The sequence below is a fragment of the Nicotiana tabacum genome, chromosome 2 (genome assembly GCF_000715075.1).
Source record: "Nicotiana tabacum cultivar K326 chromosome 2, ASM71507v2, whole genome shotgun sequence".
Lineage (NCBI taxonomy): Eukaryota > Viridiplantae > Streptophyta > Magnoliopsida > Solanales > Solanaceae > Nicotiana > Nicotiana tabacum.
The window spans coordinates 128,531,169-128,603,257 of record NC_134081.1 but is presented as its reverse complement, the minus strand read 5'-3'; the positions used below and the strand labels follow the sequence as shown (position 1 = coordinate 128,603,257).

At 36.9% G+C, this 72,089-nt stretch overlaps 3 protein-coding genes across 4 annotated transcripts; 1 reads left to right on the top strand and 2 right to left on the bottom strand.

Moving 5' to 3' along the window:
* The first annotated feature begins 18,804 nt into the window (after window positions 1-18,804).
* LOC107824430 (uncharacterized) lies at window positions 18,805-22,548 on the top strand. Its single transcript, XM_016651188.2, has 7 exons — window positions 18,805-19,127; window positions 19,335-19,445; window positions 19,638-19,706; window positions 20,228-20,359; window positions 21,656-21,733; window positions 21,832-21,951; window positions 22,031-22,548. The coding sequence occupies exons 1-7, from the start codon at window positions 18,927-18,929 to the stop codon at window positions 22,217-22,219; spliced, it is 900 nt and encodes a 299-aa protein (XP_016506674.1). The 5' UTR covers window positions 18,805-18,926; the 3' UTR covers window positions 22,220-22,548.
* A 1,035-nt stretch (window positions 22,549-23,583) lies between these two features.
* On the bottom strand, window positions 23,584-26,955 carry LOC107824429 (protein arginine N-methyltransferase 1). Its single transcript, XM_016651187.2, has 7 exons — window positions 26,781-26,955; window positions 26,477-26,540; window positions 26,240-26,382; window positions 24,958-25,045; window positions 24,691-24,806; window positions 24,436-24,586; window positions 23,584-24,020 (listed from the first exon to the last, which is right to left on the bottom strand). The coding sequence occupies exons 1-7, from the start codon at window positions 26,931-26,933 to the stop codon at window positions 23,815-23,817; spliced, it is 921 nt and encodes a 306-aa protein (XP_016506673.2). The 5' UTR covers window positions 26,934-26,955; the 3' UTR covers window positions 23,584-23,814.
* Window positions 26,956-29,428: 2,473 nt separating this feature from the next.
* Window positions 29,429-63,917, bottom strand: LOC107824428 (uncharacterized). Of its 2 annotated transcripts, XM_075239536.1 has the most exons (16): window positions 63,667-63,917; window positions 63,533-63,582; window positions 63,375-63,435; window positions 60,219-60,314; window positions 59,968-60,117; window positions 55,831-55,962; window positions 49,828-49,955; window positions 34,211-34,253; window positions 33,741-33,824; window positions 33,029-33,070; window positions 32,501-32,571; window positions 31,211-31,264; window positions 31,004-31,109; window positions 30,833-30,901; window positions 30,007-30,150; window positions 29,429-29,856 (listed from the first exon to the last, which is right to left on the bottom strand). In XM_075239536.1, exons 1-16 carry the CDS (start codon window positions 63,811-63,813, stop codon window positions 29,725-29,727), a joined length of 1,509 nt encoding a protein of 502 aa, XP_075095637.1. In that variant the 5' UTR covers window positions 63,814-63,917; the 3' UTR covers window positions 29,429-29,724. The 2 variants fall into 2 exon arrangements, with proteins under 2 accessions (XP_075095637.1, XP_075095647.1); XM_075239546.1 differs by lacking the exons at window positions 63,375-63,435; window positions 63,533-63,582; window positions 63,667-63,917 and adding an exon at window positions 61,134-62,233.
* Window positions 63,918-72,089: the final 8,172 nt, after the last annotated feature.

The window sequence follows — 72,089 nt, the reverse complement described above, 5'->3', positions numbered from 1 at the left end:
CTACCCAATTCGCATATGTTCGTGTGATATAGCCCACGTCATCTGCATGGGTCCGGGCAACTGGACCATAATCGCTTAAAACTGTAATTCCGCCTGATTCCTAGATTTTCGTGTGTTATAGCCCACGTCATTTGCATGGGTCTGGGCGGCCGGACCTGAATCGCCTAAAATTTTGTCGGGCCAACAAAAACGACCTAAGAAAATAATAGTAATCGCCTCGCCATGACCGTTTCTCATTTTTGGCATTTTTGGGCCCTAAAACTGTAATTCCGCCCGATTCTCAGATTTTTGTGTGCTATAGCCCACACCATCTGCTTGGGTCCGAGCGATCGGACCCGAATCACCTAAAATATTATCGGCCCATCAAAAATGACCTAAGGAACAATAATAATCGTCTCGCCATGACCGTTCCTTTTTTTTTGTGTTTTAGGGCATAAAACTTGAATTCCATCTGATTCCTAGATTTTTGTGTGCTATGACCCGCGTCATCTGCATGGGTCCGGGAAACCGGACCCGAATCGCCTAAAATTTGGTCGGCCCATCAAAAATAACCTAAGGAACAATAGTCATCGCCTCGCCATAAGTAATCCTCATTTTTTAGTATTTTAGGGCCATAAAATTGGAATTCTGCCCGATTCCCAAATTTTTGTGTGCTATAGACCGCGCCATCTACATGGGTCCGGGCGACCGGACCCGGATCGCCTAAAATTTTGTCGGCCCATCAAGAATGACCTAAGGAGCAATAGTCATCGCCTCGCATGACCTTTCCTCGTTTTTGGCGATTTAGTGCCATAAAACTGGAATTACGCCCGATATCTAGTTTTTTGTGTGCTATAACCCGCGCCATCTGCATGGATCCGGGCAACCAGACTCGAATCACCTAAAAATTATCCTTGCCCATCAACAATGACATAAGGAACAATAATCATCACCTAGCCATGACCGTTCCTCATTTTTGAGCGTTTTAGGACCATAAAACTGGAATTCTACTTGATTTTCAGATTTGCGTGCGCTATAACCCATGTCATCTACATAGGTCGGGGCGACCGGACCCGAACTGCCTTAAATTTTGCCGACCCATAAAAAACAACCTAGTAACAATAGTCATCGCCTCGCCATGACAGTTCCTCGTGGCGTTTTAGAGCAATAAAACTAGAATTCTGCCAAATTCACATATTTTCGTGTGATATAGCCCACGCCATCTGCATGGGTCCGGGCGACTGAACCATAATCGTTTAAAACTATAATTCTACCTGATTCCTAGATTTTCGTGTGCAATAGCCCATGCCATCTACATGGGTCCGGGCGACCGGACCTGAATCGCCTAAAATTTTATCAAGACTACAAAAATGACCTAAGAAAACAATAGTAATTGCCTCGCCATGACCGTTTCTCATTTTTGGCATTTTTGGGCCCTAAAACTGAAATTTCGCCTGATTCCCAGATTTGTGTATGCGAGCCCACGCCATCTGCTTGGGTTCGGGTGACCAGACCCGAATATCCTAAAATATTGTCGGCCCGTCAAAAATGACCAAAGGAACAATAGTAATCGTCTCGCCATGACCGTTCCTCATGTTTTTGTGTTTTAGGGCATAAAACTTGAATTCCATCTGATTCCTAGATTTTCGTGTGTTATCACCTAAAATTTTGTTGACCCATCAAAAATAACCTAAGAAACAATAGTCATCGCCTCGCCATAACCAAACCTCATTTTTTAGCATTTTAAGGCCATAAAACTAGAATTCCGCCCGATTCTCATATTTTCGTGTGCTATAGACCATGCCATCTATATGTGTCCGGGCGACCGGACCCGGATCGCCTAAATTTTTGCCGGCCCATCAAGAACGTCCTAAGGAGAAATAGTCATCGCCTACCATGACATTTCCTTATGTTTTGGCGTTTTAGTGCTATAAAACTGGAATTCCGCCCGATGCCCAGATTTTCATGTGCTATAACTCGCGCCATCTACATGGATCCAGATCCGAATCGCCTAAACCTTCTCCCAGCCCATCAAAAATGACATAAGTAACAATAATCATTGCCTTGCCATGACCATTTCTCGTTTTTGAGCGATTTAGGACCATAAAACTAGAATTCTACTTGATTTTCAGATTTTCGTGTGCTATAACCCATGTCATCTACATGGGTCAGGTCGATCGGACCCGAACTGCCTTAAATTTTGTCGGCCCATCAAAAATGACCTAAGGAACAATAACCACCACCTCGCCATGATTGTTCCTCATTTTTTGGCATTTTAGGGCCATAAAACTAGAATTCTGCCCAATTTGCAGATTTTCATGTGATATAGCCCACGCCATCTGTATGGGTATGGTCGACTGTACCATAATCGCTTAAAACTAGAATTCCACCAGATTCCTAGATTTTCTTGTGCTATATAGCCCATGCCATCTGCATGGGTCCGGGAAACTAGACCTGAATCGCCTAAAATTTTGTCGGGCCAACAAAAATGATGTAAGGAAATAATAGATTGCCTCGCCATGACCGTTCCTTATTTTTTAGCGTTTTTGGGCCCAAAAACTGGAACTCTGCCTGATTCCCAGATTTTTGTGTATTATAGCCCACACCATCTCCATGGGTCCGGGCGATCGGACCCGAATCACTTAAAAATATTTCGGCCCATCAAAAATGACCTAAGAAACATTAGTTATAACCTTGCTATGACCATTCCTCGTTCTTTGGCATTTTAGGGCCGTAAAACTAGAATTTTGCCTGATTCCCAGATTTACGTGTGCTATAGCCCATGCCATCTGCATGGGTCTGGGCGACCGGACCCGTATCGCCTAAAATATTGTCAGCCCATCAAAAACAACCTAAGGATCAATAGTCATCATCTCACCATTACCATTTCTCATTTTTTGGTATTTTAGGGCCATAAAACCGGAAATTCGTCCTACTCCCAGATTTTCATGTGTTATAGCTCACGCATCTGCATGGGTCCGGGTGACAGGACCCGGATCGCCTAAAAATTTTCCGGACGATCAAAAACCACCTAGAGAACAATAGTCATCACCTCGCCATGATCGTTCCTCATTTTTTAGTATTTTAGGGCCATAAAACTGGAATTCCACTTGATTCTCAAATTTTTGTGTGTTATAGCCCGCTCCATCTGCATGGGTCTGGGCGACCGGACCCGTATCACCTAAAAAAATATTGGCCCATCAAAAATGACCTAAAGAACAATAGTTATCACAATGTTTTGAATTGGGGAGTGGTAGTTTGCAGTCTAATTTCTTTTCTTCAAAAGGAATAGTGCATCAAACTACTTGTTTAGCTTCTCCACAACAAAATGGGGTTGTGGAGAGGAAACACAAGCATCTTTTAGAGACATCTCGAACCCTACTTTTCCAGTCACACCTGCCTATTTCTTATTGAGGGGATTGTGTTCTAACTGCTACATACCTGATAAATAGATTTCCTTCCAAGGTTCTTTCTTACAAAATACCCTGTGAGATCCTTTTCAAATCCAAACCTAGTTACTCTAATTTGAGGTGTTTTGGCTATCTATGTTTTGTTTCCACTCTCTCAAATCACATAACAAAGTTCCAACCAAGGGCTATACCTTGTGTTTTCTTGGGTTATCTGCATGGAAAGAAGGGGTACAAAGTTCTCAACCTTAGGACTCTAAAGCCTTTTATTTCTAGGGACGTTGTCTTTCATGAAGAATTCTTCCCTTTTTCCTCCATCAGATCCAAGGAGTTAGTTAACTCCTTTTTACCTACTGCACTAATGTCTAGTTCTCCTAGCTTCTCCCCTGATTTACCTCAACCTGCAACTGAACATTCAGACCTGCCTTATGTAGATGCACTTGTGCCATGTTTTTCTGATTTTTCCACCTTCCAGTCCTACACCATCTCCTTCTTATGTCACTCACTCCCCTATTCCTACTGCCTCATCTTCATCTAGTGAACCTATTTTGGATATTCTTTTTATAAAATCCTCAAGGCCACATAATCCCCCTGCCTACCTCAAGGACTACATTTGCAATATTATTCAATTAACTGATGTAAGTGGTTCTTGTTTCCTTTCACTTGTCACACCTTCTAGTTTTTCTTTCAATGACCTGTCTACATCCAACCAACATCTCCTCAATTCCTTTTTCACTATCCAGGAACCAACTAGCTATACCCAAGCAACCCATCACCCAGGTTGGCAGGAAGCAATGGAAAGGGAGATAGAGGCACTTGAGCTCAATCACACCTGGGAGGTCATGGAGCTACCCCCAGTTAGAAAGGCATTACCCTGCAAGTGAATGTATAAAGTGAAGCATAACTCTAATGATAGTGTGGAAAGGCTCAAAGTTAGGCTTGTAGTTAGAGGGGATATTCAAAAGGAAGGGATATACTTCAATGAAACATTTTTTCACTGGTGAAAATGACTACCATCAGATGTATTCTAGCTACATCAGCTAAGAAAGGTTGGGAAATTTTTCAGTTGGATGTGAATAATGCATTTCTGCATGGGGATTTAAATGAAGAGGTGTACGTGAAATTTTCAATTGGGTTCACACCTCCCTCTCCTACACGTGTTTGCAAGTTAAGGAAATCACTTTATGGGCTTCGTCAAGCATCCCAACAGTGGTATGCTAAACTAACAGCAGCCCTTAATTTTAAAGGTTTTTTCCATTTTCTAAATAATTATTCCCTATTTTTTAAAAGGTCTGACTTCTCTATCTCTATAGTAGCCGTCTATGTCGATGACATACTCTTGACAGGAATAATTTATAGGAGATAAATGCTTTGAAATTATTTCTACATCAGGAATTCAGAATAAAGGATTTAGGGAACTTACATTATTTTCTTGTAATAGAAGTACTGCGTGAACCTGAGGGACTAATTTTGACTTAGCAAAAATTCACCCTTGATTTGTTGTTGGAATTTGATTGCCTTCACAAACCATATGTCTCTTGCCCACTTGATCCCACCATCAAATGGTTAGCTAAATCTGGTGATCCCATCAAAGAGTCGACCTTGTATCGATATTTATTGGGAAAGTTGAACTATTTAACTCATACAAGGCCAGACCTTTCCTTCACTGTGCAACATCTAAGCCAATATATGCAGGATCCACGGGTTCCTCACATGCAAGAAGCCCTTCGTGTTCTTCGATATTTATCAAAGGATCCTGGTTATGGCTTGTTTATGTCTTCTTCTCCTTCATATCAGTTGTTGGCTCTCTATGACTCCGATTGGGGAACGTGCCCAAAATCGCATAAATCTATCAGTGGTTTCTACATATCGCTTGGATCTTCTCCTATTTCCTGGAAATCCAAGAAAAAAACCTCAATTCCTCTCAGCTCTGCAGAAGCTGAGTATCGCTCCATGCGGCGTGTAGTCGCCGATCTCACCGGTTAGTCAGACTCTTTGATGATTTGTCTATTCCTATATCTCTTCCAGTACCTCTTCACTCTGATAGCCAAGCTGTGATTCACGTAGCTAAAACCCTCATCTTTCACGAAAGAACGAAGCATGTGGAGCTTGATTGTCATTTTATTGATCAGCAGTTCATAGCGATTTTGATTTCTCTCTCATTTGTTCGCTCCTCTTCTCAACTCGCCGATTTGTTCACAAAATCTCTTACTGGCCCATTTCATCACCAATTGTTGGGAAAGTTGGTAGTACTTTCATCCCTCTCCAACTTGACAAGGGGTGTTGGTGATGAAAATGGCAACAATGGAGGTTCTCAAATTAATCTCGAAGGTTCTAAGGAAGGAAAGAGGTTAGGTTAGATTTGACCAAAGTATGTCTGAAGGATGTTATGTCTGAACCATATAACATATGGGTTGGAAAGTTTTGGGCTCCAGCTATTTCATTTCATTTTGGGCTTTTCGTCTTGGGCCTACGAGAAGGCTGTGGAAAGAAGATTCAGAATTTAGGTTGTAATTATTATTTTTTGCTTATTTGTATTTATCTTCTAATTTGTTATAGCTTAGCTAATAGTTTAGGTACACGTAGCATAAGCCGTTACTTTTACATTAAGTGATGTGGTGGAAGGTAACTCTAGTTTTCCAACCTATTTCACTAAGATGAAAGGATTGTGGGATGAGCTAGATGCACTCAATACATTTTTTGCTTGTGTGTGTGTGTGCGATTATGAAGCTACGGCAAAGAGTATGAAGGCTCATCAAGATGAAAGACTTTTGCAACTCCTTATGGGTTTGAATGAAACCTTTATAGGAGTTAGGAGCAACATATTGTTGTCCTCTCCTTTACCTTTCATTGGGCAGGCATGCTCTTTGTTCATACAGGATGAAAAATAAAGAGAAGTTCATGTTGTACCTGCTTACCCAGGAGAGTCGGGTTCCTTCATGGTTGTTAACCAAGCAGGTGGAAAGAAGTATGGTCATTTGTGCTTATTTTAAGAAGCCAGTACATAGCATTGATAAGTGCTATAAAATCCATGGATTCCTTGCAGACTTCAAATTCACAAATCCAGAGAAATTTCAGGGACCAATTCAGGTAAACAATGTTCTAACCTCAAATGAAGAAGGAGAACAGGGAACTGGAATCTTAGAAGGAAAATTACTTACCCAGAAGAATGTAACTCACCTACTTCAGCTTCTTCAACAGTTGCAGATGGGACAGCAGGGAGCCAGTACTTCTGATGGTGCTGCAAATGCCAACTGTGCTGGTATACCCAAATTCTTTAAATCGCCTGCATGTTTTTTTTCAAATCAATAGTCATTCATAGATGCTGGATAGTGGTGCTTCAGAACATATGTCTTATAACAAGAAATTCTTTTCTAATCTCAAACTTTTAATCAAGCCTGGAATAGTCAATCTTCCTAATTCTTAGAAAGTATTAGTTATTCATTATGGATCAGTATCTCGTTTCTCTAATATGGTATTACACAATGTGTTGTATATACCTTCCTTTAAGTACAATCTACTGTCTGTGCACAAATTGTATAAGCAGCTTGGTAACCCACTCTTTTTTACTTCTACTTCTTGTTTTCTGCAGGGCCCTTCACTGAAGAGCCCTCTGAAGATTGGTAGGGAGAGAAGTGGACTTTGCATTCTTCAATCAAGGCCAACATCAGCCATTCCCAAGTTTTTGTTACATTCCAATAGTAGTTTTGTATCTAGAAAGAAATTAAATGAAAGACAATTTGTTCTAGTTTTACATTCTTGTTTTAATTCTTCAGATCCCTATGAAAAAGAAAAGTGGTGGCACTATAGACTAGGCCACATTCCTTTGAGTAATATGAGAAATATATCTACTATTCCTGTTTCTTCTTATTCAAAAGTTTATGTGCCTTGTGCTGTTTGTCCTGTGGCTAGATAGTCTAAATTCATTTTTCCCACTAATTCTATTTCCACAAAGAAAGTTTTTGAGCTAATTCACATAGACACATGGGGGGGAAGGGGCTATATCAACCAAACTTATGATGGTTACAAATACTTCTTATAATTGTTGATGACTACAGTAGAGAAATATGGACTTATCTACTAAGTACAAAATCAAATGCATTTCTAGTCCTCAATAGGTTAAGACAATAAGATCAGACAATGTTTTGAATTAGGGAGTGGTAGTTTGCAAGTCTAATTTCTTTTCTTCACAAGAAATAGTGCATTAGACTACTTGTGTAGCTTCTCCACAATAGAATGGGGTTGTGGAGAGAAAACACAAGCATCTTTTAGAGACATCTCGAGCCCTGCTTTTTCAGTCACATCTGCCTATTGCTTATTGGAGAGATTGTGTTCTAACTGCTACATAACTGATAAATAGATTTCCTTCCAAGGTTCTTTCTTACAAAATACCCTATGAGATCCTTTTCAAATCCAAACCTAGTTACTCTAATTTGAGGTGTTTTGGCTATCTATGTTTTGTTTCCACACTATCAAATCACAGAACAAAGTTTCAACAAAGGGATATACCTTGTGTTTTCTTAGGTTATCTACATGGAAAGAAGGGGTACAAAGTTCTCAACCTTAGGACTCTAAAGCCTTTTGTTTCTAGAGATGTTGTCTTTCATGAAGAATTCTTCCCTTTTTCCTCCATCAAATTCAAGGAGTCAGTTGACTCTTTTTTACATACTGCACTTATGTCTAGTTCTCCTAGTTTCTCCCCTGATTTACCTCAAACTATATCTGAACATTCAGACATGCCTTATGTAGATGCACTTGTGCCATATTTTTATGATTTTCCATCTTCCAGTCCTACACCATCTCCTTCTTATGTCACTCACTCCCCTATTCCTACTGCCTCACTTTCAGCTAGTGAACCTATTTTGGATATTCTATTTAGAAAATCCTTAAGGCCACATAATCCCCCTCCTTACCTCAAGGACTACATTTGCAATGTTATTCAATTGACTGATGTAAGTGGTTCTTGTTTCCTTTCACCTGTCACACCTGCTAGTTTTTCTTTCAACGACCTGTCTACATCCAACCAACATCTCCTCAATTCCCTTTTTACTATACAAGAACAAACTAGTTATACCCAAGCAACCCATCACCTAGGTTGGCAGGAAGCAATGGAAAGGGAGATAGAGGCACTTGAGCTCAATCACACCTGGGAGGTCATGGAGCTACCCCCAGTTAGAAAGGCATTACCCTGCAAATGGGTATATAAAGTGAAGCATAACTCTGATGAGAGTCTGGAAAGGCTCAAAGCTAGGCTTGTAGTTAGAGGGGATATTCAAAAGAAAGGGATAGACTTCAATAAAATATTTTTCCAGTGGTGAAAATGACTACCATCAGATGTATTCTAGCTACAAAGGTTGAGGAATTTTTCAATTGGATGTGAATAATGCATTTCTGCATGGGGATTTAAATGAAGAGGTAGGTGTACATGAAATTTTCATTTGGGTTCACACCTCCCTCTTCTACACGTGTTTGCAAGTTAAAGAAGTCACTTTATGGGCTTCGTCAAGCATCCCGACAGTGGTATGCTAATCTAACAGCAACCCTTAATTTTAAAGGTTTTCCCCATTCTCTAAATGATTATTTTCAATTTTTTAAAAGGTCTGACTCCTCTATCTCTATTGTAGTTGTCTATGTCGATGACATACTCTTAACAGGAAATAATTTAGAGGAGATAAATGCTTTGAAAGTATTTCTACATCAGGAATTCAGAATAAAGGATTTAGGGAACTTACATTATTTTCTTGGAATGGAAGTACTGCGTGAACCTGAGGGACTAATTTTGACTCAGCGAAAATTCACCCTTGATTTGTTGTTGGAATTTGATTGCCTTCACAAACCATCTGTCTCTTGCCCACTTGATCCCACCATCAAATTGTTGGCTAAATCAGGTGCTCCCATCAAAGACCCGACCTTGTATTGACATTTATTGGGCAAGTTGAACTATTTAACTCATACAAGGTCGGACCTTTCTTTCACTTTGCAACATCTGAGCCAATGTATGTAGGATCCATGGGTTCCTCACATGCAAGCAGCACTTCGTGTTCTTCGATATTTATCAAAGGATCCTGGTCTTGGCTTGTTTATGTCTTCTTCTTCTTCGTATCAGTTGTTGGCTTTATGTGACACCGATTGGGGAACGTGCCCAGAATCACGTAAATTTGTCAGTGGTTTCTACATATCGCTTGGATCTTCTCCTATTTCTTGGAAAACCAAGAAAAAAACTTCAATTTCTCTAAGCTCTGCAGAAGCTGAGTATCGCTCCATGCGGCGTGTAGTCGCCGAACTCACCGGTTAGTCAGACTCTTCCAGTGCCTCTTCACTCTAACAGCCAAGAAGCGATTCACATAGCTAAAAACCTCGTCTTTCATGAAAGAACGAAGCACGTGGGGCTTGATTGTCATTTTGTTCGTCAGCAGTTCATGGCGGGTTTGATTTCTTTCTCATTTGTTCGCTCCTCTTCTCGGCTCGCCGATTTGATCACAAAATCTCTTACTGGCCCATTTCATCACCGATTGTTGGGCAAGTTGGGAGTACTTTCATCTCTCTCCAACTTGAGAAGGGGTGTTGGTGATGAAAATGGTAACAATGGAGGTTCTCAAATTAATCTCAAAGGTTCTAAGGAAGAAAAAGGGTTAGGTTAGATTTGGACCAAAGTATGTCTGAAGGATGTTATGTTTGAACCATATAACATATGGGTTGGAAAGTTTTGGGCTCCAGCTATTTTATTTCGTTTTGGGCCTTTCGTCTTGGGCCTACGAGAAGTCTGTGGAAAGAAGATTCAGAATTTAGGTTGTAAATATTATTGTTTGCTTATATGTATTTATCTTCTAGTTTGTTATAGCTTAGCTAATAGTTTAGGCACACGCAGCATATGCCGTTATTTTTAGATTCCATTCTTGTTGTATATAAACACAATTTGTACAGTGCACAATCATTCAATACAGAAAATTAGTCAATCTTCTTCCTATTTTGTCAACAACCTCATCAGTCAAAAGTGGGAAAAAATCTCACACATCCTTTATTATCCCACATCCAAACATCCTCTAGCTCCCTCACTGGCCTAACCAATCCTTCTGGAACATCACAACTACTCTCCTCTATACGCTCACAGCATACATTAACATACCCAAGAACTGAATCAACTAAACCCTTTACCTCTCTCTCAAATTCCTTCTCTTTCTTAGCTTTCAAACCCATTGCCAACCTAAACACATTATATATAACGGGTGCAATTAAGAAAATGCTTTTAAAAGGATTACATGAAGCAGAACAAGAAACTATAAGCTGAAACAAATCTTTTATGGCTGCAACTCTTTTAAAAGGGTGATTTTCTGGTGAGCTGAAGCCACGAAAAAGTAGAGCTGAGTAAAACCAAATGGTTTCAAAAGGTGGGTTGGCTCTACATTGTAGTAATTCGTCGAAATTTGAACTCAAAGATGACAACTTTTCAGAGTTTGGCGAGTCCACTACCGCTTGAATTAGATTACTTAGTGCAACTTCATAGTTTTGGCCAAGGATATTACTGCAAACTCTAGGCTTTATGGATTCCATATGAACTGAAACCATAATTCAAAGCCTTTGAATGAAAATCTAAAACCTTAATTAATCAGAAAACCCAGAAGTATAAGGGAACTAGTGTAATTGCTTGCGCATCGCGCCGACATAAAAAAATTTCCTTACAAATTTAACAATCATGCATTTATTGGAAGAAAAATGAAAAACACAAAAACAATTGACGTACATAAGTAAATTACACATAGAGACATTAGGACCAACATTTAGTTTACAATATTTGTTCCTACCAAGGAAATGAATTCCACAATACACAAAAAGCAGAACTATCATGCTAATAAGCATAAATGTTATAGATTTGCTGTAGAGTAAGAAAGAAATATGGAGAAAAAGGAAGGATAAATTTCACAAATTATCATATAACTATGACTTTTTTTCATCAAAGTCATATAACAATATTTTCTTACACAAAAATCATAATACTTTTATTAATTCACACAAAAATCATAGTGGCCTAAAAATACAATTTTTCAATAGTATTTTTTTATTCCACGATTTTTTGTTTTCTATTTTCTGTCTAATAAATAGTAATCGAATTAAAATAGGAAAGATCCAAACCAACCCGACCTAATACCCATATTATCTATAATTCAAATAATACTAAAAGTGAATCCTTCAAACATGATACTTGTATCTTTTATTTTTCTTTTCAAGATTTTCATTCAAATTTATAGCATTTTTGTTTCAAGTGCTCTCTAATTATACCTTTTATATTTATTTTTTTTATTTTTTTGTCAGAATCTCATGCATTCCCAACTAAACTTTCGTGGAGGGGGGGGGGGGGGATCACTTTTAGTATTACTTTAATATATGTATATAGGTATTGGGCAGGTTGAATTGGGTTATTCCTATTTTAATAAAAAAATTATAAAAATTATCGGTTGGCTAAAACTAATTGTATTCACTAGCCAAAAAATATATAGAATGTGTATATTATATGTATATAATATATACACACATAGTTATTTTATATATATGTTTATCAAGGTATTATTTTTGGGACGGCTAATATATATATATATATATATTTCCTATTTTAATTGGCTTATTATTTATTAAACTGAAAATAAAAAACTAAAAAATGTGGAATAAGAAAATACTGCCGGAAAATTGTGTTTTTCTAGTCACTATAATTTTTGAGTGAGTTAGTGAAAATTTTATGATTTTTGTGTGAGAAAATATAGATATATGATTTTAGTGAAAAAAAGTCATAGTTATTTGAGAAAAAAGGGAAATAAAAGCATAAAACATGTTTATTTGACTCCAACCTCTCTCTAAGAGTAGCGGCTTGATACAATAATAAAGAAAATCAATATCTCAAAAAAGTTACAAACCCAAAAGGCAGTAACGAAATTTAAGAAAATTAATAAAAATTACATGTTAATTAACAAAACATAAAGGAAAAAGTAAAGTCAAACTATAAAAATAGTCCTACTCTCACTAATGACTAAACCAATGATTTTAAATCCTATACATTAAAGTTTCTTGAAAATTCTTATGAATTTAAACATGTAAAGGCATTGAATAAAACGTAAGGGAAAATATTCTATGAGCGCCTTGATTTGGAAAGGCAAAACAAAGCAAAAAAATATATTGCGTGTTTGTTAGCTTATGGACCTGTAACAAAAATAAAGGAGGTCATCAAAATCACAAAATGTTACAGAATGAAATCACTTTCCTGTTAACAACAACAAAAAGGAAAAACTAAACGCAAACTATAAGAAGAAATGAATATCCTACTCTTAATAATGACTAAAGCCATTACTTTGGTACCTGATATTTCTTGAAATTTCTAATGATGTTCAAATACATAAAAGCATTATAGGGAAACTAGAAAAGGAAGGAGGCTATAGTAAAATTGAGTAAGACATGCAAAATTAAATGAGAAAATATTTATTTGTAAAAAATGATGTAACCTAGAGAGATCTTTTTCCCTTGATGACCAAATTGAAGAAGTAAAAAACAAAAATCTTCTCTTTTCACCTTACAGTCATGAAAGATAATGTCAAAAAGTCGAAAATATTGTTAAAATAAAATCGAATTTGGAGAGTTGCCATACTTTGTCACTTGATGGCTATAACAACAACAACCCAGTATAATCTTACAAGTGGGGTCTAGGAGGATAGTGTGTAGCCTAGGAGCAGAGAGGTTGTTCCCAAATAGATCCTCAACATAAGAAGATGAAATGCAACAATAGAATAGTAACAACAACATAACCAGAAAGATAGTACCAGCGAGCCAAGAGTCGGAAAATATACCTAGAAAAGCAATATCAATAACCAGTGCAGTGACAAGGTCCTAGAAAATAGTACGAGCACAACATGTACCACTGGCATACTAAAACACGACACTGACCGACTAGACTTACACACAGAACGGAGTAGAAAAATACTCAACTAGCTACTAACCTTCAACCCTAATGCTCTCTGATCCCTCCATACCTTCCTATCAAGGGTCATGTCCTCGATATGCTGAAACCGCGTCATGTCCTGCCTGATCACCTCTCCCCAATACTTCTTTGGCCGCCCTCTACCTCTCCTCATACCCGTCAGAGCCAACCGCTCGCACCTCCTAACCGAGGCATCTAGGCTTCTCCTCTGCACATGCCCGAAACATCTAAGCCTCACTTCCCGCATTTTGTCTTCCATGGGAGCCACGCCCACCCTTGCTTGAATCGTGTGCCCGCACATCCATCTCAACATCCTCATTTCTGTTACTTTCATCTTCTGGATATGGGCAATCTTAACTGGCCAACATTCTGATCCATACAACATGGCCGGTCTAACCACCGCTCTGTAGAACCTGTCTTTAAATTTCGGGGGCACCTTCTTGTCACACAAAACACTAGATGCTAACCTCCATTTCATCCAACCTGCCCCTATACGGTGCGTGACATCCTCGTCGATCTCCCCGTTCCCCTGGATAATCAACCCAAGGTACTTAAAACTTCATTTCTTGGGGATGACTTATGAATCAAGCCTCACGTCGCTGTCCACTTCCTTCGTAACATCGTCTGAACTTGCACTCCAAGTACTCAGTCTTAGTCCTGATCAACTTGAAACCTTTAGACTCAAGGGTCTGTCTCCAAACCTCCAGCCTCTCGTCAACACCTCCTCACGTCTTATCAATTATAACTATATCATCAGCAATAATATACACCATGGCACCTCCCCTTGAATATGATGCGTCAGTGCATCCATCGCCAGAGCAAATAAGAAAGGGCTGAGCGCAGATCCTTGGTGTAACCGCATAACCACTGAAAAATGCCCTGAGTCTTCTCCTACTGTCTTAACCAGAGTCCTGGCTCCATCATACATGTCCTTAATCACACTAATGTATGCTACCGGGATATCTTTTACCTCCAAGTATCTCCAAAGAACCTCCCTTGGGACCTTGTCGTATGCTTTCTCTAGGTTAATAAACACTATGTGCAAATCCTTCCTCCTATCCCTGTACTGTTCCACCAACCTCCGGATAAGATGAATAGCTTCCGTAGTTGAACGACCCGGCATGAATCCGAATTGATTCTCAGATATAGACACCGACCTCTCACCCTCGCTTCCACCACCCTCTCCCACACTTTCATCGTATGACTAAGCAGCTTGATACCAGATGTAACTCCTTTTTTTAACGGAAAAGGCGTAACCGTTGAAAATTCGAGAAAGAGGAAACAACACAAGCGTAATTAAGAGTTGGTAGATAAATATGGGGAAAATGGCAAAAAAAGAGAAAAAGGATGAGATGGTTTCTTGACCTAAGAGATAGCCACGTCACTGTCCTTAAGGTCTGCATTTATATATACTAGTAGTCGTATTCGTGCGATGCGTGGTCAACATTAAAAAAATTTAGTTAAATTAAATTATGATCGAGATTGTTTGAACATATTAGATCGTATTGCTTTAATAAATTTTAATTTTCATCTCATTTGTTAATACAATATACTCAATTACAAAATATCTATTAAATTAAAAAAGAGACTAATATAGTTATGGAATAACTTTTTTGTTTTGTATTTTTTTATTCTATAATTCAATGTTTAGTATCATTACATTGTTAATAGAAATTTGTATTAGTATATTATTTTCTTTAATTTCTTTTCCGCTACTCCTTGTTTAATATAATATAGAAGATATATATTTTGTTACTCTTTAAAAAAAATTGAATTTAAATTTTATTCTATTGACTCAATTTTCAATTGTGTAAATTTAACAATAATATTACTTACTTTACTTTATTTTTTTTAAAATTAGTTAAAAATGTATTCACACTAAGCCACATGTTAGCCTAATAATAAGTCACTTAGCATTGCTCAAGACAATGCTCCAAGAGTTCGAAATTCGGAAGCTATTTGGAAAAATAAATCTCCTGCATTTTAATGCAAGAAAAATCAAAAATTAATTATATCTTCTAAAAATTTTGTAACTGGTACATATGCAAAAAACATTCTCCCTAAATTTTGGCTATCTTTTTAATTGGTTATCTCCTATTATTTTTTCTTTACATTAATTAAAAAAAATATTGATTTACTTATTTGATGAAATATTATAGCTTTCAATTGGATCTTAGGTTATAAATATTGTGATAAAAATAGATGTTAATTATTTTTTCTTTACACTAATTAAAAACAATATTGTATTACTTATCATATCCTTGATCTTAGTACTTTTTTATATATGTAACAACCCAACCGAAATCATGTTCTTTTATTTATATCTGCAACAACCTAACTCCTTGATCACGTGCAATTAAATTTTCTTTCTCTTTTAGTATTAGGATACAAATTTAACTTTTATTTTTGTTACTAAATTACCTACATGAGACATTTATTTGTATTCTTAAAATTTTAATTTGTTGTCCAATTGTTATTTAAGATATCTAGTAAAACTTTAATTTTGCGATCCTATTCATAGTTTGAGTGTTTTTACCATAATTTTCATTTAATCTCAAGTTCAAATCATCTTTTTCTTCTATTTCTAATATTAAATATTTTTAAATTTTTTATTATTGCTATTATATTACCTAATATATAGTATTTCATGTTTCCATGTGACCTTCATTAACTTTCCTCCTTTTTTTAATATCATTATCCATTTATATCCTTTAATATAATATAGATCAATGTCTGATTTTTTAATCTTGATATAAATATTTATATTATTTTAAATTAATACTCTAAATTATTAAATTATTTAAATTTATTAATAATATTTTTAAATATTATACAGTAAAATTTTTAATATTTTGATTTAGTTATTTATAATTAATTAAGAAATAAGTTATATGTGGCTGTCACTTGGCTTAAGGAGAGGATTTTTTCCTCTCCTTTTAATAATATCTATATATAATAAAAGGAGAGGCAAAGGCACATTATTAAGACAAGTGGCATAACCATAAAAAGCCAAATGGCATTATTAAGACAAAATAAATTACCTTTTTAACTAGAAAACCCTTTTTAAATTTTGAATTAATTGGTTACTCTATTTGAATTAATAAATATAAATATCATATAATTAGCTATATTAAAAAACGAAAATATAACTATTCATTCAAATTGGGGATTAGTTTCAAGTTGGAGTTTTAAAGTTATTTTAAATTAAAAAACGAAAAAAAGAAAAATAAAATTAGCTACAATAAAAAAACGAAAATAGTAATAATAAAAAAAATACCTATTCACGTTGGGGAATAGTTTCAAGTTGGAGTTTTAAAAATATTTTAAAATAAAAAGCGAAAATAAATAAATAAACAATTGCCAATACAAATTGGGGTGTGCTTTCAATTTGGAGTTTTAAAATTATTTTAAAATAAAAAACGTAAATAAAGAAATAAAAAATTACCAATTTAAATTGGGGAGTAGTTTATATATTCACACACACACAAAAAATAAGAGAAAGTAAATAATTATATGATGCCAAGTTATATAACCATGAGACGCCAAGTATAGATTTTTAGGACAAAGTTCCAACAAATTTGGTGTTTTAAAATTATTTTAAATAGAAAACGAAATAAAAATAAATAGAAAAATTGCCAATTCAAATTTGGGAGTAATATCAAGTTGGAGTTTTAAGACAAAATAAACTATCTTTCTAACTAAAATATCTTTTGAATTTTAAATTTTGAATTAATTAGTTACTCTATTTGAATTAATAAATATAGATATCTTATAATTAGCAATAATAAAAATCGAAAAAGAGTTACCCATTCAAATTGGGGAGTAGTTTCAAGTTGGAGTTTTAAAAATATATTAAAATAAAAAAACAAATGAAAAAATAAAATTAGCTATAATAAAAAATGGAAATATATAAATAAAAAAAATGTCCATTCAAATTGGGGAGTAGTTCCAAGTTGGAGTTTTAAAATTATTTTAAAATAGAAAAACGAAAATAAAGAAATACAAAAACTTTTAATTCAAATGAAAAATACAAAAAGTCAAGTGGCATTGTTAAGAAAAAATATGTTTCAAGTGGCATTCAAACTGGGGAGTAGTTTCAAGTTGGAGTTTTAAAATTATTTTAAAATTTAAAAACAAAAAATAAGCAAAACTTAAATTAGCTACAGTAAAAATTGAAAATATTAAAAAAAAAAAAAAAAAAACAACTACCTATTCAAGTTTCCGAGTAGTTTTAGTTACTCCCTTTCAAACTAAAAAGCCTTTGAATTTTAAATTTTGGATAAATTGGTACTCTATTTAAATTAATAAATAAAGATATCTTATAATTAGCTATAATAAAAAAAAAGAAAAAAAATTAGTCATTCAAATTGGGGAGTAGTTTCAAGTTGGAGTTTTACAGAATTTTAAAATTTAAAAAAAAAAATAGCTATAATAAAAAAAGGAAAAAAAATTACCCATTCAAATTGGGGAGTAATTTCAAGTTGGAGTTTTATATATATATATATATATATATATATATATATATATATATATATATATATATATATATATATATATATATATATATATATATATATATATATATATATATATATATATATATATATATATATATATATATATATTAATAATAAAAAATAAAAGTATATAATAAAAATTATCCATTCAAATTGTGGAGTAGTTTCAAGTTGGAGTTTTAAAATTATTTTAAAATAATAAAACATAATAAATAAATAAAGAAACTTTCAATTCAAATGAAAAATACAAAAATATAAAGATACTATTAGGATATAATACATAATTATTCTTTATACTTTTGATGAATTCAAAATTATAATTTAGCAAAATAATATTACATTATCTAAATTTTTAATAAACTACAAAATTTAAAAACTAATCAAATAAGTATTACAGTATAAAGGAATATACAAAAAGAGAGGGATATAGATAATTTTATGATATTTATATTTTAAATTAGTTAAAAAATAAAAGATAAATAAATAACACTTAAGAAAATTATCAATAGTACTAAGTACTTGCTAATTCAATAATAAAAATAAAAAGGATTCAACAATTTATTTGATTACTATATGATATGTATTCTTTAATTTTATATAGATTGTGTTATATTTCTTCACACTATATTAAATAATAAAATATAACTAATATTTATTAAGTTAATATAATATATTAAATTATAATTTTATAAGATTAATATTCTATTAAATTATTCGCGCATCTCGCGGGTTCTTGTATTAGTATAGATATAGATTTAGGGTTTTAGAAGAGTGGGAAATTTCCTATGCATCGAGTGTGTAGTTCCTTATTGTGGGCAAGCAAAAGGATGCGCCTGTCACGTGGGGTCCATGACACGCAGGATAACAATAGCCAATAAGAAACAGCTAGACACGTAAGATGAAATAAAAAATAAATAAAGGTAGAAATCTCCTCCTTAAATGAAAAAATAAATAAAGGTAGAAATCTCCTTCTTAAATGGAGTATTAACAGAACTCTTCTACAGTGACACCAAGACAGAAGTGGGTAATTTCGAATACAACGAAAGTTTGTTGACAGAAGCAATGGCGAAGGTGGCATTGTTATTGTTGTTATCATTGATGGTGATAACAACATGGTTGCCTATTACTCGCTGCTCAAAGAAACCAGTAGGGTTGGCAAGAAAAGAGGACATTCCCTATATAAAATGTCAGGTGTGTGAGAAGCTGGCTTATCAGCTATACAATCAAGTTCAGAACAAACGAGCTGAGATCTCCCTAAGGAAGGTAACTTTCTCATCTGTGGTTCCCTTTTTCTAGCTCACTTACGTATATTTAGTATTCTGGAAAGTTCAATTGATCAGAATTGAGAATACTGATTAAACATGGAGGTTTGTTAATGGTTTTTGGATGATATTTGCGTTTAACTATTGTTTCCTCAGTGTTTTTTTTTCTTTAATGTCTGATGCAATGGATGTGGTTTGATGATGTCAGATCTCGGAATATCAGATAATAGAGATTTCAGAGAATGTATGTAATTTAAAGAAGCAGGAAGCTGATTGGATCCTTAAAATTGATATAGTTGAACAAGGAGATAGGTTGGAGGTAAGAATTATGCCCGTCTTCTTTTCTTTACTTCTGATATTGTGGCTTAGTGCATCTTCTTTACCTTATATAACTTCTTTTTGGTGAATTCGACTGATGGTATACAATTTTGAAGTGCTGATGATGGGCACCAAGTTCATCTTTTTTACATATTTCTGAAAGGTTTTTCACTTGATATTTACCTATGTTCAGCTGGTTGAACAAGACTCTGAGGGACAATGTAATTCAGAATGTAAAACAATAGAGCGTGCTTGTCAAGATGTAAGTTTTCCTACTTATTATGTGCATTTGGTTTTAGTAATGATGCATACTAGCACTGAGTTCATGAATGCTTAAAGGGTTCATAATGACATGATAGATGCTTACGTTTGAATCTCCAGCTACAAAAATGTTTTTAACTTTTCTCAAATAAAAAGCTCATGTGCGTACCAATTTACTCTCCTTGTGCAATTATGATTTGATCACGTTAATAATGATATCCATACTCATTGGCTTCCTAAGTCAAACGAGCGAGAGCACATATAGTATGTTGCTCTTGAAAATCCTTTGTTGCTTCAGTGCCAATGGAAAAAGACTGTGCATTGATTTTGTTGATTCAAACCTTAAACCTTCCTTTCTATCCTTTCCGCTTCTGCTAGTAGTGTTAGATTGGGGAAGTTGATTCATCTGCAAACGTTTGCAAAGTATAACTTGTTTAGTGAGCAGATTCTATATGGTGCTGTCTGAAGTAGGACAAGCAAACAATTTTCTTGCAGCAATTATCTCTCTTCATATTTTTGCAGGTCATGGACTATTCTGATACGGATGTGGCAGAATATCTGTACAAACACAATCCAGATCTTGATTCTTTGAAAAGTTTCCTTTGCAAGGATTTGACTAAAGCTTGTAGTAAGGCACCACCTCCAGTTCCTAAGGTAATGTCACTGAGGCTTCACCTGTTAATTCATCCAATATCCGAATTTCTGTGCCTTCTTCTCCTTCTAGCTGCCTTCTGCCCCACTATTAGCTTGTTTTGTAAAAAATATAGCAAGTAGTCCTTGTTCTTTAGCTTTATCAGAAAAAATTAGTCCCTGTTCTTTAGACATGAGAGATGGGCCACATCCCAAAATGTTTTCATCTTTTGTTGTAATGCTAAACTGTGTATTTTATCAGACATATAGTTGGTTTGTGCCAGTAATTTAGCTGTAGGAAGAGTGAGCTCTGCTTGAGAAGGTACTGTTTCGAAATATTTGGTTATTGAAAAACACAGAGATATCTGTGAATGATTGGTGACAAATTATACATGTATTATTTCAGTTCCTTTTTGGGAAGAAATGAAATTGGTTGCTAGCTATACTGAGAGACTCAACTCAAAATGATAGAAAATGACCACTTGTAATATTCTGGACAATATGCCAAGGTGCTGATTTTGAGCCGAGGGTCTGTTGGAAACCGCCTCTCTACCTTCAAAGTAGGGGTAAGGTTTGCGTACACACTACCCTCCCCAGATTGTTGTTTTTGTATGGCAAGGTGCTGATTTAAAGATGCATCGAATAATGCATATATGCATTTGTCTGCTGGAACCAAAATGTTTATGGACTAAAACCTTTGGAAGTGTTGGGCCAGACAGGGACGGATTTATAGGCAAACTTATGGGGCACGTGAACCCATGGTCTCTCCGTAAAATTAGATATTTTATGTACATATTTTCTAAATTTGATATAATATTAATTGTTGGCACTCATACTCGAAGAAAGTTGAATGGTGCACTTGGTTGAAGGTTGAGTTATTTACCCAGAGGAATTATACATTTTTCTGTCTTTGTTTCAGTAGTTCATCCATGTACTAGAAATCCTAGATCCGCCTCTGGGCCAGAAGCATACATTATTATGAAAAGTTTGTTAAATACTAGATCCTTCCCTTGGAAACAGAAGCCATCTGAAATCTGCTTTTGTCACACCAATCCATTGTTAATTGATTGAAGGCTTCTTATTCTTCTAAGCATAGTATAGCATGTTCTCTGATAAATTCTTGATTACCTAGGTGCTACATCTGATTTAGCTGTTAAATAAGCAATACAATTAGCTTCCATGCAATTAGCTTCCATAGTATAGCATGTTCTCTGATAAATTCTTGATTACCTAGGTGCTACATGCTGATTTAGCTGTTAAATAAGCAATACAATTAGCTTCCACATTCATAGGTTGGTATTCTTTCTTCTTTTACTTCAGAATAGAGCCCCAGGAGAACCTTTTGTTTCTAAGTCCTCAAAAGAGGCTGAAATGGAAAAGCTACTGAGATCCATGCAGGTAATTTTTCTAGCTTATCCCTAGTGTCAACTGATTGATTTCTTTCTATATTATGCCCGTGATTGAAAATTCGGACTCTACAACATTTTTTGCTTCAGGGTATGCCTGGAGCCCCTGGCATGCAAATGTATTCCAGGGAAGATTTGATGAACCAAAATTTTGGTGATGAAGATGCTGATGACGATGACGATGATGAAGGCGGCTTTCCCTCAAAGCTGGTATAGACAAGTTGCCTCTTTTGATAGACTGCTTTCAAATCAGTCAAAAGTGTTCAATTGATATGGAAATTTTCTGCAGGGGAAGGTTCTTAAAGGAAAAGAAAGGAAGAAGAATGATTGGAAGCAATGGATCACTAAAGGGATTCAGGATACAAGTGAGGCTCTGAAGACTCACGCTAACAGAGTGTCCCACAGGATGAGAAATTGGTGGGGAGCAAAGAAAGCACAATGGAAGAAGAATTCCAAAACCAGTAAGGGGGAGCTATAATGATGTGCAATGCTCTGCAATGTGGCGAAGGATTTGTCCTCTTTTTTTCTCCCCTTCCAATGTAGTCTGATATTGACTAGAAAAGTAAAAAAGAACTACGCACAAAAGAGACTGGAAATTTGTAATTCTCGTCTTATGCTCTGCTCACGAGATTTTGTTTCTCTGCCAACATTATTATCATGTTGGTACGTTTGTTTTAGGTACAATATTTCTAAGTCTTATTAGAGATGTAGAAAATGTAAAGAACTTCTTATACTTTTTTATTTGTATTGCTAATTTTATTTTACTGGACTAAAGTGAATGAACGCGAGTCTTCAATTTGCTTGGGAATGAGGGGCATTTGTTGTTGTTGCCAACATTTTCAGTATAAGTAGTCTTCTTTATTTGTATGAAATATATCAATTTTATCCACTCATAGTTTGAATGCATTCACTGCCTATCGGAGACCCAATTATGTAATCCTAGCAGGAGATAAATCTAAAGAGGGGGAATTAAGGTTGTCTACGGTGGAGTAAAGGAGGGTATTCGTTCTAGTTGTCTGATTGTATGCTTATTTGGAATACGACACAATTTGTCACTTCGCAGTCAATAACGTCATAAAACATCCACCCGGTATTAGCACAGTTCAGTTCCTATTTCGAAGAGTTCATTGTCAAAATGTAGAAGAGCAATGCAGGAAAAGATATTTCCAAATCTCAGATCCTATCTTCTCTCAAAACTTGGAGTAAGAGAAAGCTGCCCTTAATTTGCAGCTGTTCTCTCCCCTAATTATCTCTGCTCCCGATCTCCCCCATTTCACTTTCCCTTTTCATTCAATACAGTAACAAGTTATCGGTATAAAACTAGTAAAAGCATCATCGTTTCTTAAGCACCTTTTTCATTGTCCTTTCTGGCCTCGTAAAAAAGGTAGTCCAGTACACTAAGCTCCCGCTATATTCTTTCCCCTAATTATCTCTGCTCCCCATCTCCCCCATTTCACTTTCCCTTTTCATTCAATACATTAACAAGTTATCAGTATAAAACTAGTAAAAGCATCATCGTTTCTTGAGCACCTTTTTCGTAATAGTCCTTTTTGGCCTCATAAAAAGGGGTATTCTGATGCACTAAGCTCCCGCTATGCGCGAGGTCCGAGGAAGGGCCAGACCACAAGGGTCTATTATATGCAGCCTAACCCTGCATTTCTGCAAGAGGATGTTTCCACAGCTTAAACCCGTAACCTCCATGTCACATGGCATCAAACTTTACTAGCTACGCCAAGGCTCCCCTTCCTTTCTGGCCTCATAAAATGCAGCCAAAAAGATGTAGTTGCATATCATAACAAATAGAAAGGAAAATAACCCACTTTGTGGGAGAAACAATCAGCAGAAACAATAGACATAAATTCGCATTTGCCTCTTGGAAAGGGTGAGCTGGATATAAAATGATATTCGCTCTGAATATAGATATCCGGTGAAGAAAGACTCGTTCTGCTTTACTGCAAAGAGGGACAATCAGAACATAGCAGAATCATATGCTCTTCAACACTATGCCAGCTTTACTCCAAAGAGGGACAATCAGAAAACATAGCAGAATCATATGCTCTTAAACACTATGCATTATCGCATCCGATAGTGCTGAGTTCTTGAAACAAAACAACGCCGACCATTTACAGAGTACTTGAGCATTATATCAACATCTCGAGGATTTTTCTTGTTGGGGGCCACAGTCATGCTCCCAACTACAGCTTCCCCTTGGCAAAGGGTAAGCCCCTCTTCCAGGTAGAGTACCGTTTGCTTCCAGTGTGTGCCACGAGACCTTGGTCCTGCATATCATTTGCTCTCATGGTCAGAATTACGATCATCTTATACTATATTGCCCCCTTTCCCTCTCCTTTTTATTTTATTTGGGATGAGTAAAGTTGGGTGGACCTTATAAATGAGTTATAAATTCCAATCCACCGACTCAGAAAATGAGATCTAGTACATGTAATTTTAAGACTTAGTACTACATAAAGCCCAAACGCCCATCACCAAAAAAATGTGCAGCAGTAAGTCAAGGAGCTGCACAACATATAATATGGTTCCCTTCAATTTCGTCAACAGATGGTCCATTAGTGCACACCCCCTTCTCCTCCTACCCTCCCCCAGCAAACCTCCTCCCCTCCCCCAAAACACAACCCAAAAAGAAATTGCACAAAAGTTGATACAAGTAACACGAGCAAGCACAAAATTATGAACCTGTGGAGAAGCCCATCAATTTGTGACACTTCGTGAAAGAGACATCAAAGTATGCTACAAGGGCATGAATGTAATCATCACGTTCAGCGACTAACTTAAATGGAACTGTGAATGAAGCATCACCAGAAGCCATCTTAGAAATGTCCATTGTCTGTAAAAGAAAAAGGGATCCAGATGTAAGTAAAGTAAAAGAACTCCACAACACATTGTAGGGCTACTCAATGTGGAACATTTGAGGACAACTAATCTAATTACCTTGAGTAATTGGCAGTTTGTAACAATCTGCTTCTGATCTACTGTATCAACAAGTGGCTCCATTATAGCTTGCTTCCGAATGCAGCTCATATCAAAACCATACACACTATTCCAAACTGCAATAGCATATAAATGATTGGAATCAGTGTGACAGTTTAGCCCATTAACGAAGAAGACCGATGTAACCAGAAAAGCCCATGAGAAGTGCATGCTAAATACAGAAGCAAGTCAATATCCATCAAGGAGAAGACGTGTGTTCAATCTCACATTCGATTTTCTCATCCTTGTAGTCAGCATCTTCAATTGCTGTTAAATAGAGAGAAGCTTTATCTGGCAGCACAAGGCCATCTTTTACCTGTAAAGGAAGAAGAAAATGCATACAATTAAAAAGAAGCCTTTTGAGTAGAATTCACCAACCAAAAAGAGGAGCACAAGGGAAACTCCAGAAAATTGGTTAGCAAATTAAATCAGCTAACCTGGGGAACTCTACTGAAAGCAATAATCAGAAAAAGTTCATTAAACAGGGATAAATGTTTTTCTGCGGAAACTGAGACACATTGTCCCGGTCACCAATTTTTGGTGACGCTAGGTCTTTAATAAGCCAGCGATGAACTACTTAAATACTAATTCTCATAGTACACTCAATTTACTTCCTTCATCGAGGTTTGAGAATTCAAAAGTAAGTTGAAGTGGATATTGAGTGTCTTAAATTTTTCTTTTTCCTTTTTTTGGGTGACTGGGGGTTTGACTTGGTGCTTTGTGAAAGGAAGAAGGATCAGCATGAAGGATTGATCAATGCAGGAAATGTGATGATAGCTGAAATATGTTTGATTGGTGGGGACGACATGTTGGGCAAAGTCTAGATTAGCATTCAATGGTAGAATGCAACCCACGCCTTTTTCTTTGAACCCATTGCCAAGCTTTAATTAATAAGCTTGGTCCAATTAATATAGAAGAGGTTGCAAATGTCACAGTATCATGACTTGGAAAAGGACAGGGGCCCTCTTCCTTACTCCCCACTTATATTTCATTACTACCAACACTTCTTCCTGCTCATACCTTTTACTTTCTTCCATCATTTCCATTTTCCCTTAAAAAGCATCCTGGACTGCACGTGTCCAGGTTCCCACACAGTATGTCAAAAGCTTTTTATTTGCTTATTGCATAAACAAGAAAAAACACCACAAAGGTCCAACATAAATAATAATTCAAGAAAAAAGCTATTTTATGTAAGTGATGTCAGCCAAAAGCCCAGAAGATGAATTTGAAGATAGACATCTTCAGAAACGGGAATTAATACCTGTAGAAATCATGGCATTTACTGTAATAAGTAGCAAAGGCATAGGTAGTAACAAATTCCATGGGAAACTTTGTTATGAATCAAAAAATGAATAAAAGTATGCACACAAAGATAACTAGATAAAAGCAATAAGATATCAGCAGGGAACCTGAAATTCAAGAACTGAATGTTGTATTAACCAAAAGCAACAACAGTAAACCATCACGAGTGAAAGCAACGTTTTGATAGTCACAACTAAACACAACTTACCAGCCATTTGTCGCGAGCATACAAGACAGTATTTAACATGTTCTCATAGAGTAGAAAATATCCCATCCACTCAGAAATAATAATGTCCACTTGTGGAACTGGAAGGTCAATCTCTTCTACCTTTCCCTTGATAACAGTTATAACTGAGAAAGCAAACAGACTCAATAATAAGATCATATGTAAAAACAGCAGAAAACGTGTCACAAAGTTTATGACTTGGTGAAAAATTTAGCTCACCGTCTGAGAACCCATTGAGTTTTACAATTTCTTTGGCCATATCAGCCATGCTGGAGCACTCAATCTGAAAACCAAAATGGCAAAGATAAGTTAGCATTAGCTTCTTCAACTTTACAATTTTGTTCGACATCAATTTATGAACTAATACTGCAACATCTATATAATGTAGAACACAGAAGACAAAAAAAATTTATACAGTGCACGTGGACCAAGACAGCCACCATGTTATGATCAAGAAAGAACAAGGAATAAGCATAATATAGAAGTGATAGTATGGCCGAAGAACAAGAGATGGAGTTCATACCGCATAAACATGTTTGGCACCAACTTTTGCACAAAAGAGGGACAGGATTCCTGTGCCAGCACCCACATCAAGGACCACTTTATCCTTGATTAAGAAGGAGTTTTTGTAAATAACATTTTGGTAAGTCTTAGTTCTCACCACATCCTTTAACATCTCCTGTTGGGAGTAAGAATTACTATTAGAACCACGAATTAAAAACTATTTAAGCAAAACCTGAGGGCAGAGCACCATCACTTAATGATGAAATATGGGTACTTACTTCATGAATACCTGCATTAGAAGGAAGGAGGGAAAATTAGCTTCTATAAGTGATTACCAACTAAAAGATATCAAGCTACATCCCTTCACATTCCAGGAAAATGAAACATGCACACAAGTACATTATAGAACAGATAAACGAAGCAACCCGATGATTGATAATGTATCAAGAGGCTACCCTTCACATTATAGAACAGATAAACGAAGACACGCACATAGAATTGAGGAATCACGGAACAGAAATGGGGACACTGAAAAGCTTAAAGAAATAACGTACCGAAGTGAGAATATGAGTCAAAATAATAGTCAGCGCTAGTCTTGTCGCCCCCAACCTCACACATGGCGGTGTCTTCCTCCACCTCAACGTTGGAGCTTTCCGTTATAGTTTCATCTTGCTCTTCATACTCACATTTCATCTTGCTTCCCGAGCTCTCATTCTCATTGTTGCTTCGACAATCCATTTTTCGCTTCCAAGTGTAGGGGTTTAAGAAGCAAATGGTGGCTCCTATTTAGGGTTTATGGAAGGGGAGCGGTCAGCTCTATTTGGGGTTTTATAGCGAAGCAGTTTCACTGGGGGAGCAACTTGGCCTACTGTTCCCCTGTTTACACTGACATAATCAGAATTCAGAGAGTGACTATACGGCGTCGTGTTCCAGTATACGGCGCCGTGCTCATCTTAAATCACATATGTGGGCCAGCTTTTCCAATTTTATCTTTTCCCGAACTCTTCTGCCTTCAAAATTTGAATTTGAATTAAAAAACGGAACAAAAATCTCTCGAATGTTTTTGTGTTACTTTATGACTAAAATAACATCCGTAATAAATCATAAAAGAAGATCTCCCGAAAGATTTTGTACCACTAGTGATATAGTAATATCTTTTTCTTATTAAAATTCTACCTCCGCTTAGCTAAATCAATTAAAAATACCATTATGTAAAACGATGATTATGATGACCACAATATATTAATAAATGTAAAAACAATGTACCACCAGTCTTAATAAAAATAAGTGTGACATAGCTTAATTGTTAAAAGAAGAAAACGTGTAATAGCATCATATGTTCATACAAAAGTTAAATAAATCTATGTTTACAAACTTTACCGACACATGATAGACTGCTTAAGATAATAGTCTCGAGTCCTAATTTTAATTGTTTGCTTCTGACTTTTTGACATGGTTATTAAGAACCTTCTCTCGTTATCTTATCATCATTTGCGGGACCGTTAAAAACTTAAATTAGAATGATAAGGTACTGTCTAAAATGCAAAGTCACGGTGTTCCATGACAAAGATTGTACAATCTAGAATTTCTCGCTTTAATGAAAAATTTCTTCAAGAGGTTTTCACTACAATTTGAAATATCGTATGTATGACCGCCCTACTCCACAATGGTTTGTGTTTTGGATTCTCTTTTTGCTCTGAGTTAGCAAATTGTGAAGTGTTACTTCACTTGCACAGATGCTGAAATCCCTGTGGTCACATTGCAGGATTGAAAAGCCGAGAGAGGGACGAGGTTTGACGGTACCAAATTATGTTGAGTTTAATTTTTCTGAAAAGACTAAAAAGCCTCACATTTTAAAGTTATAATACACTGTTCGAGCGTTTAGGAAAAATAATAAATGGAACAACGGTAACCTACTACCATTGTCGTAGTAAGTTAAGCAAAAACATAGGTGTGTAGGAGAAGAATACTGCCATTTTTATTTTTGGGACGGTTTTATTTGGACATTAAAAAATAAAGAACTAGAGGGTATAGTGTTCTACAGTTAAAATTAGCAGTTGTATGGTTGTGATAAACTTCAATTATTTCTTCTGCAAGAGTTAAAGATCTTCACATAGTAGTCGACTGATGTGCTATCAGTTCCAGTGAGGCAGATATCTCATACATTAGTCATTACCAAGGATAAACGTCCTTAATTAGTAATACGAGTCCTCGTTAATTATGGAAAAAATTTTAAGCAAGCTCAACTATTATTTCAAAGACTAGGGGTGTGTTTGGTATGAATGAAAATATTTTTCTAGAAAATGAGTAGTTTTAGCATTTATTTTCCCTTGTTTAATTGATGAGTAAAAACAAATTCGAAAAATATTTTCCTCACTTGATAGGGAAAATATTTACCTCAAATTGAAAGAAAATGAGTTCAAGAGGAAAATATTATCCAAAGCATTTAAGCCAACCAAACATGAAAAATTAGAAAATATTTTGCTTCATACCAAACACACCCTATTTGCCCTAGTTAAATGATGTGTTTAACGCTGCAATCGTACGTAAATCTAAATGCTTTAAGGCACTAAGGACTTGTGATGAGAACAAAATTCTAGTGCCAACCAACCGTGCACAGGAGGGGCGCGCGTAGAAAAGGCCCAACTAGGATTTGGACTTGGGCACTTCAGTTCTAATTGCAGCTTTTTTGACACTCGACTGTCCATCCGCCATGGTCATTACACTTGCTAGATTACTTGTCAGTGCATAATGATCAAGTCAATTATGCAGATGTGGCATACAAGTGTAGGGAAATGCAAAACTTAATGTAGAAAAAGCAATCTGTAGAGAATATTTCATGGATACAGAGGAAGCTAACATAACACCAATTAGCTCATCGAGAACACTAGTCCATAAAAGGAAGCAATTTTCTTCAGAGGTCCACACACGGAGGAAAACAAGGCCGATGGTAATTGAAAGAATTACACTTGTCCATTTCCGGAAGGAAAGGTCGTCTTTTTGATTGGCCAAGGAACTCCTGCCATCACTGCCTCGATCTCTTCAATCTTCCGGGGACATTTGGTCATGTTAATGCATCCATTGGCAGTAACACACTTCAAGGACAAAAATAAACTTTTAGCAAATAGGTATAACTTGACAAAGGTGAAGAAATAATAAAAGGACCAAATCCAAGTTAATATGCACATTATGTAGAATTTATTCCGACAACACCAAAGAAATTAAATAAAGTTCAGCAAACACACCACATCACTTTCAATTCTGACTCCACCAAAAGCTCTAAATCTGTTGATCTCTCCATGATTGAAAAACTCAGACACCGACGGACTCTCCAATGCAGGAAGTAGTAAGGCATCAATGAAGTAACAACCAGGCTCTACAGTGATCACCTAAGAATAATCCACAAGATTAGCATAATAAATTAACCAATATAATCATACAAAATGTAAGGCAACAATCTAAAGAGCGTAAGTAGATTTTCTAGTGTCAGTGAGGATAAGAAACTTTAGCAGGTTGAGGTCTTGAAGATACACTAAAAGTGGCCCATCAACGTCTAGATTCCATGAATTACTTTGATATGGACTATTTCAGTTCCCAAGCATGTTTTTTAATATTTCTTCATGTTATTTCACAAAAAACATAGAAAGTCCACTAGGTCAATAATCACTTAAATTTATCATTTTTAATTGCAGCAATAAGCTTAGACTTGCCAAGTAAATTTTAAGACCAACAACTAATGTGGATGCTGTTGAAGAGGTCATTTCCTTAGATAAACCACACCTGAAAAGACAAGTGTACGCTTCAAGAAGTACAAAAGATACACTAAAGCATAGTTCAATTCAACTTTAACTGAAAAAACATTGCTCCTTGATTCAGATCTACTAAAAAACAAGTCTTCGAAAAAGCATGAGCATGCTGCCTTTATTCAGAGATAATTCATTGATTGCTTCCAAGATGGGTGAATTATCAAGAACCACATTAGTGGTTATTCAGTGAGAATTTACGAAATAGTAATTTTTACCTAGAAGTTTAAATCTAATATGTAATGTCACTCAAATATAGACTACTGACCATTCCCTCTAAGAGCTTTCTGCTAGTACGTAGAGAGCTCAATCCAGGTTCTTTTGGTCTTTCAGCTCCCTGAAATTGTAAGCCAGTTATTCACTTCTCAATTATATCCAGAGAATATATGAACTGCATGCTACTTATCAATGGAAGACATTTATCTAAGAAAAAATGAACCTTCAAGTAACCCCCAGGATCATGAGTATCAATTCCAAGAAGGTGCCCCAACCCATGAGGCATGAAAACAGCACCAAGTCGCTCGGTCATCATTTTATCAACATCCCTTAAATCAAAGTAAAGAAAGCCCTTTTCCATATTAGTTATTCCAGACTCTGCAGGAAAGGCTCGTGAGAGAGAATAAGTCAACAAGGGAATAGAAGATACCCAACAAGTAGGTGCCCTTTCTTCAGTGATTCCAAAATGATCTTTTCAGCTAATCTGCAATCCATGGTGAAATACAAGTGAGAAACAAGCTAAAGTAACATGTGGTAACCTACAGTTAGACCCCATGTCACCTAATTTGTGGCAGTAATAAACACCAATAGATGCAGATACGCCTTCATGTTTCTACAGAGATTTTCCTCTGTGACTTCCAATTATAGCTTAAACTACGACATGTTTGAACTTGTCATAGTATCTCATTGTTTCCAACAAAAGGTAACTTCAAATTGATCATTCAGGGGACAGTTTCACGGTAAAGTAGGACACATATTAATTCATCTTTCAAGAAAAAGTTCAACACCTAGAAATTTCATGGAAAAAGAAAAGCTGTAAGGTTGCAGCTGTCACATTCAAAATAGTGAAGAATATTGCAAAATATTTAAACAAAACAACTAGGAGAAACTTCAGCAATTTTCAAAGTTAGCTTTTCCTTAATATTAGACATTGATCCAAAAGGTTGTTTTTCTTTGGGGTGGGTGGGGCAAGAGAAATATATAGAGTTTACACTTGTTTACAGAGCTACAAATTGTAAATATTCATTCTTCAGGCCAAGCAGGCACCTTTTACTCTTTAAAGTGAAACAAACGTGCATGGAAATGTGTGATGTAGTTTGTTTGCTTTACATCGGAAGAAAGAAAACTAATTTTCTGAGGTTTATGGTTAGGGATGTGTATTATTACACCCTCCATTATGATTTTGATGTCTAGCAAATTTTACATGACTCTAAAAGATAAAAACATTACATCAACAATTTGTTAATCGTGGAACACTTTATGATAAGCGAAGCCAAATGTGTGTACATAGGTTACTCTTTGTTTATCTGGATATTTATCTATTTCTTTTCATTGACAAAAGTTTTTTTCCACTTATGGAGCTATTGCGAAGGTGGGACAAACGATCTTCTGAATTGCGTGTAATAAGTAATGAGATATTCCACCTTATAAAAGTGAGCATCGTTTTGACATCCTCAAAAAGAAACAACATTCAATTTGAAGTTGATGGGACAAACTCTAAATTGTTAGTTTAGTGACCTAATAAATATAGAATCAACTGATTTTGTGAAGGGATTAGGGAGAGCATATCATGATTCATGTCTGTTTACTAAGTGATCCAAGTTCTGCCATTAGCTTTTCTCGTAATTCTAGGTATTGATTTTGACGTCAGAAAGGGGAAAACGAAAAGATGATCTCAACAATTTAATGCCAAACTCAAAATTTGACTGCAAAGTCATACTTATGCATATCGACCCAGCTCACTCCAGGGCTCATGGCAGAAATGACAGCATCGTGAGCGTCGAGGACAGCCTGCAAATAATAGTGATTTTATAATAATGAAACAATTGTTATATTTCACGATGAACTCAAAGCACATGAACATTGGAAAATCACATTCAGAGGTCCTATAAGCTTCATATTCTGTCATAATACAGGCCTTACCAATGAAACAAATGAAGGTAGAAGGCTCATAGAGGTACATGGTTTGCATCAGGAGTTCAGGAACGTTCCAAGGCGGGGTTTCAGTCAAGTTAGGGGAACTCTAGAGACTAAAATCTGTAGTTTGATCCTAAACCAAATAATGCATTTTCTTAATAGAAGGAAAATCTAAAGTTCACAAGCATATCTTGTGCACTAATTACATTTACTCAGAAACTGCACAATGCAAAACATCAACTGGAGGTAATACAAATGAGATGCACATTATATTCCCATCTCAAGGAGGTATGAAAGCATTATCCTATTCTGCGCAGGAGAGGATACTCACAGTATATACAAGTGACTGGTCACGAGTAAATTTCCCATTTACCTGCAAATCCATAATTGGATCATAAGGAAAATAAGCTGCAATTATAAGCTGCACATTGATATTTGAGCAATTTTTAAGTGATCACAAGAAGAGGGGCAGTGATGCGGAGAGGGTATCCAAGCACACAGATTCAATGCTGAGTAAGAGCTTTTAAATATAAAAGACCACAATATTTCATTTAAGCATCAATTTCCAATTCTAAAGTCTAAACCAATACTGTCTGCTACCAATAAGTACTTACTGGCACATCCACCTAAAATGCAAGAGCCGGTCGTGCAATGGCTACTCAAATAACAGCTAAAATTGGAATAAAAGCTTAGTGCTTAACATGAAAGATCCTCACTATCTAAACTTTGGATAAGCAATAAGCAAAAGAAACACGAGCAGACTGAAAGACATCCAAACAAATACAAAGCAGAATAGTGAACAAGCAAATTATCACAAGATAATTAATGTTGAATGGTTAACAATATTACAGTGTGCTTATTATGTTCAGGGGATATGTGATCCACATTTCCTCCAGGAGAGTGAAGTGCATATAATTTTCATGTGAATGTTTATTGTTATTACATTTCTATGTGGCACTCGATATAAGAACTTTAACATGCAAGTTGCAACATGACAGTATACTTCAATGTGCCCACAAAAAGTTAAGGACACATGCACTCACTGGAAAGGAACAAGTTATGTCGGACCCATAAAAGTGGTATTCAGCTCCCATATCAAGAAGAGCCATATCTCCCTCTCGCAATGTCTGCAGAAAAGCGAAAGTGTAATGTTAGTGTGGATAGTGTATACCAATTAGTTGAATCCTTATATAACTCAGAATAGTGGAAGCCTGCTATAGGAGACCATATTGACGCAATGTCTGACTATCAGCATACAGCAACAGACAGATAACTGGGTTCCAGGTTGACGACCTTTCCACAGACATTCAAGGTAATCATCTATACCACACCAAAAGGCAAAGATGGACACAACACCAATATGCAACCATAGTTGATATAGATAACAATGAAGCACTTGATTTATGTTTGTCCCCGAAAAGAGACAAGTTTTTTTACAACTTCCATGCAGATCGGAAGACCAGCAGTAAAAGAGGGATACAACAAATTAAACAGACGAACACAAATAACATACCTTGTCATTTGGAGCTGCTGCATGACCATAATGGAGTACAGCACTGCAATAGAATATGGTAGCATTAGCTGATAATTTGAAAATTGATCTCAAATCTAGTTTTAGCTCTTTACAGAAACAACAGTACCTCAACCACAAAGCTAGTTGGTGTTGACTCTTAACCATTCACATATAAGATAAATTAATTTCTAATTTGGTCGATAAAACCTAGTACCCATAGTTTAACGATGGTTACTTGTATTTCTACTGGTAATATTTGGACAGCAACAAGATTAAATCTAAGCGACATCCCTGATCCTGAGCAGGGGCGGACCCATATTGGTTCAAGCGGGTTGAGTTGAACCCGCTACATAAATATTTTTTACTGTTTTTATATGGAAATTATTTCTGAAAGAAACAAACTGTATAAAATTAAAGCGGTTGAATACCCTTAAACAAAGATGTGCCTTGGTATGATGGTTCAAGCGGGTTCAATTTCTGTAATTGGTCGTGCGTTCGAATACGAACTTAAGCACTTTTTATTTCTCTCTCATTTTCAAAATGCTGACAGGCACTCATTCGGCCTGCAGTTCTTTTTATCTTCTTGTTTACTTTAATTTAGTATCTTTCCATTGTTTTGGAACTTTCTATATAAAATTAATTTAGCTTAGCTCTCTTCAGTTGTTTTTTGTTTAGTGTTAGTGCAAGTTGAATTAGTATTTTAAATGGACCAAACTGATGTTTGTTATCATAAAATTTCTTCAATAAATTGTAAAGGTAAATAGTTTTGTTTTATATATATATATAGAGAGAGAGAGAGAGAGAGAGTTTTTTTTTTTTTTTTGAAAACAAAATAAAGAGCGGCGGGTAAATTTTCTAAGGTTTTATTAAGAACCAAAATAAAAAGCACTAGGTGAACCATGTTTGCTTATTAACTTAGTGTCACTTTTACTGTCAATTATTTTTATAGACTTCAGTATATGTCTGAACCCGCTTGCATAAAAGTTTGGGTCCGCCACTGATCTTGAGACATTGTCTAGAATCGGGAGAGAGAATATAAAGAGAGCTTAAAAAATGCTTCTACTTTTCACTTGAACAGAATGACCCACTACCCTACTTTACAAGTTACTTCGCTTCTCAAATAAGGTGAGATGCGAGAACCACCCCACCTAAAAGCATAAATTTTAGAGGACGGGAAAATTTTGAGTTATTCATCCCTCGAGTGTGTTCTATTTCTTGTACAAGGAAATATCTTCGTAGAATGACGGGCGGAGATAAGACTCGAAACCCGAATCTAGTAGCGCTTTCTCTCTGTCTGTTCTGATAACTGTGTTGAATTATGCGAACCATCTCATCTAAACGTGTAAGCTATCAAGAGATGACTATTTTTTATTGTATTTAGGTCTGCGACATTTCCCCTATCATTGTATACCAAACAAAGAGCAAAAAATCAGAACCGGAGTTCTGGTCTTCATTCCTAAATTAATCACCCTTCATCTTCGATTTAAATCTAACCACATCAAAGTCATGCCAATCAAATTGTTATAGAATATTAATTGTAAATATAGTCTAGATACATTTACCAGATCAGTCCAGATATATTTACCAGATCCTGTAATATTCTCTTTCATTTGTTTTGATTTCTTTCCTTAGATAGATTTCTTGTAACTTTATAAAGTCTTTTCATATTCATGAATAGAAATCATCAGCTTCCACCATTAAATTACATGGTATCAGAGCCGCTAGGGCTCAATTTATTCTCAGAACTTTCTCCGGCGTCAGGGTGGGCAGCGAGTGAGTCACACGCGCCACCTCCACCTCGCGACTATCTCTCAAGTTCCGACATTGTCTTGTCAATTCCGGCATATTCCGGGTGTTCTTTTCTTTCTGGTGTTAAAACACTGTTTGGAGTTTATACTTCACGTCTAGGTTGGCCTTTTTTACCTTTATACTTCTAAGATAGTCAATTTGGTAGTTTGTTTTGTGCTTTTGCGACTGCTGGACTCTGTTCGGGTGTCAGATTGCTGTTGTTTTGTGGGTGTCACTGCTGATTCATTTGGCATCATTCACATTGTGAGAAGGCACGGGAGAAAATATGTTATTGATATTAGATGAACAATACAATACAAGAGGTCCTTATTTATAGCTATACTATACAAGGGCATACTACTCATCTACCAATGTGGGACAATACTACACTATATACATGTTGTAAACTAACACTCCCCCTCAAGCCGGTGCATACAAATCATATGTACCGAGCTTGTTACATATATAACCAATACGAGGACCAGTGAGAGACTTGGTGAAAATATCTGCAAGTTGATCATTCAACCTCACAAACTTTGTAGCAATCTCTCCTGAAAGTATCTTTTCTCTGACGAAGTGACAATCAATCTCAATGTGTTTAGTTCTTTCATGGAACACCGGATTTGATGCAATATGAAGGGCAGCTTGATTATCGCATACAAGTTCCATCCGACTGATTTCACCAAATTTCAACTCCTTGAGCAACTGTTTGGTCCAGACTAGCTCACATGTTGCCATAGTCATTGCTCGATATTCTGCTTCTGCACTAGACCGAGCAACTACATTCTGTTTCTTGCTCTTCCAGGACATCAAATTTCCTCCTACTAAAACACAATATCCAGACGTAGAACGTCTATCAAAAGGTGATCCTGCCCAATCAGCATCTGAGTTTCCAATGATCATGACCTCGATCCTCAAAGAGTAACCCTTTGCCTAGAGCCGATTTTACATATCGAATAATGCGGACAACTGCATCCCAATGACTATCACAGGGAGAATTCATAAACTGACTTACAACACTCACGGGATAAGAAATATCAGGTCTAGTCACTGTGAGATAATTTAATTTTCCAACCAGCCGCCTATAGCTTGCAGGATCGCTAAGCGGCTCCCCCTGTCCTGACATAAGTTTAGAATTCGGATTCATCGAAGTGTCAACAGGTCTGCAATCTATCATCCTTGTCTCCTCAAGAATGTCTAAAGCATATTTTCTTTGAGAAATAACAATACCTGAGCTAGACTGGCAACCTCAATACCTAGAAAGTACTTCAATCTGCCTAGATCCTTAGTTTGGAAGTGCTGGAAGAGATGCTGCTTCAGATTGGTAATATCATCCTGATCATTGCCAGTAATAACAATATCATCAACATAAACTACTAGATAAATACAGAGACTTGAAGCAGAGTGCCGATAAAACACAGAGTGATCAGCTTCACTACGAATCATGCCAAACTCCTAGATAACCGTGCTGAACTTACCAAACCAGGCTCGAGGAGACTGCTTTAGACCATAAAGTGACCGACGCAAGCGACATACAAGGCCACAAGACTCCCCCTAAGCAACAAAACCAGGCGGTTGCTCCATATAAACCTCATTCTCAAGATCACCGTGAAGAAAAGCATTTTTAATGTCCAGCTGATAGAGGGGCCAATGACGAACCGCAGCCATGGATAGAAAAAGGCGGACTGAAGCCACTTTAGCCACGGGAGAGAAGGTATCATTGTAATCGAGCCCAAATATCCGAGTATATCCTTTGGCAACAAGACGGGCCTTAAGTCGATCAATTTGTCCATCGGGACCAACTTTGACTGCATAAACCCAACAACAACCAACAGTAGATTTACCTGAGGGAAGAGGAACAAGCTCCCAAGTACCACTTGTATGTAAAGCAAACATCTCGTCAATCATAGCCTGTCGCCATCCTGGATGAGACAACGCTTCACATGTAGACTTAGGGATGGAAACCGAGGACAAAGAAGATATAAAAGCATAATGGGTAGATGACAGACGATGATAGCTCAAACCGACATAATGAGGATTAGGGTTAAGTGTGGTCCGTATACCTTTCCGAAGTGCAATCGGTGTACTAGGAGCAGGGTCCGCAGCAGGAGCAGGGTCAGGACGAGAACCAGTTGGGCCTGATGGAGGACGCAAACGACGATGATAAGTCAAGAGTGGTGTTCCTGTAGCTGGGGAACTAGGGGGAACAACACTAGACTCCTCAACGGTTGGTATGGATGAAACCTCTGTGGTCGAAGGTGGAGGAGGAGGAGCTATAGTAAACTCCTTAAAGGTCGGTATAGGTAAGACCTCAGATATATCATGGTGGTCAGCGGAAGTAAAGAAAGGTTTAGACTCAAAAATGTGACGTCAGCTGACATAAGGTACCTACGAAAATCTGGAGAATAACAATGATATCCCTTCTGAACACGAGAATAACCAAGGAAGACACACTTGAGAGCACGAGTAGCTAACTTATCTTTCCCAGGGGCTAAGTTATGAACAAAACACGTGCTCCCAAAAACACGAGGTGGAAGAGAGTATAAGGGTGACTGGGGAAACAATACTGAATGCGGAATCTGATTCTTGATGGGAGATTAAGGCATCCGATTAATCAAATAACAAGCTGTGAGAATTGCATCGCCCCAAAAACGCAACGGAACACGAGATTCAATTAAAAGTGTGCGAACAGTCTCAATAAGGTGCCTATTCTTTCTCTCAGCGACCCCATTTTGCTGAGGGGTATAAGGTCAAGATGTCTGATGAATAATTCCTTGAGAATTCATAAACTGCTGAAATTGAGAAGATAAATATTCTAAGGCATTATCACAGCGAAAAATGTGAATAAAAATACCAAATTGGTTTTTGATTTCAGCACAAAAACTCTGGAATATAGAAAATAACTCAGAACGATCTTTCATTAAGAAAAGCCAAGTACATCTTGAATAATCATCAATGAAACTAACAAAATAACAAAATCCCAAGGATGAATTGACTCTACTAGGACCCCATATATCAGAATAAACTAAGGAGAAGACAGACTCTGCATGACTCTCAACACTACGCGAAAATGAGGCTCGGGTATGTTTCCCAAGTTGACACGACTCACAATCTAATGTAGACAAACTAGACACCATCTTCTGAAGTTTGGATAAACTCGGATGTCCTAAACGTCTGTGGATTAGATCTGGAGGATCTGTAACTAGACATGTTGTGGAAGGACTGAGTGAGTTAAGGTAGTAAAGGCCTTCTGATTCACGTCCTGTACCAATTGTCTGTCCCGTACTGCGGTCCTGCATAATAAAAGAATCGTCAATAAAATATACACCACAATGGAGGGCACGAGTCAAACGACTAATAGATGCAAGACTAAAAGGACAGCCAGGGACATAAAGAACGGAATCTAGGGTGACAGAAGACAAGGGATTAGCTTGTCCAACTCCTTTTGCCTTAGTTTGACATCTATTGGCTAAAGTAACAGTGGGAAGAGACTGTGAATATACAATATTTGACAAAAGTGATATATTACTAGAGATGTGATCAGAAGCGCCTGAGTCCATGACCCATGGGCCAAGAGTGCTAGACTGGGAAACACAAGCAAAAGAATTACCAGTAACAGAAGTATCAGTCTGAGCAACTGAGGCTACTTGTGGAGATGTCTGTTTACTTGCTCGATACTGAAGGAGCTCATTATATTCTTCTTTAGATAAAGAAAATCCCTGGTTACCTGGAGTCTCGGTCTGAGCAATGTAAGCATTTTTGGGTGGGCGACCATCTAAGGAATAACACATTTCACGAGTGTGTCCAAATTTGTGACAATAAGAACACTTGGGTCTAGATCTTCCAAAACGACCTCCCCCTCGTCTATGCTCCATAGTTTGAGATGCCCGAGCATCCATTGTCTGGGATGCAAGAACAGAGGAATCAAGTATCTGTGATGAGATCACTGGTGGACTTGGTGCTGCAGCAAGGCGGAGTAATCGAGAGAATAATTCATGAACTGTCGGGACAGTGGGACTAGCCAAAATCTGGTCGCGTACTGAATCAAGATCATTAGGAAGTCCAGCGAGGGTAAGAACGAGAAACATCTTTTGTCGCTGCTCTTGTTGTTTTTCCACACTAGCAGAAACTGGCATCAACTTCTCAAATTCCTCCATGACTGCCTGTACTTGACCCAAGTAAGTAGACATATCCAATTCCCAATTCCTGCTTCTTTAAGTTTGTCATCCGCGATATCACATCATAGAAGCGAGATATGTCATTAGTGTATAAGGTGCGTGCCTTTGCCCAAACCAAATAACATGTCTGGAATGGACGAAACAAGGGCATCAACTTGGAATCAATAGATCGCCACAAGATGCTACATAACTGAGCATCGATTTTTGCCCAAAGTGCTATTGCCTTTTCATCTCCATCGCTAGACTGTTTGATTAGATGATCTTGAACACCTTGACCTCTACACCACAACTCGACAGATGAAGCCCAAGCTAAGTAGTTTGAACCTCCCATTAAAGGTTCCGAGGTAATAATAGCACTAGAGCTTCCAGAACTCATGTTTCTAGACCCAAAAGCATCAAATCTCAAAGACATTGTTGCAAATTATTACCAAATAAGAGAAAGAATCAACTGTAATCCACTGAAAACAGAGTACGGAAACACAGAAACAGAATACTGAAATACTGTAGCTGCCGGAATCTACTGTAGCTGTCGGAATAGTATTGTAGCTGCCGGAAAAAACTCAAAGTTGTCGAAATGAAATGAAAACAGTAGGGGTAGGATCGGATTTACCAGGCGACCCAACTGTTCTGAAGGAAGATTTTCAAAAAATGGCCGGAAGTGGTCGTACGCGCCGGCGCGTGAGCTTCTGGTGGCGCGTGAGGAGGCTGCTGCCGGAGTTTTTCACTGGGGTTTGGTCGCCGGACAGTGACGACTCTTGTGGTAGTGTTGAATTTTGCACAACACTGACAGAAATGAAGCAGATAGAAAACATCCTTAAAAAATTTCTCTTTCCCGGAATCGCTGGAATTTATGCACAGCGATAAGTCTCTCACAATTGCTCTGATACCATGTGAGAAAGCACGGGAGAAAATATGTTATTGATATTAGATGAACAATACAATACAAGAGGTCCTTATTTATAGCTATACTATACAAGGGCATACTACTCATCTACCAATGTGGGACAATACTACACTATATACATGTTGTAAACTAACACTCCCCCTCAAGCCGGTGCATACAAATCATATGTACCGAGCTTGTTTACTTTTGCATCTATTCATCAGTTTCTTGACTGAACATCAATTAAAATGTCTGACCGTGACCGAAATAGTTCCAGCATTATCCAAAATTACAGAGTATAAATTAAATGGGTCTAATTATTTAGATTGGAGTAGGAAAACCAGGGTCTATTTATGTAGCGTTGAAAAAGATGACCATCGTATTCAAGACCAGTGTTTGAAAAAGCGATCACTTCGTCGCTTTAAGCGCGAGGCGATGGCTGGTCGCTTTTCCAGCCTGAGGCGACTTGACCAGGTGAAGCGCGCGCTTCAGTTGAAGAAGCGACGAAGCGACAGAAGCGCAGAAGCGCTCGCTTCTGTTAAGAGGGGCCTTTTTTTCAAAAAAAAAAGTTTGGGTTTGTTTTTTTATTATACAAAACAGACCCCTAAGACCAAAATTGACCATTTCTCTCTTCTCTCTTCTTCGATCAACATTGCTGCCAAAACCTAGGGTTTCAACTTCCTCCATCCAGTCCAGGTAATTTTTCTTCTTCTACTTTCTTCTTCTCATTTTTTCCTTTCTTCTTTCTTTCTTCTTCTTGTTCCCGTCCAGCTTCTGCTCTTTTTTTCTTTCTTTTTCCTTCTTCTTCTCTTCTTTTTTTTTTACTTTTTATCGTCCAGCGTCTGCACAGCTAGGGCAGGCGCTGGTTTTCTTCCCCCCCCCCCATTCTTCTTATTTATTAATTTTAATATGTATTTTAGTTTATAGAATTAATTATTATATATATATGTTATATTTTTCAGTTTATTTGATTTTTTTAATGTATATTTCAGTATATAAAATTAATTATTATATATATGTTATATTTTCAGTTTATTTGATTAATTTTATATGTATTTCATTTTAGAAAATTAATTATTATATATATATATATATGTTATATTTTAGTTTATTTGATTTTTTTAATGTGTATTTCAGTTTATAAAATTAATTATTATATATATGTATTTTGATTATTTATATTGTGTCTTTGCAAGCTTTACATTATGTTTTTTAAGAATTGCGCTTCACTTTAATAAAGTGTGCGCTTCGCTTTTGAAGCAAGGCGAGCCCCTGTCGCTTTTTTGCGCTTCTCGCTCTCAAGAACATTGTTCAGGACCCTCCAACTGATGGAACTAAAAAGGCTTGGATGAGAGATGACACTAGATTACTCCTGCAATAATAAACTCTATTGATAATGAAGTAGTTGGTTTGGTTAATCACTGTGAGTTCGTTAAGGAGTTAATGGATTATCTGGAGTATCTATATTCCGGCAAAGGTAATGTATCTCGAACTTATGAAGTTTGTAAGGCTTTCTATCGTCCTGAGAAGGAAGCTAAGTCACTCACCACATATTTCATGGAGTTCAAGAAAACTTATGAGGAATTGAACGCTTTTGCCATTCAGTACAGATATCAAGGTTCAAAAAGCTCACAGGGAACAAATGGCAATAATGAGTTTCTTACCTGGACTTCCCTCTGAGTTTGAGACTGCTAAATCACATATTCTCTCCAATTCTGACATCACTTCTCTGAAAGATATTTTCAGTCGGGTGCTGCGCACAGAGAGTACTCCATCCACCCAGCAGACCAATGTACTTGTTGCGAAAGGGGAAGGAAGAAATGATGCTAAGAGGTGGAACAATAACAATGATGCTGGAAAGTGGAGCAATAACAATGATGATGGGCGGTGGAACAGTAACAAAGGAAGAGACAACGACATTACTTGTCACTACTGTAAGGAACCTGGACGCATGAAACGAAACTGTAAGAAATTACAGATTCATAATCAAAGAACCCAGACGGCCAATGTTGCTGTTGCTTCTAACTCATCCTCAAAGAAAACTGTTACAATCTCAGCCGATGAGTATGCCAAACTTTCTCAATATCAGGAATTAGTGAAAGGATCTACTCCAGTTACATCTCTTGAGTCAGGTAACAAATGTCTTATTTCCTCTTCAAACAAATGGGTCATTGATTCTGGTGTCACATCTCATATGACAGGTAATTCTAAACTCTTCTCCAGTTTTCAGTCACATAAGGCAGTGCCTCCTGTAACTATAGCTGATGGTTCAACCTATAACATTGAGGGATCTGGGACTGTTAAATCCACTTCATCTATTACCCCGTCCTATGTTCTAAGTTTACCAAGTCTTGCCTTTACCAAAGACCTAAATTGCTTTATCTCATTCTTTCCTGATCACTGTTGTTTTCAGGATCTTATGACGAAACAGATTATTGGTAAAGGACATGTATCTGATGGTATCTACATTCTTGATACATGGGTGCCTCGGACTGTTGCTTGCTCAAGTGTTGTCTCGCCATTTGAAGCACATTGTCGGTTGGGACATCCTTCTCTACCTGTCTTGAAGAAGTTATGCCCCTAGTTTCATGATGTAGCTGTGGTAGAATGTGTCTTGTCACTTTGCAAAACATCATCGAAGCTCGTTATGTCCTAGAACTAATAAACGAGTTGATTTTGCTTTTGAATTAGTCCATTCAAATATTTGGGGACTGTGTCCAGTTGTGTCTAAAGTTGGTTTCAGATATTTCGTTATCTTTGTGGATGATTTTTCCCGAATGACGTGGATCTATTTTATGAAGAATCGCTCTGAGGTGTGTTCTCATATCTCTACATTTTGTGTTGAGATTAAGACACAGTTTAATGTTTTTGTACGTACATTAAGGAGTGATAATGCTAAAGAATACATGTCAGCATCATTTCAGAACTATATGAATCAACATGGTATTCTCCACCAATCCTCTTGTGTTGATACACTCTCAAAATGGAGTGGCTAAGAGAAAAAACAGACACCTGCTTGAGACCGCCCGTGCGTTGCTATTCCAAGTGAAAGTTCCTGAGCCATTCTGGGCTGATGCGGTTTCGACAGCCAATGTTTTGATTAACCGCATGCCATCTACAGTGTTCTTTTTCCTAATAAGCAATCATTTCCATTAGAGCCAAAGGTGTTTGGTAGCACATGCTATGTTCGCGATGTGAGGCCTAATGTCACTAAATTGGATCCAAAGGCGTTAAGGTGTGTCTTTTTGGGATATTCTCGCCTCCAGGAGGGGTATCGGTTCTACTCTCCAGATCTTCACCGATATATGGTCTCGACAGATGTGGTGTTCTCTGAGAACACACCATTCTTTTCCTCCTCCCGCACTTGTCCAAGTCAGGGGGAGGAAGAAGAATGGCTGATTTATAAGATCACTTCACCAAGCAAAGAACAACCAGCGGCTCATGATGTTCCTTCTACTAGTGCCTCTCCTGTACAGTGATCAGATGATGGTGTTTCTTTTGATGTTCCCTCTGCTCCAGCAAAGCCGCCGATTGTTCAAGTCTACTCGAGGAGACAAAAGACCAATGATACATGTCCTGCACCAACTCCTTCGTCATCAGATCCTCCTCCACTCAATCCCTCTTTAGAAAGCCTTGACATTCCAATTGCTCTTCGCAAAGGTAAGCGTCAGTGTCAATCAACATATTCCATTGCTAACTTTATCTCCTATGACCATTTATCTCCTGCATCTAGCTCTTTGATTGCCTCTCTAGACTCTATCTCTGTGCCAAAGACAGTTAAAGAGGCTTTGAATCACCCTGGGTGGTATAATGCAATACTTGAGGAGATCCATGCGCTAGATGAAAATCACACTTGGGATTTGGTAGACTTACCAAAGGGGAAGAAGGCAGTGGGATGCAAATGGGTCTTTGCAGTCGAGGTAAATCCAGATGGTTCTGTGGCTAGGCTTAAGGCTAGACTAGTGGCTAAAGGGTATGCTCAAACTTATGGAGTGGATTATTCAGACAGGCCAAACTCACTTTTGTTAGATTATTTATTTCCTTAGCTGCCTCCGAGCATTGGCCTTTACATCAGCTAGATAGTAAGAATGTATTCCTTCATGGTGATCTCCAAGAGGAAGTATACATGGAGCAACCACCTGGTTTTGTTGCTCGGGGGAGTATGGGAAAGTCTGTCACTTGAAGAAATCCTTGTATGGTCTGCAGTAGAGTCCCCGTGCCTAGTTTGGAAAATTTAGCGAGGTGGTTCAAGAATTTGGGCTTTTAAAGAGCAAATGTGATCACTCGGTCTTCTATAGACAATCAGCGGTTGGCACTATCCTTCTCGTTGTATATGTTGATGACATTGTCATCACAAGAAGTGATTTTGCAAGAATATCTTCTCTCAAATCATTCTTGCATACTAGGTTTCACACGAAAGACTTGGGGTAGCTGAAATACTTCTCGGGAGTAGAAGTAACTAGAAGCAAGAAAGGAATTTTCATGTCTCAGAGAAAGTATATCCTTGACTTGTGAAAACTGGAAAGTTGGCGGCCAAGCCTTGTAGTACTCCAATGGTTCCCAATGTGCATCTTACAAAAGATGATGGTGATCCCTTTGACGATCCAGAAAGATACAGGAGGTTAGTTGGGAAACTAAACTATCTCATTGTAACTCGTCCAGATATCGCCTTTACAGTAAGTGTTGTTAGCCAATTCATGGTTGCACCTACGGTCAATCATTGGGCAGCTTTAGAACAGATTTTATGCTACTTAAAAGGAGCTCCTGGACTTGGCATATTATATAGCAACCACGGACATACTCAGATCGAGTGTTTTGCAGATGCTGATTGGGTTGGATCCAAAACTGATAGAAGGTCTACTACCGGTTATTGTGTCTTTGTTCGTGGTAATTTGATATCATGGAGAAGCAAGAAACAAAATGTTGTATCCCGGTCAAGTGCAGAATCTGAGTACTGAGCTATGGCACAGACCACGAGTGAGATTATGTGGATACATCACCTTCTGACAGAAATTGGGTTGAAGCACCCTATACCAGCAAAATTCTGGTGTGATAATAAAGCTGCTTTGCATATCGCCTCGAATCCAGTATATCATGAAAGAACTAAACATATCGAGGTTGATTATCACTTTATTCGTGAGAAGATTTAGGAGAACTTGATTTCTACTAGTTATGTGAAGACGGGAGAGCAACCAGCTAATTTGTTCACAAAGGCGCTGAATAGAACTCGAGTTAATAATCTTTGGAAAAAGTTGGGCATGATCAACATCTATGCTCCAGCTTGAGGGGGAGTATTATAGAATATTAGTCGTAAATATAGTCTAGATACATTTACCAGATCAGTTCAGATACATTTACCAGATCAGTTCAGATACATTTACCAGATCTTGTAATATTCTCTTTCATTTGTTTTGATTTCTTTCCTTAGATCTCTTGTAACTGTATAAATTCCTTTCATATTCATGAATAGAAATCATCAGCTTTTACCATTAAATTACACGAACATTAGTCATGGTGTAGGAAGAAAATTAGGATAAGAGGCCCTAACAACAACAACAACCACCTAGTGAAATCTCACTATTGGGGTCTGGGGAGGGTAGTGTGTACGCAGACCTTACCCCTACCCCGAAGAGGTAGAGAGGTTGTTTACGAAAGACCCTTGGCTTAAGAGGACAAAAAGACAAAAGGAGACAATATCAGTATCACCACAGAAATTATAGGAAAAACAAGAACAACATTAAATCAAGAAGAAAGATGTAAAACAAAAACGATAGCCAGTAAATATGTCCGGCACTGAAACGCAAAATAGTAAGACACGACGTTGCCACTAGCTAGCTTAGACAAAAACCTTACCAGACTAGTCTCACAACGGTACGAAGTCTTCCTATCGAGTGTCATGTCCTCGAAAATCTGAAGTCTCGCCATGTCCTGCCTGATCACCTCTCCCCAATACTTCTTCAGCCGCCCTCTACCTCTTCTCGTGCCCTCCACAACCAGCCGCTCACACCTCCTTACTGGGGCATCTGGGCTCCTCCTCTGTACATGCCTGAACAATCTGAGCCTTGCTTCCCGAATCTTGTCATCAATGGGAGCCACACGCACCTTTTCCCGAATATCATCATTCCTGATCTTATCCATCCTAGTGTGCCCGCACATCCACCTCAACATCCTCATCTCTGCTACTTTCATCTTCTGGATATGTGAGTTCTTAACAGCCCAACACTCAGCCCCGTACATCATTGCCGGTCTGACCACCGCTTTATAGAACTTACCTTTGAGTATCGGTGGCACTCTCTTGTCACACAGGACTCAAATGCTAACCTCCACTTCATCCATCCTACCCCAATACGGTGTGTGACATCCTCGTCGATCTCTCATCCCCCTGGATAACCGACCCAAGGTACTTGAAGCTGCCTCTACTTGGGATGACCTGTGAGTCAAGCCTCACATCCATGCCCACTTCCCCCGGCTCAGCGCTGAACTTACACTCCAGGTATTTCGTCTTCGTCCTGCTCAGCTTGAAACCCTTAGACTCAAGAGCCTGTCTCCAAACCTCCAGCCTCTCGTTAGAACTATGTCATCGGCGAATAGCATGCACCATGACACCTCCCCTTGAATATGGTGTGTTAACGCGTCCAACACCAGGGCATAGGAACGGACTGAGCGCAGAGCCTTGGTGTAGCCTCATAACAACAGGAAAATGCTCCGAGTCGCCTCCTACTATCCTTACCCGGGTCTTAGCCCCATCATACATGTCCTTAATCGCCATAATGTAAGGAACCGACACACCTTTTGCCTCCAAGCATCTCCAGAGAACTTCTCTATGAACCTTGTCATATGCTTTCTCTAGGCTAATAAAAACCATGTGCAGGTCCTTCTCCCTATCTCTGTACTGTTCCACCAACCATATTTTAGAAAGGAGTAGGCATATCGACATCTCTGTAGAAACATTAAGTATCTTACAACCTCTTTAAGAGAGTGACAGACTTTTTATTACTAATGCAAAGTCCTTAAATTAGACAATGAAGAAATGGTAAAAACTAAAAACATGGGAACTTTTCTACTTTTAATTATATAATGAGTCCATTCCCACCAATGGTGAAAACTTACCCAGAACTTTGGATTAAAAGGATAGATGAGGTAGTTATTTATATCTTTTTGGATAAGTGGGTGAGGTTGCTTTTTTTGGTAAGTTTTATAGAACAGTTATAAGACCGGCAATGTTATATTGGTAGTGAACGTTAGGTTACTAAAGTCCAACATATCCACAAGATGAGTGTTGCAGAGATGCGAATGCTAAGATGGATGTGCGGTCATACAAGATTAGATAAGATTAAAAATGACCACATTTGTTAGAAAGCGCAAGTAGCACGCATTGAGGATAAAATAAGAGAAAGTCGCTTGAGATGATTTGGTCATGTCTTGCGTCACCCTACAGAGGCACGGTCCATAGGTGTGAAACTATGGGGATGAGATAGACCTAAAATCACATGGAAGGAAGTTGTCTCCAACATATCCACAAGATGAGTGTTGTAGAGATGCGGATACTAAGATGGATGTGCGGTCATACAAGATTAGATAAGATTAAAAATGACCACATTTGTTAGAAGGCGCAAGTAGAACGCATTGTGGATAAAATAAGAGAAAGTCGCTTGAGATGATTTGGTCATGTCTTGCGTCGCCCAACAGAGGCACGTTCCATAGGTGTGGAACTATGGGGATGAGGTAGACCTAAAATCACATGAAAAGAAGTTGTCTCGAAATACATACAAATCCTTGGAATCGATGTAGACTTAGCAAAAGATAGGCACAATGGAAGAAAAATATCCTAATGCAAGCACTAGTAGGGTCCGGAGAAGGGTCGCACCCCAAAGGGTGTGATGTAGACAGTCTACCCTAATGCAAGCACTAGTGGCTGCTTCCACGGCTCGAACACGTGACCTATGGGTCACACAGAGATGGTATTTTCACTACTATTATTTTATTTTGGCAAGATGATGGTATGAGTTGAGCTTAAAGAAAGAAGTGAGGATTCACATCACTGACCCCAACTTTGTCTCGAACTGGGATGTAATTGTTATTTGGGTGAGGTTGCATCTTCAATTATTGGTTGATTCCTTTAGTCTCATCCCAATATCCGTACTTCAATTTTTCCTTTCTACTTTCTCCTTCTACAAACTCCTAGGTCTATGATGGCAACAGCCTAAAGCACACATAATGTATTAAGCTCATTAGAAAGTCTATCAAAATGCTTATAAGAAGGTACTTACATCATTTTTTATAAATAAAAAAAGTTGAAAGTACTTCATCTACGGAATTACAATCGGCTGAAAATTTGATCCATAGCGTCAGTCTCATTGGTCGCGTGGAAGGAGGTGTTCTGAAAGAAGCCACTCAGCTTCCTTAAAAGCCTACATATACTAGATAATGTACTTCCAGCTCTCCTCCACAACAATGCAGCCTAGAGCACGTCTTTTGAGTAAATGTAGAACACACACACACACACGCACACACACACACACACACACACACATATATATATATATATATATATATATATATATATATATATATATATATATATATATATATATATATATATACACATTCCGCGATCTTTAGGTTATATAGAAGTTAGTGAGCCAGATACCAGGTCTACCACCCATTAAACAGTCAACATTCTGAAAAATCTGCTCGATGGTTTACAATTTTTATATTTACAGTGCATCACTGCTTGAGATGGAAGATACAAGGAAAAGCAAACTTACCTATTGTCGCCAGTAGCACATATGCATGTGTATGAACAATGCCTACAACCGCCATACATGTAAGTGTGATGAAGAAACATGCTTTCTAACTGATATTCTTTCATCCCCACTTTTGTTTTCCTCATAACCTACACAAAAGAATGCAACTGGTAATAAAAAGCTAAGAAGAGTTGGAGAGCAGATATTATACTACGACACCCCATAGCTAAGAAACACAATAGGGAAGACATTAAAAGAGAATTACATTAAAGATGATCCACAAAAAATGATGGAAAGAGTAAGTGATACACTAGGAATGAGCTATGTCTACAATAGCCAGATTAACTATAACTGGAGTGTGGAAAGCATTACTAAAGCAAGGATACTAGATCATTCAAATGCTTTCCCACTATTATATAGTATTAACTATTAAGTCTTTCCATTATAGGGAAAGAGAAAAACTGAGAGCCTTCTAACACTTGGAGATTTGTTTCTTATTTGATCATTATTCCAACACATTAGTGCTTGACTGCCACCAATCAAGGTCAACCTAATCTCAACCAATTGAAGCATCACTCTCTTACTAGTTACTAAAGAGCCTACTGACTCGACGACTCAAAATAAGAATCAAAGAAAAACACCCATAGAATACAAAAACATTTACGTTTTTTCCCCAGATAAGTAATGTGAAAAAGCAAAGATTTGCTCATTCCTCAAAAGATTAGGGCATGCTTCTTGTTAGGATCGGTAATTCGGGTAGTGCGTAATTTAGCCAAACAATGTTATAATGACAATAACAAAGACAGTGCAAGTTGATAACGATGACAATTAAAGCATATAAAGAAGACACCAAATTAACGTGGTTCGGTCAGTGTAACCTACGTCCACAAGCGGAGAGGAGCAATTTCACTATACCAATAAGAGTACAAAATTAGAGTAAATACTCTAACTAATCCCAAATACCCTAAGAGATTAACCTCACAAGATCACTCCAAAGAGAGGGTTCACACAAGTGTTTCCTAACACTTAACTCTTATACAAAACACTCTTAATAAAGGAGGAGAAGAAAAAACAAGAAATGAAGACTCAAGTTTTGTTGGTGTGTTTAAAATGAACTAATGGCCTTTCCTTTTATAGGCAAAAAAGCATTGGCCTCTTAGTTGTAAAAGAAAAGATACAACTTGTGCAAATGATATCCACCACACAATGCAATATTTTTGGGTCCAAAAGAATATTGCCAACAAAGTCTACTTTGCAAATAAACTTATGCTTATGTGAGATGGACTCCACTAGCCAAAATATTGGTCATAATTACAAATCTCCACCTTGCCTAATTTTGGCTGATATAGTAAATTTGCTTCACCTTCTCCGCAAAGCCCCAATGGGCATATGTTAAAATTTAATGCCATCAAAATCAGACAACTTGTCTGATACTGAAACTGTAGTAGGGCCTATAACAGTGGATCCCAATAAAGTATACAACGAACCAGATTTGTGTGCTTTCATGATCACAAGAGCACCTTGAAAATTTTTTCGAACTCCACCTTCACCAGTGAATTTGCACCCAAGAGATTCTAAAGTGCCCAAAGAGATGAGATTTTTCTTCGAACTCATGAACATATCTAACATCGGTGAGAGTTCTCACCACACCATCGTGCATTCTGATCCGAATTGTACCTTTGCCAATAACGTTACAAGTAACATTGTTAACCAGTTGGACAACTCCACCTTCAACTGAATCATATGTAGAAAACAAGTCCTTGTTAGGACACATATGATATGAACAACCGGAATCTAAAATCCACTCATTGTGAAACTAGTTTCAGTTACTAAAAATATAGATCCCTCAATCTCATCAGTTGCTACACTAGCCTCGGCGGTGTCAGTATTTTTGTGCTCATTTTTTCTTTCTTTATGTTTTTCTTTATTTTTCAGTTTATAGCATTCAGAGATAATGTGACCTTTCTTATGACAATAGCGACACTCTAAATTATTGTATCTGGATATGGAGTCAGATTTGCCCTCTAACAAACAAGCCAACTTCCGCTTGAGTTCCACTAGCTTCCCGAGTAATATCACTATCTATCTGTTCTTTCAATTTTAAGATAGATTTAATATCCTTATAAGAGATTATCCTTTGCATAAAGCATAGTATCTCTTATATGCTTAAAAAATGGGGTAGAGAACAAAGCAGTAACACGGCTTGATCCTCATCTTTAATTTCAAAATCTATATTACTCAAATTCATACGAATGGAATCAAAGGTGTCAAGATGAGAGAGAATAGAGGTACCTTCACCCATACTAATTGTATAAAGCTTCTGCTTCAGGTAAAGTCTATTTTTCAACGTCCTCTTCATATATAAGATTTTCAATTTTTCCCACATGCAATTGTGGTTTCTAAAGAAACTTCATGTAAAACCTCATTTGAGATATTTATAATGATACATGCTTTTGCCTTTTTGTCTATGACGGCAAACTCCGCGCACATCATTTTATTCGGCTTCTTCTCCTTTCCTTGCAACGCCTAATCTAAGCCATCCTGAATTAGGATAGCTTCCATCTTTAATTGCCATATTCCGAAGTTTGCACTTCGATCAAATTTCTCAACATAAGTCTTTGTTAAAGTCATATTGACTACTGAAACTAACCCGATTAGATCCGGCTCTGATACCAATTTTGTTAGGATCGGTAACTCGGGTAGTGCGTAATTTAGCCAAACAATGTTATAGTGACAATAACAAAGACAATGCAAGTTGATAACAACGGCAATTAAAGCATATAAAGAAGACACTAATTTAACGTGGTTCGGTCAGTGTGACCTACGTCAACAAGCGGAGAGGAGCAATTTCACTATATCAATAAGAGTACAAAATTAGAGTAAATACTCTAACTAATCCCAAATACCCTAAGAGAATAACCTCACAAGATCACTCCAAAGAGAGGGTTCACATAAGTGTTTCCTAACACTTAACTCTCATACAAAACACTCTTAATAAAGGAGGAGAAGAAAAAACAAGAAATGAAGACTCAAGTTTTGTTGGTGTGTTTAAAATGAACTAATGGCCTTTCCTTTTATAGGCAAAAAAGCATTGAGCTCTTAGTTGTAAAAGAAAAGATACAACTTGCGCAAATGATATCCACCACACAATGCAATATTTTTGGGTCCCAAAGAATATTGCCAACAAAGTCTACTTTGCAAATAAGCTTATGTTTATGTGAGATGGACTCCACTAGCCAAAATATTGGTCATAATTACAAATCTCCACTTTGGCCTAATTTTGGCTGATATAGTAAATTTGCTTCACCTTCTCCGCAAAAGCCCCAATGGGCATATGTCAAAATTTAATGCCATCAAAATCAAACAACTTGTCTGATACTGAAACTGTAGTAGGACCTATAACAGTGGATCCCAATAAAGTATACAACGAACCAGATTTGTGTGCTTTCATGATCACAAGAGCAACTTGAAAATTTTTTAGAACTCCACCTTCACCGGTGAATTTGCACCCAAGGGATTCTAAAGTGCCCAAAGAGATGAGATTTTTCTTCAACTCATGAACATATCTAACATCGGTGAGAGTTCTCACCACACCATCGTGCATTCTGATCCGAATTGTACCTTTGCCAATAACGTTACAAGTAACATTGTTAACCAGTTGGACAACTTCACCTTCAACTGAATCATATGTAGAAAACAAGTCCCTGTTAGGACACATATGATATGAACAACCGGAATCTAAAATCCACTCATTGTGAAACTAGTTTCAATTACTAAAAATATAGATCCCTCAATCTCATCAGTTGCTACACTAGCCTCGGCGGTGTCAGTATTTTTGTGCTCATTTTTTCTTTCTTTATGCTTTTCTTTATTTTTCAGTTTATAGCATTCAGAGATAATGTGACCTTTCTTATGACAATAGCGACACTCTAAAGCATATACAGAAGACACTAATTTAACGTGGTTCGGTCAGTGTAACCTACGTCCACAAGCGGAGAGGAGTAATTTCACTATACCAATAAGAGTACAAAATTAGAGTAAATATTCTAATTAATCTCAAATACCCTAAGAGAATAACCTCACAAGATCACTCCAAAGAAAGGGTTCACACAAGTGTTTCTCAACACTTAACTCTCATACAAAACACTCTTAATAAAGGGGGAAGAAGAAACAAGAAATGAAGACTCAAGTCTTGTTGGTGCGTTTAAAATGAACTAATGGCCTTTTGCTTTTATAGGCTAAAAGGCCTTGGCCTCTTACTCTCTTAGTTGTAAAAGAAAAGATACAACTTGTGCAAATGATATCCATCACACAATGCAATATTTTTGGATCCCAAAGAATATTGCCAACAAAGTCTACTTTGCAAACAAGCTTATGCTGATGTGAGATGGCCTATACTAGCCAAAATATTGGCCATAATTACACTTCTGTTTATTTACCCCTAATTACCAACATAAATATGTTTGCAATTTAGGGGTTCTTTTTCTTTCTTTCTTTTTTTGGGGGGTGGGGGGTGGGGGAGGGGGACAAGAGATTATAATTTTGATGAATGTTTTGCTCTCCAGAAAGAACCAATGCCAGCAACCTTGCAAGTTAATATATCTCAACATTTGACTCTCAAAAGCTTAAAAATGTATAAGAAAACATAAAGGCCTTAGCCAAAAACTTTGTAAGCTTTTCTGTGAAACATGTCTCAACTTCCATTGTGTCTAGGCAAAGTATCTGAGGGCTAGGTAGCGCATGGTTCGAAACTCTGTGGATAATGGGCCTGCAGATTCGAACCACTACACTTAAATACCAGGTGACTTTTGGTCCATAGGAAGATACGAACTCGTGGTATGCACATAATCAAAATAGCACGCGCTACGCTTTGTTGAATCAAGGAGGGAAAGGGGAGGTGAGGCTGGACTCACAGGTCATCCCTAGGAGAGGGAGTTTTAAGTACCTTGGGTCTATTATTCAGGGGGTTGGGGAGACTGATGAAGATGTCACACATCGCATCGGGTTGGGATGGATGAAATGGAGACTCGCTTCCGGTGTTTTGTGTGACAAGAAGGTGCCACCTAAACTTAAGAGTAAGTTCTACAGAGTGGTGGTCAGACCAACGATGTTGTATGGGGTTGAATGTTGGCCAATCAAGATCGCTCATGTCCAGAAGATGAAGGTAGCAGAGATGAGGATGTTGAGATGGATGTACGGGCACACCAGATTAGATAGGATCAGAAATGAGTTTATTCGCGACAAGGTGGGTGTGGCCCCTATTGAGGACAAGATACGGGAAGTGCGGCTTAGGTGGTTTGGTCATGTGAGGAGGAGGGGCACAGACACCTCGGTGAGGAGGTGTGAGAGGTTGACATTGGAGGGCCTACGGAGAGGTAGAGGTAGGCCAAAGAAGAGGTGGGGAGAGGTGATTAGGCAAGACATGGCATAACTTCAGCTGACCAAGGACACGACCCTTGATAGGAAGGTATGGAAGTCGAGGATTAGGGTAGTAGAGTAGGTAATCTAGAGTGTTCATAACAGTAGTATTGGCACGCAGTCTCACTTTCTGTTGGTAGTAGGTTTTTATGTCTAACTGTTGTTTTCTTTCATTGTTGATCACCTTACTGTCTTGTTGTTTTTATTCTGCTTTTATATGGTTTTTTGGTACTGTCCCTTCTTGTCTATATTTTCATTAATGTGGTGCTTATGCTTTCCTGAGTCGAGGATCTATTGAAAACAGCTTCTCTATTCTCACAAGGTAGGGGTAAGGTTTACGTACACACTACCCTCTCCAGACCCCACGGTGTGGGATAATACTGGTTATGTTATTGTTGTTGTTGTTTATGCTCTGTTGAACCAAAGCCTGGGGTATGTCTTGACAAAAATATTCTACACTATGTTGCAGGTAGCCAATAAGAAAAGTACCGGATCTACTTTATCAAAGAAAAGTACAAGATCTAACTAGCAAAAAGTGCAGGACACTATAATAAATTGAAGTATGGTAAGTGAAATTTCCCATTGAAAAGGTAGAACAATGCTTACCTCAACATGAGCTTCAGTGCTTATGTCATTGGCAAATTGAATGAGAGCAAGTTCTAAGTTGGACTTTGTAACACGGCATTCAGTCAGGATAGGATGCAACGTGTTTAAATCTGTCTGGAACTTCTTAATACCCTACAGACCACAGGCATAATGAGTCAACAACCATTGTATGAATTGGAACTCCAGCTACTACTTGCTTCAGGCATATATATCAGCTGAATTTCATCATTCTGATTTTGAGAAAGCAATAGATAAAAAGATAAAATAGGGCGGGGAAAATGACAAGATAGCTAAACACAAGGATAGCTTCCAAAAACCATCATGATTCACTAAATAACTGATAGCATACGGACATGCTATAAAAATATGGTACGCATTATAGTGGTGAATACGATGATTGACAACTGAAATAATCAACCGACAAAAGCTCCAATAAGATATATTAAATATGAGGAATTTATCAAGATTCTAGTGTTCATGATAAGTAAAACTGTGTTTGTGACCCGATTGTCATCTCTGCCAAGCAAAGATTGTGCTCTCTAATGAAGTTTTCTAAAGAAAGAACAAGGCTCCTTATAAAGTGGGTGCTTTCTTGGCTGGTTCAGAAGGGGGGTGTCTGACTTAACACAACCTTCAGAAAAGGGGTTTTCACAATTGCAGCAGGTGTTCGTTGTTTCAGGAGCAATATGAAGGTGTAAGTCATTTATTTCTCCATTGCGAAGTCACTTCACCAAGTAGAGATAAGTTCCTCTAACACTCTGGATATTAAATGGTCTGCCTCGGTCACGACTGGAACTGCTTCACTGCTGGTGCAGGAAAGGCATCAACAACAAAAATGATCCCAGTATGGAACACCAAACCCACAGTCATGCGGTGGATAATTTGGAAAGAATATAACCGCAGAATCTTCGAGGGGAAAAAAAAAGTTACTAGTCTCAAGTACAAAAGTATTTTTTTGCTTGCCTTTTGTTGTAACATGTCTGTTGAATGGTGTAAATAAAGATGTTAACGGTATGATAGTTTTACTCAGCTCATCTTTTTGCCTGTATAATCTCCTAACACCTTCTTGCTGTTGGGTTCTATCAACGAAATTACCTTCCATAAAAGTTTCTCACAAGACACTGAATTCTCAATAAGCATGCCAACAAACTGTCTAGTAGATGTATTTATCCCCAATGGTCCCCCATCTTCCTTCTGAGTTTCTGACCTTTACCCTCTACTAATTTCAGTAATTCCTAGGAGGAATAAATGGGAAGTCTACCCTCATCAGTTCACTAAATCTATCTACGCCGTTAAGGCGTGAAAAGATGGGAAGAAATCACCTAGTATTTTTTGCCAGTTGCCACAACTGGGATTTGAGCTAGAAACCTCATGGTTCTGAACCCACTTTTGACTTGGGGGGGGGGGGTGAGGGGGTGAGGAGGGGGGCCATAAAATCCAAAAAAACCGAAAAACCGGACCGGAACAAATTAATTCGGTACGAAATGTTCGGTTGTTCGGTACAGTACTCGGTATTGAATTTTTGATACTTCGGTATAAATACCAAAAACTTTAAGTAAGCCTAGGTGGTAAAACTAAGCCCAAGTCCAACCCGTAGGCCCTAGCCAGTAAACTAAGCCAAGTCCAACCCAACTGACCTTCATTATTTCCTTTGTTTATAACAATAGGATACCCTTCACCCTAGGTTTATCAGTTTCTCTCAAATCTCAAAGAACAGATGTTGCCTGCTGCGACTTTGAGCCTATGACTACCGACGCTCAACTGTGCGACAGAGACCTCGGCAACGGCGACGGGGACTCCTCTCCTCGGCGACTGCTCAGTGCTCATCATTGACCTTCATTCTTCAATCTTCAAGTCTTCAACAGGTTCACAACTTCTTCATTCTTCAACTTCAGTCTTTATAGAGCTTCCTTCATTTTTTATTTTGTTTTGATGTTTAATTTTTAAGTTATCAGCCTCTAATTTTTGTTAACTTCTTGTTATTTCAATGTTGTTCAAACTTTTGTTTGTAATTCTCCAGTTATAGTTAGTCGATTATTTGTGGCAGTTGATATTCCTAACTTCCTTCCCTTAATGATTGCTCAACTCCATATTACTATTTCTTTCTGGTGGGCAGCATTGGTATGGCGGCGCCGATTGTTGGCGTTAATATCTGTAATTTATTAATAACTAATCGCCCCATCAGCTACTAGCACGACCATTAGGTAAAAAGTAAGAGAATGTATTTTACCAACGACAAGGGAATTTCCCTATGACGTAAAGAATTTAATAGAAACTTTCTGTATATGAATGATTTATATAGTTGCCTCTAACTAGTCTAGACTTGAAGCAATGGTTATTTTCTACGGCAAAGGGCCAAATATACCCCTCTACTTTTGAAAATGGTCTAAGAATACCCCTCGTTATACTATTGGGTTATCTATACCCCTGCAATCATACTTTGGGTTCAAATATACCCCTCATTTAAACGGAGGGACACGTGTCATCGTTCTGTTGGTCAATTCTAAATATCTCCTAATTAATTAGAAAGACCCATTACCCATACCCGAAAAATAATTTTTTTTTGTAAAAACTAGAAAAAAACTGAAATTATTTTTACTAAAAACTGAAAAAACAAAAATATTTCTTTTTCAGTTTTTACAAAAAAACTGCTTTAGAAAAAACTGAAAAATATTTTCTAAAACAATGTTTTTGTAAAAACTGGAAAAAAAAGCTGAAAATCAATTTTCTAAAGCAATTTTTTTTTGTAAAAACTGGAAAAAAACTGATTCTTTTTTTTACTAAAAACTGAAAAAAACGAAAATATTTTTTTTTTCAGTTTTTACAAAAATACTGCTTTAAAAAAAGCTGAAAAATATTTTCTAAACAATATTTTTGTAAAAACTGAAAAAAACTAAAAAGCAATTTTCTAAAGCAATGTTTTTGTAAAAACTGAAAAAACAAATATTTTCTTTTTTTTTCAGTTTTTACAAAAATATTGTTTTAGAAAATATTTTTCAGTTTTTTTTAAAGCAATTTTTTTGTAAAAACTGGAAAAGAAATATTTTATTTTTTTCAGTTTTTAGTAAAAAATATTTTTTAGTTTTTTCCAGTTTTTACAAAAAAAAAAAAAAAAAATCGGGTATGGGTAATGGGTCTTTTTAATTAATTAGGAGATATTTAGAATTGACTGACAGGACGATGACATGTGTCCCTCTGTTTAAATGAGGGGTATATTTGAACCCAAAGTATGACTGCCGGGGTATAGATAACCCAATAGTATAACGAGGGGTATTCTTAGACCATTTTCGAAAGTAGAGGGGCATATTTAGCCCTTTGCCGTATTTTCTAACTTGATTCGTGGAGAGAGACAGAGATAAAGCATCCTATAAATTGTCGACAGTCAATAACTCATGACCATAAGTTATCTTCTCTCCCTCTTTTTTTGGCCTAGAGACAACTGGACCTCAATCCTCGATTGCCTTAGAAAAAACATCATCTTTAATCCCTAAAGAGAAAATTAATTCAACAGACTCTGCTTTTGCTTATGTGTTGATGGTTTATTTCTTTGAACTATTTGTCATTTTGTCGTTTCACTAATGTTTTGTTTTTGTGTATAGGATCAGTCTGCAAATGATGTATCTAACATACTGCTAAAATTTTATATTCGACTCTAGTACCCTAGTCTCAATTTGTGTTTGTATATCTTTTAAACTTTCATAGATGGCAGATGAAAGTAGAGCAAGTGATGCTAGTTCAACTGAAAGCTTACCTAATACCGAAGATAGCAATGCCAACACGATTGTCGCGCACTATGGGATGCCCTAAAATACGGAAATTTTTGTGACTTTGGGGTGGAAGGAGTGACCTTAAGCAATTGTTTTTGATAAACTATAAATGTCGATCTCACATTTTTTAGAACCCTTGGCAAGTCAATGTAGCCCTCATTCCTAAAAGGTGTGGTAATTACTCAGCACTATCATCTCTGGCTGACCTATTGTGAATTTAATGGGGAAAAACATGGTAAATTTTATATCATTCCTTTCAAGCCCTCGCAAACAATAGATTTGAAATACTGCCAGTTTAGAGTCCTTGTTGCTATCAGTACCAACCCATGCAAGAGATATAGTAATGGTGTTCGTGGGATGAGACATAAACCTGAAATTCTGCTGGTTTAGAGTACTTGTTGCTATCTGTATTAAGCCCATGCAAGAGAAATAGCAACGGTGTTCCCATCGCTTGGTACTGATTAGACAAAACTTCCTTAATCTCATCAATATAGAAGACCTGGGTAACCTTGTACTTTGCCTGAAAAAGACCAATGTAAGAGTAAATCAAATCCTTGCATTGCCTTCCACTTGATGAACAGGATCACCCACGAAATACAAGTTCGGAAAATGAATAGTTACCTGGAAGTGAGTAAGTGATTTTATTTCTCCCATCCAAACAGCATAGTCAGCCGGTAACCTAGGAGCAAAGAGCATAGATTTCCCACTTGCTATATCCTTCATCAAGAAAGCAATATTCAAGGATGCTTCAAATTTGTGAGCACTAGAAAATTTAGATAATAAGGTTCATCGGCCACTCTCTCCATTAAATTTCCTTACATTAAAACATTAACTCACTTAAGAAAGGAAAAATAATGCATACTCCCTTGAAGTTTCGACTTATAACACATCTCTATTGTGGATTCAAATATTACGTGAAGCTCCTTTTACTCATGATTTGTGTAACAAAACTATATCCTATTACATGGAAAAGTTTTGACCCCGTATGTTCTGAGATTTTAACTTTCTTCCTTCTATTTGTGTAAGAAAATTAACTTATAATATTTGAACCTTTTGTTAAAAATTAATGGATGAATCACATTCCACATGTTTAAATTATATCCTTATTAAAAGACTGAAAAACTACATAAATAAAAATTTCTACTCACTTTTAAGCTCGTCTTTTTTAATTTGTTCATTCTTCTTTAGATTTATAAGCATTTTTACTTTTTTATCTGCTTTTACTTCTCAAAAAAAAATATTATCTGCTTATGTGCGTGATAATAATTTGAACAGTTGATTGGAGGATAGTAAGATTAGATTCTTTTTTTCTTTTTTTTTAGTTGGCACTCAGAGACTGCTGATTAAAAAAATATGTACAAGTGCAAAAGTTTCCATGATAAGCTATATTGGGGATCTAAAAAGTCTTATCATCTTCTCTTTATTATTTACAAAGGCAAATTTACACCAAGTAGACGAGAAATAATAAATATAAACATTTTTCTTTAATATGTGAAATAGCAACTTTGCGCTATTCGAAGCATCTCATTTCCTTACTTCCATAGGACCCAAATGATGCATAAGGGGATTGAATTCCACAGCTTCATGCTACATCTCTGCACCTCAGTCTTCTCTAACTGCATAAAGCTTCTACATATTGCCAGGATAACTCATCTTATTTTGAAACGACTGGACAGTGAATAAGTGGCAGCCCCTTTCCTCTTCTTTTTCATGTAAATAGCATCTACTCTGCAGCACAGAACGCTTTAATAGCAAATTTGCTAGTGTTAAATAGGCAGTGTTAACAGCGATAAATCCAAAACACGCCTCTGTAGCAGATACTTAACTTTCTAAATCAGCTTCCAGGATGTTCTTCATTGTTTTTCGCAGATAAAGTTTTGTACTCTGGCCTTACAGAATTCTACCTCTTGCAGCCATTATAGAGAATCTTTTCCTCCAGACAGCCATTTCTTCTCTTTCAGTTTTTTAACATATTCAAAAAGGCTGTTTCTTTCCAAGTCTTGACATTTTTTTCTTGGGGTACTGTTCCATTGCTTCCCAATTTTGAAGGTAGGGGTAAGGTTTGCACATACACTACCCTCCCCATACCCCACTTGTGGGATTCAACTGGGTTGTTGTTGTTTGTTACATGATCCAAATCATGCTCACTAATTAGGTGAAATTTCTTCTGTTAACTATTTCCTGCCCATAATAAGTTTCTTTCAATCCATTAAGTTGCCTCTCCAACTTTCTCTGCAACGGAGATAAGGACACAATATAGGTGGGAAGATTGTACAAGGCACCTCCAAAAGACAAATATTGTTGTTTCCATGTGGAAAGTCTTTCTCAAGCTTCTCTACTATTCCCTACTATAGTGCTAATGATTTATGCTTGGAACCAAAAGGGAGACAAAAATATGTTGAAAGAAGCAACTTTGCAACCCAAAATGTTACACCAGTAGCAAGTTCTCAACCTTATTATCTCCATATGCAGCTTTTGCAAGCCTGAGACGGCATCAAAAGCTAATAAACCCCTTTAAGATGCATCAACTTACTTTCCTCCGCACCACAAAAAGCTACACATCATCAACATAGACAATATAATCTACTATAAAATATGTGACATATTAAAGTTGTTCTTACTTCCAAATCAGAACTCCTTGATCCAGCCACCTGCCAAGTTCCAGCATTCTACTGCATACCTTCATTACCAAAATGAATAGAAAGGTGAAAGGTATCACCTTGACAAAAACCCTCTTTGGGAGCTTAAGAAATCTGTTGGTTCACCATTTACTAGGGAAGAGTACTTCACTCACAACTATTTCTCTCCAAATTACATCTTCCTCAAACGGCAACTAGAAATGTCTAGTCTACATGGTCATACACCTTGTCCATGTCTAGCTTGTGGAGGAGCCTAATTTCTTTTGTTTTATTCTCATATCTAAGCACTCATTTGCCACTAAAGCAGCATATGTTATCTGTCTGCCAGTAACAAATCATCTGTGACTTAGAAATCAATTTAATGAACATTTTTAGCCTTTCTGCCAATGCTTTGGATATGATCGTAAAAATTCCTATCACCAAACTTATGGTCTATAATCAGTAAACATAAAATAGTTTTAATAAAAAATATGAGAAAGCATAACGGCAAATCTATCTGCATGTAGATTAAGTGTAGCTTTTGTTACACAAAATTAAAAGAAAGATATGTAATACATGATGAAACCTCAAAAAGAAAAGAAAGATTGCATAAAAAGGTTAATTGAGGATAACTAGAATTAAACAATAAGTAGAATGGGGTTATCTATGTGCCTTAAACCTCTTTGTAAAAGAAAATCTGATACTAGAGAAGCCCAGCTATTGAATCTTTAGGAAGTTCATCTCTCCCTTCTTCCCCCTTTTTTTGGGGATAAGTTAAAGTACTTTCCTAAAATAAAAAGTACCAAGGAGCTACCACAAAGTTGACAAATTTAAGAATATTTCTTATCTCCGCTCCTTCATTGACTTAAAGAGTCCAACAGAAAAAGTAATCACTTTCACCACAAAACAAAGAGGAAACTTCGCAATTGATCACTCTGGAAGGGGAGAATATGGGTCTCCCCATCACTTCAACCAAACATACAATTAAATTTAGGGAAAGCGCCAATCTGTCAAGAAAAGGTTGATAAGACATTTTCATAGCTCTGTGACATCAGTTACCACATCATAAGCTACTTCTCGACATGGAATTACTCATTTAAGCACCCAAGAATCTTAAGAAAGAAAGAAAAATTCAACATTTATTGATATCATATCTTACAATAGCTCCATAAAATCCAGGCTCTTGTACTCCAAACAAGTAAGCGAAATAGCTCTCCTGCCTATAAACAAGCCAGAAGTTAGTAACTAGTCCAATCATCATCCTCAATGAGCAGATAATTGCTATAATACAACACTTAGATAGATGGCTATTTATACCTGAACAATTCGAGGTGATCGGTGCAATGACGAGTTTGCTCCTCGCCACCCTAATTCAAATTTTAAAATCGAGATAAGTCAGAAGAGAGAGCTGAAGTGAGTGAAGGTAAAGGCAAAAGGCAAGTAATGAGAACCTGAAGGAGAACAAATCCTTGGAGAGGACGAGAGGAAGAAGATAGGTGTTCGCGTAGAGAGTTGAGGAGCTTCTCACGATTGAGTAAGTGGAGTTCCATGGGAATCATCGGAGGAGACAGAGATGATGAAGAAGAAGAAGAATCCATTAGAGCGATCAGGCCGCGGCCCTAATCGAGGAGTGGGGAAAACAGCAGATTACACTTCACGGCTGTTTATAAGATGGCCGTGACTTCACGCCTGTTCAAAACTGAAGGAAAGGTTTAATCCAACCGAACTTTTATTAACTTATTAGCTTATTGGTATCGGATAATCGAACTTATGGTTATTAACTTATTGGTATCGAATTATCGAGATAATAGATAGTGAACGAATTGAAATTTTATGATTAACGGCTTAACAGTTTGGGCGAATTACTCAATTTACTTATCGGGCAAATCGTTAACCCGTTAATAATTTTTATATTTATATTTTTACCTCTATGTATATAAAATATTATTGAAAGTACTTTGTTGAAATATCCGCTGGTTTTATCCTTAATAGCTAGATTGTCTATGTCCTTTTATGCATGCATCTACCAAATTAAATTTTTGGTTTTACAGTCTGGATTCTTGTGAAGAATTGTGTCTTACTAATTCGTTTTTCAGTGCATGACCTATTTACTAGCTATCGCTTTCGCTTTGCATCTTTCTTCTGGATTTCATGGTGTTCTTATTTTTTCTATGATTGTTGTGGTGATACTAATATTGTCTTCTTTTGTCCTTTTATCTTTTTGTTTTCTCGAGCCGAACGTCTTTCGGAAACGGCTTCTCTACTCCTTTGGGGTAGGGGTAAGGTCTGCGTACACACTACCCTCCCCATAGCCCATTAATGAAATTTTACTGGATTGTTGTTGTTGTATTCTTGTGAAGAACGAATGTTACTAAAGTTTGATTGATTCATACGTGTATGAGTAGTCTTGAATATGAACTAGATTGGAACTTGGAAGAAGACTCTTCAATTCAAAAAAAAATGTTAGATCTTAGATGGTATTAAAATTTTGGTATTGATTTGAAACCATTTGGTATTGATTGAATGATTATTCAAAACAATTCTATTTGGTTTAGCCGATAAATTGCTCGATAACCGTCTGATAATCGTTAATCTGATACCAATCAACATATTAGATAGCTAGCAGATTACTATATTTATAATCCGATAACCGATAAGACGAACCACTAAGAGTAATTATCTGCCTGATCGGCCCGATAAGCACCCCTAGCCGTGAGCCTCGAAGTTTTTCCCAACCCGAGAATACTTACAACAAGTGTTTTACACAAAATAATCAACAAGTTTACTTATTACAGGAAAAATCGCTTTTGTGATACTATACACTACCTAAATCAAAATTTAATTTAACAGCTACTATAAATTGAAATTACATGCTTCACCAGTTAATCTTAATGAAGTGATAAATGGGTCATTAAAAATTAATTATCTTATATATATAGTTTAGTGTAAACATGGGAATAAACTTTCTCTAATTTTTACTCCTAATACAGATAATGATTCGATCGGAACATGATGCATACTCCGAATTAAATTAAAATAAATTAACTTCCAATAAATTTTGGTATCTCAAAACTAACTGAAAAATTTACAAGTTGCAATCTTTCTCGTGTTAAAATGACTAAAATGATACGTTTTAGAAGAGTCTTACAAATTCGATTAGTTGGAATCTTCTTCATATTATTATCAATACATTACACTTCACTATGAAACTTATCTAGTTTTTCTTTATCGGTACTCAACAAACAAACAACAACAATCCAGTGAAATTTCACTAATAAGTCTGAGGAGGGTAGTGTGTAGAGAGGTAGAGAGGTTGTTTCCGAAAGACCCTCGACTCAAGAGGACAAAAAGACAAAAGGAGACAATATCAGTATCACCGCAGAAATCATAGGAAAAATATGAACAACATGAAATCCAGAAGAAAGATGCAAAACAAAAACGATAGCTAGTAAATAGGTCCGACACTAAAATGCAAAATAGTAAGACACGACATTGCCACTAGCTAGCTTAGACAAAAACCCTACCAGACTAGTCTCACAACGGTACGAAGTAAGGCAAGACTCAACTACCTCCTAACCTAAAACCCTAATACTCGACCTCCACATCTTCCTGTTAAATGCCATATCCTCGAAAATCTGAAGTCTTGCCATGTCCTGCCTCATCACCTCTCCCCAATACTTCTTTGGCCGTCCACTACCTCTTCTCGTGCCCTCCACAACTAGCCGCTCACACCTCCTTACCGGGACATTTGGGCTCCTCCTCTATACATGCCCGAACCATCTGAGCCTCGTTTCCCGCATCTTGTCATCAATGGGAGCCACACGCACCTTCTCCCGAATATCACCATTCCTAATCTTATCCATCCTAGTATGCCCGCACATCCACCTCAACATCCTCATTTCTGCTACTTTCATCTTCTGGATATGTGAGTTCTTAACAACCCAACACTCATCCCCGTACATCATGGCCCCGTACTCAGCCCCGTCAATTATGATATTTTCTGGGATAAGTTCCACATAACGTAAGAATTTTTCCTCAATTAGTAGGTCGAATCTTACATGAATACGGCCTAATTTTGCAAAGATTTCTCGCGTCACATAATAGTTTCCCCCAAAAATGCTTATAGATGTATTTGTGAGGGCAGACCTAACTTTGATGTCATTTTGTACCTTTTTAGATATACTAAGATGACTTTAAACATCAAATGGACTAATTTGAGAGATCCATTGAATTAAATTGCTTCCGATTTAGATCATAATCTGATGGTCAAATTTCATTATTTGATCTGTGAAAGCTAAACACAACAACCTATTTGGAAGAGAGAGTAAATTTCTTGACTCATGAAGATTATTCAAACGGTTCATAACCGCTCCAAAGTGTACTTGCAGGACAACAGATCCTATTAACTGTCGTATTGACACAATTACTGAGCTAACTATAAAACAAAAATCCAACATCAAGATATGCACAACCAAAATATCCGAGAGTATTTTGAAAAAGCATGGTAACACTTGCTAACTCCATGTCTATTCTATTAGAATAGTTGGCATCCAATATAATCAGTCACATTAAATCTTCACAGAAAATTTATATTCAGAATTGTTAGGATCGGTAAACTAGGTAGTGCGGAATTTAGCCAAACAATGTTATAATGAAAATAACAAAGACAATGCAAGTTGATAATAACGGCAATTAAAGAAGATAAAGAAGACACAAATTAACGTGGTTCGGTCAATATGACCTACGTCCACAAGCGGAGAGGATCAATTTCACTATACCAACAAGAGTACAAAAGAGAGTACAAAATGAGAGTAAATACTCTAATTAGTCCCAAATACCCCAAGAGAATAAACTCACAAGATCACTCCAAAGAAAGGGTTCACACAAGTGTTTCTCAACACTCACTCTCTTACAAAATACTCTATAATGAAATAAAGGAGGAGAAAGAAAGACAAGAGTGAAAAGCTCTCGAATTGATGTGTTTACAAATGAGGAGAAGCTCCTCTATTTATAGCAAGAAATCCTTGGCCTAATTGTGGATATTATGTCATGGCAAATGTCATGATCCACAAATTTGTTATAGTGGATATTGTGTCATGGCAAATGTCATGAAAATTTGGCCCCCACTTGAGAAGAAGCCAAATTAATGGCCATATTACAAGAATTATTCTCATCCTAATTTCATCTTAAATATAGTAAATTTTCTCCACCTTATCCGCAAAAACCCCAATGGGCAAAATCATTCTTCATAAATGCCAATCAAGTTCAGGTAAAGCTTGAACTTGGACACTGGAAGAGGTTTTGTGAACATATCAGCAGGATTGTCTCTGGTGTTGATCTTCTGAACAGAAACTTTTCCTTCAGCAATGGTTTCTCGGATGAAATGATACTTTATATCAATGTGCTTCGTCCTCTCATGATACATTTGATCTTTAGTCAAGTTAATGGCACTTTGACTATCACAGAAAATGGTAAGACCACATTGGTATGAACTGAGTTCCGCAAATAGACCCTTCAACCATAAGGCTTCTTTGATTGCCTCGGTCACTACCATATATTCTGCTTCGGCAGTAGATAAAGCCACTACATATTGTAATGTAGCTTTCCAACTAATAGCGTAACCACAAATGCAAAATACATAGCATGTCAGTGATCTTCTTTTGTCAAGATCACCTGCATAATCTGAGTACAAAAGCAACCAAAGTGTTAGTATTTCTCCCAAACTCCAAACGTGTGTTTGAAGTACATCGCAAGTATCTGAGAATCCATTTCACAGCCTGCCAATATGCTTTACCAGGGTAGGCCATATACTGGCTTACCACACTCACTGCTTGTAAAATGTTTGGACGTGTACAAACCATTGCATACATAATACTGTCGACTGCACTGGAATAAGGAACATGTGCCATGTACCTCTCTTCTTCCTATGACTGCGGGGATTGAGAAACTAATAACTTAAAATGAGCAGCAAGAGGGGTATTAATTGTTTAGCATCTTTCATGCCAAACCTCTACAAGTACTTCTTCTGGGTCAGAAATAGCCTGTTGGCTTTTCGATCTCTTTTGATCTCCATGCCAAGGATTTTCTTAGCTGCTCCCAAATCTTTCATCTTAAATTCACTTTTCAGCTGACCTTTCAAATTATGAATTTCTATTAAATCCTTACCAGCAATGAGTATGTCATCAACATATAATAATAGGTACACAAATGAACTACCATTTAACTTCCGGAAGTAAACACAACTATCATACATGCTCCTCGAATAACCATGACCCAACATAAAGGAATCAAACCTTTTATACCATTGTCTTGGAGACTACTTTAATCCGTACAAGGATTTCTTCAACAAGCAAACATGATCTTCTTTTCCTTCAATTTCAAATCCTTCGGGTTGATGCATGTATATTTGTTCCTCAAGTTCGCCATGTAAGAAAGCTGTCTTAACATCAAGTTGTTCTAATTCTAAATCATGCATGGCAACGAAGGCAAGCAAGACACGAATAGAGCTATGTTTAACAACAGGTGAGAAAATTTCATTAAAATCAACTCCTTGTACCTGACTATAGCCCTTTGCAACTAATCATGCCTTATACCTCGCATCTTCAACCCTTGGAATGCCATCCTTTTTCTTGAAGACCTATTTGCAACCAACAATTCTTTTTCCTGATGGCGGCTTCACAAGAGACCAAGTACCATTCTTGTGGAGAGACTAAATTTCTTCATTTATTGCAATCAGTACTTGGCTGAGTCAGCACCAGAAACTGCTTCTGAATATTTTGATGGTTCTCCAATTTCTTCAGTTTCCTGTGCAACTGACAAAGCAAATGCAACATAATCTCCAAACCTTAATAGTTATTTACCTTCTCTTTTTGGTCTATGTTTGGCTATAGAATACTCCTCTTCTTCTGGTTCGACTTCAGGAGTCTCAACTTCAGGAATTTCAGCTTCTGGCTCAACTTCAGGAGTTTCCAATGTATTTTGCTCCAAAGTTGATGAGCTTGGCTCAGAAGCAATGCCAATCTCAATCTCCACCCGGTTTTGTGTACTCTTTCCTTTATCTGTATTATAAGAACTAGAAGTCTCTTTTCTAGAATGTAACATAGAGGATTCATTAAAGGTTACATCTCTGTTAATTATAAATTTTGGTGCCGTGGGATCAGGATACCATAGTCGGTATCCTTTCACCCCAGATGCATACCCAAGGAAAATGCACTTTTTAGCCCTTGACTCTAATTTTCCATCATTTACATGCATGTATGCAGGGCAACCAAATATCTTTAAATCAGAATAATTAGCAGGAGTACCTGACCACATTTTCTCTGGAGTCTTAAAGTTCAAAGGTGCAGAAGGAGCTCGGTTGACAATATAACAAGCTGTAGCGATAGCTTCTTCCCAAAAGGCGTTTATCAACCCAGCATTTGAAATCATGCAACGAACCCTTTCCAAAAGAGTTCTATTCATCTTTTCTGCCACACCATTTTCCTGAGGTGTCATTCTCACAACAATACGATTTCATTCTTGCAAAATTTGTTGAATTCATCATTACAAAATTCCAAGCCTTTATCTATTCTAAGCTACTTAACCTGTTTTCTTGTTTGCTTCTCTACCAAAACTTTTCATTGTTTGAAATTTAAGAAAACATCACTTTTATTTTTCAGGAAATAAACCCAAACTTTCCTTAAATAATCATCAATGGAAGTTAACATATACCTGGCACCACCTTTTGATGGGGTACGTGAAGGACCCCAAAGATTTGAATGAATGTAATCCAAAGTACCTTTTGTTCTATGAATCGCTGGAGATTTAAAGCTGACTCTTTTCTGCTTCCCGAACACACAATGTTCACAGAACTCCATATTTTCGGTACTTTGGCCACATAAAAGACCTCTTTTGCTGAGGATGGAAAGACTTTTTTCACTCATATGCCCCAATCGCATATGCCACAATTTGGTGATGTCAGAATATGATTTATATTATATTAAAACTGCAGCAACACCTGTAACAGTAGATCCCAAAAGAGTATACAACGTACCAGATCTGCGTGCTTTCATGATCACAAGAGCACCATGAGAAATTTTCAGAACTCCACCTTCACCTGTGTACTTGCACCCAAGAGATTCTAGAGTGCCCAAAGAGATGAGATTTTTCTTCAAGTCAGGAACATGTCTAACATCGGTGAGAGTTCTCACCACACCATCGTGCATTTTGATTCAGACTGTACCTTTTTCAAAATCTTTGCAGGCAGCATTGTTGCCCATCAAGACAACTCTACCCCCAATAGATTCAGATGTGGTAAATAAATTCCGACTGGGACACATATGATAAGAACAACCCGAATCTAAAATCCACTTATTGTTAGATTTGAAACTATTATTAGTTGCTAAAAAAATAGTTCCCTCAGTCTCATCAGCAACTACACTTGCTTCGGCAGTGTCAGTATTTTTGTGCTCATTTTTCTTTTCTGTATGCTTTTCTTTGTTTTTTAATTTAAAGCATTCAGAAATAATGTGACATTTATTATGACAATATTTGCACATGACATTTATGTATCTGGATTTTGACCTTGATTTAGGTTTCTCACTACTTGAATCTTTCTTATTGGATCTACCTCTTATTAATAAGACTTCCCTTTGGTTCCCACTAGTTTCCCCAGTAATATCTCTATTTATTTGTTCTTTTTATTTCAAAATAGATTTGATATCTTTATAAGAGATATTATCCTTTACATAAAGCATAATATCTCTTATATGTTTAAAAGATTGGGTAAAGAAACAAGCAATAACACATCTTGACCCTCATATTTGATTTCAACATCTATGTTACTTAAATCCATAAGAAGAGAATCAAAAGTATCAAGATGTGTAAGTATAGAGGTACCTTCAGCCATACGAAAAGTGTAGAGTTTTTATTTTAGGTAAAGTCTGTTTTCTACTGCTCATTTCATATATAAGGTTTTAAGTTTTTCCCATATGCCTTTGACTGAGCTTTCTGCTGCAACTTCACGCAAAACCTCATTTGAAAAATTTAAAATAATACCTGCTTTTGCCTTTTTGTCTATGACGGTAAATTCCTCGTCCGTCATTTTATTTGACATCTTCTCTTTTCCTTGCAGTGCCAAATCTAAGCCATCCTGAATTAGGATAGCTTTCATCTTTAATTGCCACATTCCGAAGTTTGCACTTCAGTCAAATTTCTCAACATAAGACTTTGTTAGAGTCATTTTGGCTATTTAAACTAACCCGGTTAGATCTGGCTCTGATACCAATTTATTAGGATCGGTAAACCGGGTAGTGCAAAATTTAGCCAAACAATATTATAATGACAATAACAAAGACAATGCAAGTTGATAATAACGGTAATTAAAGAAGATAAAGAAGACACAAATTTAACGTGGTTCGGTCAATGTGACCTACGTCCACAAGCGAAGAGGATCAATTTTACTATACTAACAAGAGTACAAAATTAGAGTAAATATTCTAATTAGTTCCAAATACCCCAAGAGAATAACCTCACAAGATCACTCCAAAGAAAGGGTTCACACAAGTGTTTCCCAACACTCACTCTCTTACAAAATACTCTATAATGAAATAAAGGAGGAGAAAGAAAGACAAGAGTGAAAAGTTCTTGAATTGATATATTTACAAATGAGGAGAAACTCCTCTATTTATATCAAAAAATCCTTGGCCTAATGGTGGATATTATATCATGAAAAATGTCATGATCCACAAATTTATTATAGTGGATATTATGTCATTGGCAAATGTCATGAAATTTTGGCCCCATTTGAGAAGAAGCCAAATTAATGGCCATATTACAAGAATTACTCTCATGGATAATGGCTGAAACTAGATCACAAGCAAGAACTAAATGTATC

Excerpts from the sequence above, each read along its gene's own strand:
- LOC107824429 (XM_016651187.2), bottom strand. The coding sequence starts at position 26,933 with ATGTTAAAGGATGTGGTGAGAACTAAGACTTACCAAAATGTTATTTAC. Across the intron at positions 25,046-26,239 it reads ATGCTCGCGACAAATGGCTG|GTAAAAGATGGCCTTGTGCT; the intron begins GTAAGTTGTGTT and ends CTTCCTTTACAG. Across the intron at positions 24,807-24,957 it reads CAAGGATGAGAAAATCGAAT|TTTGGAATAGTGTGTATGGT; the intron begins GTGAGATTGAAC and ends ATGCTATTGCAG.
- LOC107824428 (XM_075239536.1), bottom strand. The coding sequence starts at position 63,813 with ATGGATTCTTCTTCTTCTTCATCATCTCTGTCTCCTCCGATGATTCCC. Across the intron at positions 33,071-33,740 it reads ACATAACTTGTTCCTTTCCA|GTAAATGGGAAATTTACTCG; the intron begins GTGAGTGCATGT and ends ATGGATTTGCAG. Across the intron at positions 31,265-32,500 it reads AGCTGGGTCGATATGCATAA|ATTAGCTGAAAAGATCATTT; the intron begins GTATGACTTTGC and ends CATGGATTGCAG.
- LOC107824430 (XM_016651188.2), top strand. The coding sequence starts at position 18,927 with ATGGCGAAGGTGGCATTGTTATTGTTGTTATCATTGATGGTGATAACA. Across the intron at positions 19,707-20,227 it reads TAGAGCGTGCTTGTCAAGAT|GTCATGGACTATTCTGATAC; the intron begins GTAAGTTTTCCT and ends ATATTTTTGCAG. Across the intron at positions 21,734-21,831 it reads AGCTACTGAGATCCATGCAG|GGTATGCCTGGAGCCCCTGG; the intron begins GTAATTTTTCTA and ends TTTTTGCTTCAG.